General features: G+C 45.3%; 1 protein-coding gene across 1 annotated transcript; it reads left to right on the top strand.

Annotated features, from left to right (window-relative positions):
- The first annotated feature begins 8,144 nt into the window (after nt 1-8,144).
- ATP1A1 (ATPase Na+/K+ transporting subunit alpha 1) lies at nt 8,145-38,936 on the top strand. The gene is made up of 23 exons (XM_012807645.1): nt 8,145-8,502; nt 19,118-19,228; nt 19,831-19,890; nt 22,091-22,294; nt 22,914-23,027; nt 23,434-23,568; nt 23,688-23,805; nt 24,269-24,537; nt 24,970-25,168; nt 25,556-25,665; nt 27,540-27,674; nt 28,247-28,439; nt 29,832-30,007; nt 31,105-31,241; nt 32,010-32,160; nt 32,970-33,138; nt 33,284-33,438; nt 33,794-33,917; nt 35,335-35,480; nt 35,589-35,719; nt 35,980-36,081; nt 38,093-38,184; nt 38,579-38,936. Exons 1-23 carry the CDS (start codon nt 8,491-8,493, stop codon nt 38,605-38,607), a joined length of 3,072 nt encoding a protein of 1,023 aa, XP_012663099.1. The 5' UTR covers nt 8,145-8,490; the 3' UTR covers nt 38,608-38,936.
- The last annotated feature ends 19,272 nt before the right edge of the window (nt 38,937-58,208 follow it).

Genomic DNA, 58,208 nt, shown 5'->3' with positions numbered 1-58,208 from the left:
ACCACCACACCATCCCCATCGCCTCTACCCCCACCTCCATCACCACCATCCCCATCACGCCTTCCCCCACCTCCATTACCACCACACCATCCCTGTCACCTCTACCCCCATCTCCATCACCACCATCCCCATCACGCCTTCTCATCTCCATTACCACCACACCATCCCCATCACCACCATCACGTTTACCACCATGTCTACCACCAGGTGTCAAGTGTCAAGTTGGCAGAGATTGTCAAAAAAGCAAAAAGCTAAGACTTATTGGCTCATCTTTAACTTGAGCTATTTGGACAATTGAAGCTAAATTATTCATTAATTTGGCCTCTTTCTCCTTTTCCATTGCTCTCTATAATTTCAGATTTTATATGTGAGGGCTTGACATTTCTTTAGTCTATAGAATTGCATCAACCACTGGTCTCTAAGAGAAGTGGGAAGCAACAAAGTACTTGGTCAATTTGGAATTTGGTTTAGCAAAAAACACTGGAAAACCAGGAAAATATCTGTGGCTTCCCAGCAAACTGAACTACCTTTGAAGCTAGGGAGTTGCATGTTAACCAATTGTTAAAATTATGTCCTAATTCCAGTTTTTCATCATATCTAGCAATTTGAAAGGCTCTATTTGGAGGAAGTAGTGGGTAATGAGGATAATAATGGAGATTAAGATGGGCTACACGTGTACACCCAAGGAAAATGAAGGAAGATGAATCAGCATGCTATTGAAAGCTAAACAGAAAACAGATTTCTTAGGATTCAGAATTCCATAACGTGACAAGGGAAGCTTTGCTAAATGCACTGATTCTGAAGGCTTATCCCAGCACTCTGGTAGTGCCAGAGAAATCCTTCCAACTCTGATCACACTACACCCCTGCTTAAAACCCTGCAGGTCTCCCTATGGCCTACAGGATAAAGTTCAAGCCCCTCGATGGCATCCAAGTTCTCCAGGATCTAGACTTGGTTCACCTCTCCGAACTTATCTCCGGTATTCCTTCCTCTCACAACCTAGGCTTTGCCATTTTAAACCACTGGCCAGTGCTCCAACAGATTAAGTTTGTTTCTGTCCCGAAGATTTTCCCCATGCGCTCCTTTGCTTGCATCCCCTGATACCCCAAACACGCTGCCCACCTAAGGAGGGCATCTGTTCCCATCTGTTTTTCAGGATACAGCCAGGGTAGCCTTTCCAACTCTGCACGCAGGGCCAGCCACTTCTTCCTTCGTGTTCCCATGATGCCCTTCATAGACACAGCACCCCTCACTATGTTGCTATCTCCTTGCCTTGCTTTCTTTTATACCAAATGATGAGCTATTTGAGGGTAAAGATTGGAACTTTGTTAACTTTATATGCACTGTGGTGGGCTCAGAGCAGAAATCCAATAATGGTTATTCTGGTTTTCCACATAAACTAGTTCTTACTTTTGTTAAGTAGCATAGAGTACCAGAGTTAGGGATTGGAGTACGTTCTTTATGAACAGGGAAGAAAAAGAGAGAATCCTTCTTAGGGGCCTTTTTGCAAGAGTTTCTATGTGGAGGTCACCATCACCAAAATGGGAGTCTCTGGAGTAAAACAGAAGCTGTTAAAAGTGAATTGAGCTGGTTACTATTTTTGTGTCTGACCTATTTTTGGTTACTTTTACTGCTGTTACAAAACCTTCTAGATTTTTTATAAATGAACCAAACTAATTTTTGATGGTTTTGTGTTCTTTCCTCTTAAGGTGGCTCTTAACTCTACTGAAAGGAAAATCCATGGTCTCCAAAATCCAGCTTTAGTGCAAAGGCATCTGTGGGAGAGTATTGATCTCAGCAGGACCAACTTCCACAGAACTTTCTCAGTTGTTTCTCTCCATGGAAGATTTTAAGGCCAAGAATAGCCAATCTATCCACTACAATGTGACAGCATTATTTCCTAGTGCTCACAGTTGCAGCCCTGGAGATCACAGTTACCACTCACTGCCTCTTCTCAGCTTTAGGCTTGCCCTAGCTAGGTTGCCCTAGCTGCCTTAGCCAGCCCTAAGCTGCATCTCTGCTGGCTAGATGAATATGAGATTCAGGCATTAGAATAGTTTGGGGTCCATATCCCTTCTTTGTTGCTACTTGATTTTTGTTAGCAATGCCCCAGTGGTTGTTGATTTGCAGACACCAACTCATTGGTGAGTTTTTAAATGCACGGACATTGTAACATTGCATACATTGTGAGCAGGGTGAGGGGCGTAGAAGTTAGACGCGCTGCTAAACAAGATGGAATCCTGGCTCTTAATCTCAGGATCTAGTGTAGAACATATGGGAAACAACTAAAGAGCCCTTCTGACTGCTTTCCCTGCGAAGATCACTATTAATAAGAGCAAACTACTTAAGTGGCAGTTGTATTAAAAGGATGCTAAGTAAAGGACCAAAGACAGGGTGGGGAAACGGCAACCTTGAGGCCACATGTGGTCTTCTAGGTTCGTAAGTGTGGCCTTTTAACTGAATTTACATTTTACAGAACAAATTATTTTATTTTTATTAATATAATTTTGTCATCTATATTTTTATTTTATTTTTAAAATGAATATAGTTAAAATATCAAAGAATAAAATAAGTTTCAACAAAATAATTCTCCCACATTGACCCACACAATTAGAACTTTCTTAAACCATAAGGGCTAAATTGGTGGCTATGATACCCATGATTTAATTCTAACTTCTCCTGCCTGACCAGCACTACTACTGCAGGAGGCTGGTTGGTGAGAATTTATGGGGATCAAGTACATCAGTCTGTTATCAGCTTTTGACAACAGCGCACTGTATTTCTCTTTGAAGTGGAATTTCAACTTCACAGCTCAATAGTATTAAAAATTCTGTTTACACAATGGCTCATCATGTCAAAGAAAACCAAGAGAATACTGAATGAAGAAAACATTTTTAATGATGATTGGGAGTTGCAGCATTATCTTGTTTCTGCTAAAGATAAGATGATTTACTTGCTTTGTGCTACTGCAATATCAACATTAAAGAAATTCAATGCTCATCAACATTATAACACTCATAAAGACTACACATATTTTAAATTAGAGGGTAAGTTGTGAAAGGTTGTATTGTGGAAATTAAATGATCAAAGGCAAAAGAAAATAGAATTCTTTCTAGCAGCAATGAGACCTGAAAATAATGCCACTGAAGCAAATTATAAAGTAGCTTAAATATTCAGGAGAAAAGGAAAGCCATTCAGCGATGCAGAAATTGTGAGAGAATGCATTGTGGCGTTGCAGCATGCTGAGAAACCAGTAACATTTCAAAGTACAAACAACAGCCTTCAACTTAACAAAACAACTTTATGCAATACTTCAAAAGGAAAATATATATTATTTAATTGCTTTGGATGCATCAACTGATACTACTGACTTGGTATAGATTTTATACCTCATTCAAGTCATAACAAAAGATTTTATTTTGCTACTAAGAGTTATTTTCTTTGGGTACTCTTGAGAATAGAACATGGGGAATAGATGTCTACAACAACTTTTAAGGTAAATGTCATGAAGTTGGACTGAATTTGGCAAATTTAATGAATACAGGACAGACGGTGCACCTTCCATGACAGGAAAACATGAAGGGTTTATTGCACAGATAAAAAAAGATCTATTAACAGAACCAGATGTTCTCATTTATTATCACTGTATCTTGCATCAGCAAAATCTCTGTGCTAAAGCAACTATTTTAAGTGACATCTTGCAACAAGTTATAAGCATTGTTAACTACATTTGTTCAAATGCAACAGGTATCAGCAGTTTTATAACATGCTAAAAATCAAATGATGAGGTATTCAGTGCAGATTTACAGTATCATTTTAAAGTGCATTGGCTATTGCAGGAACAGGTGTTAGACAAAATTTTATCTCTGTGAGAACAGATAATTAAATATTATAAAGAACAGAATCAGTAATGTGAATTATTAAAGGAAGATTTCTTTCTTTTCTTTTTTTTTTTTTGTTGTTGTTGTTGCTGTTTTTTTTGACCAGGGCTGGGTTTGAACCTGCCATCTCTGGTATATGGGCTGGCACACTGCTCCTTTGAGCCACAGGCACTGCCCTAAAAGAAGATTTCTCTAGGAATGTAGCATTTCTGTGAGATAACGTGTCAAATCAAAATGACTAGACTATTTCTTTGCAAAGTAAAACTGTCTATATATGATATGTGGCAAAAAAAATCCAAGCAGTTTTTTAAAAAAGCTATCTTTGTTCAAAATACTTCTTCAAAAGAAAATTTTGGATGAACAATTTCCCCAATTAGCAAAGGTCACTGATAAGCAGGATGATGTATGTGAACCATTTGAAGAACACACATCTGTCCTATTAAGTGGACAATGCAATGGAAGGTTCACTGACTTTGAGAATCACGATGTCACACTCAAATTTTAGCATTTCAGCCTCACCTAGTTGAAATCACCAACGCCCCTAAAAAACCACAGATGGAATTGACGAAACACTCAGCAGATGATATTTTAAAGTCATTGTTTGATGCCGTGAAAGAGCCGATTGAATATGGACAAATGAATGCTCTCTTACTTTTCAACCACGTAGCACTGTGAATCTACATTCTCCTACCTAACTCCAATCAAGTCCTCTTAATGTCACAGATGACTGATATCGATCTAGAAGATCAACTGAAACCACAGACCTCCATGTCCCAACCAAATAAGCCAATGCTTTCCAACAAAAAGCAGACACAGCACAGTCATTTAAACATTAGTTAACTTTAAAACTAATAAATAGTCTCCATTTTTGACATTATTACACGTATAGTAGTTAGAATTTTATAGAATAATGTACATTTTAAAATGTATTTAATTGAAGTTTGTTGAATGTGGCCTTCTTTGATTACTGCGACATGAATGTGGCCTTCCAATGTGAAAAATTCCCCCACCTTGATGGAAGACTTGATTCTCTTGAGGTTTAATGACCTATAACAGACACCAAGTAAATGCCAAATCTTCTGAATTTCCAGAAGCAAAACTTAAAGTCCTCAACCACCATTAACAGGAGAAAATATAGTTAAAAGAATGTTATGAAGAGCTTTCAAAAGGAATCAAGATATGAGTAAAAAATGAGAGCAGGGAGGAAAGGAAATAGGAATTAGAATTATTTAGCTGACCAATTTTGATGATTAGCATTGTACCTAGAACATTCAAAGCCAGAAGTGATGTCTGCTGCTGAACAGGAAAAAAGGAAATAGATTTGTAATGGAGATGCATAGATACTAGCAAGGAGGAAGTTTGGCTGGTAAGAGTTGGCTTTAAGGCAGCAAGGGAGGCTTTCTGGGGAACCTGGGCTTGGTGAAGGACAAAGATGCATGCCTATGATTGTTTCTATGCTAACTTTAGGACAAGCTAAGCCAAAGGAAAACCTGTCCTTCCAGATGTCGAGCTCATTTTTGTATCTTATGGGAAATGCTAACTTGGTATGGACTCCAACTCATATTCTAAAACTTTTAATTGCAATGGTGTGTTTATTCATTTCAGCAAATACTCAAAGTGCTAGTAGCATTATTGGCTCAAAATACTGACTTGCATCATATTTTTCATACATCTGCTGACTCAAGTCACAATGACTGGGTCAGTCTCCATAGCTGTGAGCAAATCCTCCTCGAAGCCATCCACACTTGGCAGCCTCGAGGTTTGTAAATGCGGAGTCTCTAGGCCAATCAATTTAATGGTGCCCGGTGTAAGGAGCTCAAAAAGAGCTTATAAGATGAGAAGCAGATAAAATAGACAGGCATGCCTTTCTCCACCCTCTCTTCTCGAGTCCTCATTTCTTCCCTGCACTGGGTCTTGGAGTTAGAAAAGGCACCGGAAATCCTGCCACTATCCTTCAACCATCCAGTGCCAGTTACTCCCTGGCTCTCAGTCTCTTCATCATAAAATGAGGGGAGTGTTTGATCTCTAATCTGTAAAGTTTTGTTCAGACCTCTCCCAAAGGTAGGAAAGAAGGCTTTCCCAAGGAACAGACTCTTGGTTACCCATGTTCCCTGGTGTCTCTCTAGCATCTGAGTCCTCTGCACCTCAGTCCCAGCCATGCCCTACCTGTTTCATAGTTCACAGGCCAATCTAGGGCTCCACATAAAACTACTAGGCGGAGTCAACAGCAAAATACAGCTTTTAGTTAACCTTTCTTATCTTTTTTTGCCCCCTTTCTACCTTAGAACACAGGTAGAATTTTGAGATCTTCCTGTAAGAACCTTCAGCAGCCTTAAGCTACCAAATAAACAGCTCTAGAGACAAAGGGAAATGCCTTGATCTGTCAGGGTTATTTTATTGAATGAGTGAATGGCAATTTTACTTATGAAAGGAGACAGCTGGCAAGAGAAATCTACATTGTTCAGACTGGTGCTCTCTACATTTTGTTGTTGTTTCTGCTATGCTTTTCCCATTCAGACTAGGGTCCAAGAGGTAATTATTCTTGCCTTTTTTTTTTTTTTGGCTGGGGCTGGGTTTGAACCTCCCACCTCCAGCATATGGGGCTGGCGCCCCACCCTTTTGAGCCACAGGGGCTGCCCCTAATTATTCTTAAACTAACTTTAGCAAGCAAAAGCCTCCTGCAAAGTAGCAGTAATGGGGGGCTGTCGGGTATATAAACTTAATGCATGTAACACAACTTTAGAGATGGAGCCCTGCTAACACTCTGTAACCTCCTGTTGAATTAAGAGTGTTGGAAACTCTTGTGGATTTGGGAGCTCTTCTCCCAGCAGCCATGATTTTAAATAATGTTTACAATTCCTCTGCTCTCCATGGCCTAGACCTATTCAACCAGGTCTGCAGATCATTGGAAGAGGCATCAGCCCTTAACAGTACATGCTTGGGAAAGAAGAAAGAGACTTTTGTGTAAGGACGTTTCTTCTAAGAAGGGATAAGAATTATCCTACTGATGTAACTGATAACATAGTTGCTAATTTAATTTTTCCTCCTCTCCATACTTCCTTCCTCATTTTTTAAAGCTTCTTGTCCTTATTTGTTCATATTAAATTAATACTTGAAGTCGATAGGGTTGGCTTTAGCTTTGGAAGTTAGTTTCCCTTGGTTCTTGTAGGAATTCCCAGGGATGTGGAATGACTTTCTCCTGTGAATCCTGTCCTTTCTGAACGTGTACCTGACTTCCCGCAAACACTGTTCATAATACTTCGTTTTTTTTCATGTTGGGTACTTCAGCCACTGCAGCCTCTGCTGAGAAGCAGAAGCTATCTTGATAGAGAAGCTCTGAAGAACTGCAGGGCTGGGGTTGGGGGTGGGGGAAGGGGTCCCTCAGAGCACCCAAGGTTGCGCACCAGGCGGCGCTGCTTTGCGGGGTGGGAGGCGTGGAGAGGCAGGGACAAGTCCTCAGACATGTCCCCCTTGAGTCAGCACCCCTTGCTAAAGTTAAGTATTCTTTTGGGTTTCAGCTTTTTCTCCCCGAAAAAGATAATTCCCAAACTAGAAAAGCAGGTTTCATTCGCACAGTAGCGTGAATGAATTCATTGGTGGTCCTTTGGATTGTCAGATTGGGGTCTTGAACGAAGGAAAGTGGCCAAGGCGGGGGAGGGGGGGCTGGGGAGAAGGGGGGTCTTGAGATTTCTGGCAAGGTCAGTCCACACCCATTTCAACGATGGTGGAGCGAGAAGTGAATAAAGGGTTCCCCAACTCGGAGGCACCTACAGGGCACCTAGAGTCTGCAGAGGCCATCTGCAGGTGGGCGCGAGGCCTGGGTTTCCACACACAGGCGGAGTCCCTCAGGCAAGCACTGGCTGCAGTCACACTCAGGCCTCCCGGGTGCATCCTTGTCCCAGAGGAGATCCCTGAAGCGCTGGAAAAGGTTTTCTGTGCTTGGCTTCTATCCCTGATAGGCGGCCATTGGGGGAGCCCGGTCTGAAACTGTACCGCACCCACTGCGGACCTCCTGGCCCCTATACAGCAGGAGTCTCACAGGGCGGCAGGAGGCTGGGAGCTGGAGTGCCACAGCCGCCAAGTCCCCGCCAGCAGGCGCGCCCCGCAGCTCTCCTGGGACGCGGGCACGCGCGCCCGGATCTGGGCGCCCTCCCGCCAGGAGCCCCGACTGGCCGCAGCCGGCGCTGTCCCGGCCCGGGGAAGAGCTTTAGGGAGGGGGTGGAGCCAGACCCGCCGCCGGTGTCAGGTTGCTCCGGTAACGGTGACGTTTCGCGGCGTGGGCGGGGCCAGCACGCAGGTTGCATATTTTAGGAAGTGAGGAGGAGGCGCGGGCTGGAGCTGCGGCGGGGCCTGGAGCGCAGAGCAGCGGCGGGAGGAGGCGGACACGTGGCAGCAGCAGCGGTAGCAGCCCCGGCGGCGGCGGCGGCAGCAGCGGCGGCGGCATCGGTCGAGCCGCCGGCCGCCTTCCCTCCCTCCCTCCCGCCCCGCAGCAGCCCTAGCTCCCTCCACTCGCTCCCCGGCCCCGCGCGCTCGGCCGGGAGCTGCTCTTTTCTCTTCCTTCTGATTCTCAAGCGACAGGACCCGGCGCCGGGCACCGAGCACCGCCACCATGGGGAAGGGGGTGAGTATCCGGCCAGCCCGGGGAGGGGGCGCGGGAGCCCTCGGGGGAAAGAGGAGGAAGAGGAGGAAGTCAGGAGCGCGACCGCAGCCAGCGGGAGGCGGAGGAGGAGGAAGCGGCGCTGCGCGGAGCGGGCTGGCAGCGCCGCGCGGCTTAAAAGACGACGCACTTGGAAATGGAGGGAGCGCAGTAACCGGGGCGGGGGCGGGGAGCGCCGAGGGACGGAGGGCGGCAGCGCGGGCGGTGCTCAGACCCCGCGGCGGGGCTGCGGACCCGCCGAGCGCGCCGGGGGGCTCCCCGAGCCGGCTCTCGGGAAGCCGCGGGGCGGCCCCAGGACGGAGCCGGCCGCCGGCGGCATCCCCGAGCCGGCTCTCCTCCCTCCGCTCGCTCTTACCTCCCTTCTTCCTTTCTGCCTCCTCCCTCCGAGCTAGAGGAAAGGCGCGCTCCTCCCCTTCCCTTGGGGCGCTCCGCCGGGGCCCCTCCCGGGCTGCCGTTCCCGCCGCGGCCCCGGCGCCGGCGGGGGCAGCCTCCGGGTCGAGGCTGCTTCTCCCGGAGGCGCTGGGGCTTAGTCGGCTCCCCGCAGAGGCGGCCGCCCTCCCCCAAAGAAAAAACTGGCTTCCCCTTACTGCGGAGCCGGCCCAGCGGGCTGGTGCCAGAAAGGGTGTGTCTTCGCCGCCCTAAGATGGCCTTTAAGGTATACTTTCGAGAGCTTTCATGGGCCCTTTCCCTTCAACACTCGAAGCTCCTGTCGCCACAGGAGTTGTCATCTTGACGGTGGGGAGGAGCGTGCAGGTTTTTTGGAGGGACGAACATGAAAGGAGGACAGACCCGTTAGGGCCTCTGGGTACAATAAACCCGAAAAAGGACTGGAGGCTATGGACGTTCCTTGGTTGTAGGAATGTCCTGCTGATTGATTTCCAGCTCCCAGACTCACCATAGAGCAGTCCCCGAAGAAAGCGAGAGGGGTCTCCAGGCAGGAGAGTGGCGCGGAGTGCTGTAGGGATACCGGGAAGATGCCTTATTCTTATGCTTATGTGGTGAAGCTCTGATTACCTATAGCCACTGCAGGAGGCTGGTTCCTAGCCAAACTCTAGTTGAGAAAAATTTACACAAAATAACCTCAAAAATTAAGGGATGAGAATTACCAGGTCATGAGTAGACAAGTGGAGCGAGTCCGCTCCGTTGTCTGCAGGGCTTAGCGAAATGTGAACACCCTGCGGGGCTTTGGGGGTCCTGAGGCTCCTGGATGTGGACAGAGGGATGGCAGCAGAGACAGGCTTCGTTCTTTTGGGACTCTAAATGGGTTTGAAGGAGGTAATTGAAAGGCTTGGACCCGGTTGGAGAGAATAGGGACAAGTAAGAACACACAACTTGTATGGCCTTTGAAAACCTCCGCTGAGGAGGGCTGGTTGCAGTCAAAAGCATCAAAGCAAAAAGCTGAGTGCCAGGCCTCTGGAGACTAGGTTAGTGGCCTGTGCTTATACATCACCATCAAACCTTTGGTCATTCCCATAAACAAGCTCTTTTAAGCTGATTCTTTTTTCTCTTACTCCTCCCCTGCAAAAAGAAAAAAACAACACAGTTTATTTCCTCAGCAGAGATACTACTGATTTGGGGTGGTAGAGAGATCATAGATGTATACCTGAGGCCTAGGAAGGTGAAGGGACTTGCTCAAGGTCAAATGATTGGCAGGTGACAGGCCAGCCATCCCTGATTTCCTGAACAGCCTTTGGTCTCCCAAGCCTCAATGTTTAATGTTACCTTATATACTGAGCTGTACAATTACTCTTCGGTTGAAACTGGGGTATTGGCAAATGTTGAATTAATTGGCCCTGGAGATATCTGGGTAACTAAGCTATGTGCGTACATCTAGAGATCTCTGTTAGGACCACAGATACCTACGCACAGTAGTGGTACAATAGTAACACACCTGAATAGTGGTAAAGGTTTAACCCACGGGTCCTAACAGTATCTAGTGGTTAGCAAACACAAGATGAATTTACTACTGGTTAGCACAGGAGGGTATGGTACTTGTCTGCTGGTTATTTTGAGTACTCTGATGCATTGAACATTATACTGCATGAGTGTGTGTGTGTGTGTGGTGGTGGTGGTGGTGGTGTTGTTGTTGTTGTCCTCAGTGACTTACTGTGATAGTCCAAATGTTCAGAAGACTATTTCATGCTGAAATGTTGGGATTTTTCCACAGGGGGATTAAAATGTGGGTGGAGTGGTGACTAAAACCCTGCTGATAATTGGTTAACCAGGAAGCCTATGCCGACAGCTTTTTTTAAGGTCATTGTTAATTTCTTCCCTTCTTCTTAGTACTATTTGTGGCCTAAGTTTTGATGATGTTTCAGGTGATTTTCTATGTCCTTAAAAGTCTAGTTCCTAAGCATCGTAAGAAAATGAAAGAACAGCTCTTGCTGAATCATTCCTGGATGAAATGGGATTTTGTCCTGCTTTTTCTTACTGAGTATTTTCGCCTGCTGACTTGGGGCATAAATCTTCAGCTAGGCCTACCACCCATGATTGCTTATTTCACCAATGATATATACCATAACTGTTTAGAAATGCAAGAAACTTTCTGTTTTCTGAAGTTTATACTGAAAAATGAAAGTGAGAGGGTCTCACCCAATCTTTCACTATAGTTCTAGATTTGGTTTGAATATTAACTTAGTTACCTAGTTAAAAAAAAAAAAAAGCATAGCTTATGAGAATAGTGATTTAAAGAGGGTCAGGGAAAAAAGGTTCAGGTGAAGGTTGCACAAGGGATACACAGGTCAGCAGAAATCCCGGTTGTAGGGTAACATTATCAGCTGCCCTTTTGGAGCTCAACTTGAAAGTGTGACTAAATATCCTCTGGCTGCTATAAAGCTAGTACTTTAGACCTAAAAGATTGTAAGGCAGAGTTCTCAGAGTGGAAAATTGCCCAGGCCTGGCCAGGGGCAAATGGAACAGCTAAAGGAGGAACTAGCACCCACCACTGGGGGGCAGAGACGCGGCCTCCGGTTGCCTGGCCCTGTGCCTGCCTTTGAGTGTAACAATCACCTGCCTCTTGGTTCTTTCTGTACCCTCTTCTGTGGGTGTATCCCCTCTGGGTAACTTGCTGTTGGTTAATTTGTAGTGTTCTTTCTTAATAAGTTTGTAACACTGTAGTGACTCACCTCTGGGTAGGAGGGTAGGAAAGAGGTAGGCCTGCATCATGAACCCAAGAAGACAGAGAGAGAGAGCACTAAACCAAATAGCACAAAAACCAATGACAAGAAAAAAAGTCAGTGCGATGTCTATCCAGACGAGGGCTAACACTTAGAATACATAGATTCCTAGAAGTTTTATCTCTAAATGACATTTAAAAATAATAGTGACTTCAGCATGTTAAAAGCACGTTAGACTTGGCACTGGGCCATCTCCTTTCTAGTCCCCTTCAAAATCATTGTCTTCTGAGTATTTTAGCAGTAAACGGAAAGATATGTGACTTTCTGTTCTAGTCGGGCTCTGTTCATTAAATTATGTCTAAACTTAAGAATGAGAAAGGCTTTAAGTAAAATAGCTTTGAAGGATTCTGTTTGGGAAGTAAAATCAGAGTCTTCACTTAAAATCAAACAGGTTTTTAAACAAAAGCCTCCAAGCTTCAGGTTATCACCTGGCCCCTGGGGCTAATCGATGTTCTGTTTGTGCAGCGTGCTGCAGGGGCCACCTGATTGGTGGCTGTTGTTGGGGCTTACAAAGGTACAGTAATTAGAGCGGAGAGAAGATCAGATCCTTGCAAACTGAGTTTGCTGTTCATCAGTGATAAACCCTTTTAAAAACTAGGGAACAGTTTTTCTTTTATCCTGAAAAACGCATTACAGATTGAAAATGCTGTTAATTGCCCTTCATAGGAAAGCCAAGTGGAAGTGTCCGGTACTTGATACTGCTGACAACTGTTATGTTTGCTCAAGAAGCAGATCTATTTTATAGCATCTTAGAATTTTTCTCTGCTTTCACTTTCCAAGTAAAAGACTTGGTTCATGGTTGATAATCATTTATACATTTTTTAAATCTTGCAAACCAAAATGGACTTTTCAACCTTATGTGATGAGAAAGAGCTTGACTCTTTGTGCTCTGCTGCCTTCTGCTAGATGCCCAGGGCTCCCTGCCAGCCAGCAGGCCAGAAGAAGAAACACGAGTGTCAGATCAGATGGGCTCACAGTAATCAGAGTGGCTGGGCTTGGATAGCAAAACACTGGGCAGAATGTTTCCCATCCCTCCCAGAGCTGTCCAGTTCCAAATTATGCTGAAAAATACATGTCCAGTAAGTGATAATGTAAAGTAAGGAGGACTTTAGAATCTACCAACTCATTTTAAAAACTCTCCTTCATTTATATATTTTTAGCAAAGGGTATGTAACCGAGTCAGGTCTGAACTTTCTCACATTGCTATGAATTGAGTGTATGAGGGGAAGTGTGTTCTTTGGCTAGAGTCATAGAGAGACTGTTCTTTGCATATGACTCACCTCATTAGCTGTGCTGAAATCTGTTGTCGGGAATCCACAAGAAGTTCTTCAAATGTATTTGATGTTTGGATTAGCAGATTCTGTGAGTGAGGTGCCCTTACCCTTTACTTTCTCTCTGGTTTGGTTTCATGTGGGTCCCCAGCAAAGGGATTTCTGACCAGTAGACGTCACTCCTTAGGGTTTTTTGGTGTGTGTGTGACTTCACAGTGAAATACATCTGAACATTATCTCTTTATCTGGTTCTATCAAACCTACTCAGTGACAGCTGCTGGCTATTTTGGTGATGTGACAAGTTGGTTCAGGGTGGCTTGGGCTTTGTCTTTGGGACTCCTCTTGTTTGGGAGCCGGATAATCCGGGCAAGGTTTTGTGGATTAGTGAGTTCTGGTGTTTTAACTTCTCTTTCTGACCTGATATCAAGGTGAGAGCAGGGCCCCTAAAGCAGTTTGGGGTTTATCTGCTTATGTCTTTTTGTGGGGTCCCCCCCACCTTTAATCCTGATGCTTCCATGGGACCATTTTTTATGATTATTTCAACTTGTGACATTTCTCTAGGGCTTTGGGAGCTTTTATCCTCCTCAGCCTGGCTGTCATTTTACTTCCTAGCCTCAGCTTCAGATTGAGGAGTGCTCAGGACTTCGAGTTGATTTGGTTCCCTTGTAACAAACATTCGTGTGGTTATTAATCTGTTGTCTCTCGAGCCAGAGTGATCTAAGAAAATGGAAAAAACAAACAAACAAAAAAGACAGGCTAAGGAGGATACCAAGCAGAGGGAATTAAGAAATAAGCAGAAAATTTTAATTCTTCATAACCCAGGAACCTAATGTAAAGTACCCTATTAGAAAAACTAAAACTTTTTATCTGTTTGTTATTTGTCATTGGACAAAGTACATTTTTTTAAAGAGAGGGCAAATCTAAAAGGTGTTGGTTCTTTTACACATTTTAGAATTGTAATTTTTGAATGGCCATGGATATATTGTGTTTCCCTGAAAATAAAACACTGTCTTATATTTATTTTTTCTCAAGAAGACACACTAGGGCTTATTTTCAGGGGATGCCTCGCACCAAAATGCATGGCATGGCTATGCACATAGACTGCATAGCCACGCCCATCACTAGGTCTTATTATGGGGGTAGGGCTTATATTTAACAAATGCATAGAAATCCTGCTAGGGCTTATATTTTGGGTAGGTCTTATTTTCAGGGAAACACAGTATACTAGCTATTGCAGGTAGGTAGGCTGGCACCCTCGTTAAGAATTAACAAGCAGGCAGATTAGGGGGAAGGTAACTTGTGTTCTTTTTGCACCTAGTGAGGGAGCCTGCTGGCTAGTTCGTTATACCCTGCTAGCTGATGGGCTGGCACCCAAGTGTGGAGATACGAGCTGGACTCACAGAGATATCTACTGCTCTGCCCTTGTTGGGTTATATTCTCCAGAATGCATATTAGAGTGAGTGAAAGAAGGTAAATGGTGGTCCCTCGGGGTCACCTCCTGCAGAGACCTGCTCCTGCCTTGGAGTGTTGCCTGGGGGCTGGAGCTCGGCCGTGATACCACGACAGTGTGTCCTCCCTCAGCCCCACCAGCATCTCGTAGCCTTCAGATCCCTGGTTAGAAAACTCCTTGTATGTCGAACTAAACCACTTAGTCATTTAGGAGCAAATGGAGATATAATGACCTGGGCTTGATCATTTTTTTGACTATTGATAAAATGAAATGAACAATAACTCCAAATGAATTTTTTTCTGTAAAGGGGTGAACAGAGTTTTCATAGGAAATAAAAAATGGCAGTAAGGTGTATGTTAATCGAAACCAAATTATAATCATAACTCTCATGTAGCACTTGTAGAATATCTTTACACACAGTTTTGTTTGATTTAATATATAATCTAGGAAAATTAGAAAGTACCTCCCTCTGCCTTTGACATTAAGGGTAGCCTAGACTGCAGGGTCTCTGGGCAGCCATTTAAAAACTAGGCCTTGTGTGACATGAAGTGATGAGGAATAGGGACTTACTTGTTAGGGAATCTAGATTCCCACCCACCTTTACATTGACAGCTGCAAAGCTTATGAGCAAGACCTCCTGAGTTGAGTCCAGAGGTGCCTTTTCCATATATAATCTTCTTGGCCAGCTTTGAAATGGGCTGCATTTGGGGCAGTTATGTTTGCCATACTTCCAGCTGTTTTTACTAATCAAAAGCTTTTTGTTTGTGGGTTTTGAAAATAGTATAGTTTTTAGGTGTTTTGTTTTTGGATTTGATGGTTCCTTGACCAATCAAGACTACCAAAATGCCTTCTCTAAGGTTCTTTATTAGTTAGATCAGGTGTTATTGCCACTCTAGGGGTAAGGAAACGGGCTAAATGTTCAAGGTCATGTAGCTGACATGTGGCAACACTAGAATGCCTTGGGGCTGTTAAAAGCACTATCAACAGACCTGCCTAAAGGGAGTGGGAATCTTAAAAACCTCTAGACTTTTTCAGGAAGAATTTTAGAATTCTGAAGGGTCCTGAGGTCCCTCCTGGCCACAGGACATTGTGCGATGGCAGGGTGGGAACTCTGGCCAGAATATCCGTAATGCACAGTTGAGAAAGCCTTTGAAACTTGTCCATTAGAGGTTAGTGGTTAGAGTGAGTATGAAGGCCCTTGGCTTCAGCTTGTGCAGACCTCAAGCAATGTACCTCTGGGATAGAACCACCGTTCCTAAAGCAAGACTTGGTTCTTTTTTTTTTTTCCCCCTGCTTATTTTAGGATGTCGTTATCTGTCCCCGTTGGACCCTGCTAAACAGTTAATTACTAATGAAGGAGCATCTTCAGCTCTAGTAGGTCTTAGGGGTGTCTCTCGCATTGTGAGATTCAGTATATACTTTTAAATGAGTGAGTCTTATTACATGTTTTAACCCTGGTTCCTGTGGTCAGGAATTTTCTCACCTCTTGGGCACCATTTTTTGCTGCCCAGATAAAATAGTAGCAAAATTCATAGCTGCTGGTGGAGAGGATGGAATCCCTGGGAAGCACAAGGTGAAACGCCGACACTGTCTTACGCTGGTCACAGTGGGCAAGCCCTGCCCTCGCCATGACTTTCCAGTTTCTTAAATTAGAGTGGAAAGAAAAAGAGAAACCTGTCGCCCAACTCACGTCATTTCACAAGTGGCCCTTCTGAAAATGGCGTGACCTGTTGAGGCCCCATTGTACCTTTGTTTAAAGATGCTCAAAGGGATGGCATTGGATGGTCCTCACTCCTGGGAGTGGGAAATAATCGGAATTTTCTAATTGGAAAGGTAGGGATTCACGTGGCCATGGCCCAGACCAGGAAGGTCACTGTGGCTGATTGAGGAAGCACTGTGCTTATCATTTCCCCTTCTCGTGACCCTTTTCCCAAATGCTTTTAAAAGAAATCATAAAGCAAATGTTGTCTTAACCCACTTCCCCCACTTTTTCCCACCCCCATGGACTTTTTCCACCACCATCGACTTTTTCAGCTTTGAAACCATGGTAGCCGAGACTGATAGGGACTTAAGTAATAATTTTGTTCCCACCAGGATAAGCTGATATTAAATGTCTTACTCATGGGGAAAAATCGAAATGTATAAGCTGCCTGGTTCTTTTGGACAAACACTGTCTAGTGAAAAAATTAAAGTTTTGAAGGAAAAGCAGTTTTACCTGTTAATACTTTTCCACGTCTTTTAAGACTTTTCCATGCCTCATTTAAAACTACGCTTTCTCTAACAAGAAGGGATGAAGACAGGGAGAGTTATTAGGGAATCTAGATTCATTCCCAGCAGACTTTACCCTCTGATAGCTGCAAAGCTGTGGGCCAGACATTTATATTATAAATGAGAACACACATCCAAGGCCTAGCTGCCCCAGTCACTGCTTTTCGAGTGGAAAATATTGGAAGTCTGCACATAATCAAAGCCTACATACAGATGGTGAGGAGTTTAACTCTTGATTTTTCATTTATTTAACTATTTTAATGATACTCAACTTGCTTAAAAAGAATTTATAAACTATATTTTATAAATCAATACAAATTGGCCACATAAGACTTTTTTTAGAGCTCCTTTGTTAATGTTTTTAAAATGAGCTTAAGTCTTGTTCCTTCTTGTTTAATGTATGAAAGAAGTGCAGCTTTGGGCTGTGGCTCTTCTCCCGTGGAAGATCTTTCTGTCTTCTCCTTTTGTTTTATTTGTTCGTTTGCTTTCCGTGTGTGTGATTATTTTTCATTTTAACTCTGGCACCAAGAGCTATGCTCGAAGGGCACTTAACCAGTGTAGTTGCTCCATCGTGGAGAGAATGTCAAGAATGTTGACTATCTCTAGACTTGGTTCGTTCTTAACAGATAAGATAGAAACTAAAGAACCCACTGTCTGGAAGAAGTTAATAGGCCAGTAACACTGTACAGGTGACCACAGAAGTTAAACAGTGGAAATACTAAAAGAGTCTCGACATGAGGGTGACACAGTGAGTTTGGAGCAAGATTTCTCTTCGGAGTATTAAGAGAAAGTATTTTCAAATTCAAGTGAATATTACGTTTTATTTGCTACTGTTTTAGTTATGACTGAAACATACATACCTTTTTTTTTTTTTTTGAGACAAAGTCTCACTCTGTCACCCTGAGTAGAGTATCATGGCTCTACAGAGTCAGAGCTCACAGCAGCCTCAAACTCCGAGGCTCAAGTGATCCTCTTGCCTCAGCCTCCCAAGTAGTTGGGACTATATAGACACAACAACACCTGGCTGATTTTTCTATTTTTAGTACGAGACAGGGTCTCCCTCTTGTTCAGGCTGGTCTTGAACTCCTAAGCTCAAGCAATCCACCTGCTGCGGGCTCCCAGAGTGCTGGGATTACAGGTGGGAGCCGCTGTGCCTGGCCCAATGTGAATACTTTTTGATTTTCTTCTATTTTCATTTTAGCTCACTAAAATGATCTAGACACTGAGTTCCTGGTGATCACTTTGGTAGCTGGTAATATACTTCTACTAGAAATGGGTAAGGGAGAGCGACCAAATAACAGTAATAGTACCACATACCATCCTTTTTACAAAGAGTGCTCCTGTCTACATTTTGGCCTTTCCTAAGCTTTAGTTGTGGGAGGCAGTCTGTGGGGAGGGGAGGGGTGTTTGGAATGAGGGCCCTTTTCCCTCCACTAAGCTTTGGATCACCAAGTTCAGGCTTTGTGTAGATAAGCTTAAGAATTTTCAACGGGGTGGGGTAGTGGAACAATCTAAATTTAAACTATAGAATCAACATTTTCTCTAAAAATTGTTCCAGTTTTCAAGAAGCGTAGGTGGATCCTGTGAGTTCTGTGATAATGCAACACGCTTTTCCTACATCCTGCTTATGTCAAAACATTTCCAGCGAATATCATTTTGGAGGCTTTATTTTCAGGCTGTAGATTGGGGTGGGGGACTCCCTTTTTTTTAATATGAGAAGATGAAAAAGGTCAGTCTTCTGTAGGCTCTAAAGATATTTAAGTTTGAAATGTGATGACTTCTTTGAAAGTGAAGAATTTAAGCATAATATAAAAGCAACCAGCATTTAGATGTATTGTACATCTAATCCTCTCAGAAACAGTAAGTGAGATTGGCCCTATTTTTATCTTTATGCTCTAGAAGAGGTCATTGAAACGTGGAGTTAGTTGACTTACCCAAGGACACAGCTGGTAACTGGTGGAGCCCAGGATTTTAGTTAGCTCAGGCCTCTCTGATTCAGAATGCAATCTCTTAAGTACTGTCCTGTACTAGAAGTTAATACTGTAATGGTAAGTGCATTCTTTCTGTGAAGAAGCTGGAAGGCTGTGGAATAGGGATTTTGATAGCACAGCACTCTCCTCATTCACCCCACATGGAAGTGGCTTGGCAGGGCCATCTTGAGGCCTGCTGTCACTTTTCCCCATCTAAGGCCTTCAGGTGGGGATGTCACATCTTGAGCTAATGATGGCAGGATTGATCATAGATTGTTGGTTTATGTAATATGCAGTGTAAGCTCATAAATTTTCATGGATATTATTCCAGTGACTTCGAAATGATGGCTGTCCTAGAAACTATCAGAATTCCCTCCTCCAGAATCTTCAGTTTCAGATGCTGTTCATAGTTCACAGCCATGCTTTCCCCACATTCTCCCATAGGTTGGACGTGATAAATATGAGCCCGCAGCAGTTTCGGAACAGGGTGACAAAAAGGGCAAAAAGGCCAAGAAAGACAGGGACATGGATGAACTAAAGAAAGAAGTGACTATGGTAAGTCCCAGAAAGAAGGTTGCATCTGTCATCCTTCTTAAAAATTGCATCTTCCATCTTTGCAGGCCACCACTCCAACCTCACTGTATGTATACCTTGTCAGAGAATTGCTTTATTTTAAAAGAGAGAGTAGTAGTACAGACCTTGCCTATTGGTAGAGGTCAGTACTGAAAATTTTCTTTTTAGAAAATTTAGAGCACTGGAAAAGTTTTTCGGTCACTCTGGCATAGCCAGAGGTCCACAGAATGAACTGCGGTTGACGTGGATCTTTGCTTTTCTCTGGATTATGCCAAATATTGGGGAACTTCCAACCTCTCTAGGCTGTGGAGGCTTCCACAGACTTATCCTGTCTAGGATCTGCCTGGTTATCGGAGGGGCTTGGTTGGGTTTCTCTGCAGGGGATGTGGCCGGCAGGCCGGGCCACCATTACTTAATAGCTGCGTGGTGGCCACGCCATTGCTTTTCAGTGGAGAAAAGCATACCCACTTCTGCACTAAAGAAAAACTGGTTTTTTGAGCTTAATGACAGTAATGAGTATTGATGGTTTTTATCCTTTTTTATGCAACATTGTTTAACTTTTCTTTGTTTCTGTTTTCCCTCAGGATGACCATAAACTTAGCCTTGATGAACTTCATCGTAAATATGGAACAGACTTGAGCCGTGTATGTTCTGAATGGAAACTTGTAGAAAATCCTAGTTTTCCCTATAATCCCCCTTGTCACAGGTCTAACTTGGGGGGCTCTATGAGGAGGATAACAACTGCCATCTGCCTGTCTTATTTTGTGACATGCACAGAGCTTGGGCTTTTATACATGTATGCTACCATTTTATTTTCCCTGAAACTTTTGAAAGTTAGGCATTGTCCTCCCTGTTTTATAGAGGGTGAAAACCACATGTGAGCACTAGGACTTGGGAATGGGCTCCAGAGCCATGCTTAGTCTCTGATCTTTTGATTAGAAGTTTTCCTTTTATTTGTTAAATTGAATTGAATATTTCAGCTAGTTGATAAACTGTTCTGCAATTCAAATTTTTGTACTTTCCCACCTAATCCAAGGCAGTATGTTTTGTTTATTTATGTGCAACTTAATTCTGTTCAAAATTCAGAGAAGCCTTTCATAAGATGTGTATCCTTGATATCTAGAGAATTTTGGTATTAAACTTTCAGGAGTATATAATTTGTTATTTCTAGGCAGCCACCAAAAAGTCTAGGGGTACGTAGCATTGTTTCAGTAAGGCATCAAGAGGCATGGGTACCTTCCGCTCCAGGAGGGGCCTTGTCTACTCTGAACAGCGTGCTGGCACTGAGACTATGGCATCGTATGCCAGGCAGTCTCCGAGCACATCACGTGTGTTTTCTTTGTTAACTTTTTACAGAGTCTTAGGGGCTGTGCTCTCTGTGTCCTAAGTCCATTACATCAATGCTGTGGGTGTATTTCCTTACTTGTAAAATGGTGTTGATAATAATTAATACCCAGAAAGGATTGTCATAAGAATTAAACAAGTTCCTTAAAATGCTGAATTCAGGCTCAACGCCCATAGCTCAGTGAGTAGGGCACCAGCCACATACACCATGGCTGGCGGATTTGAGCCCAATGACAACTATATCCAAAAAATAGCTAGGTGTTGTGGCAGGTGCCTGTAGTCCCCAGCTACTTGGGAGGCTGAGGTAAGAGAATTGCTTAAGCCCAAGAGTTTGAGTTTGCTGTGAGCTGTGATGCCATGGCACTCTACCCAGGGAGACAGCTTGAGGCTCTGTCTCAAAAAAAAATGCTGAATTCAGTGCCTGCATGTAGATGAAGCTCAAATGATTATAACCGGATCACAAAATACATATATAAATAGACACTTTAGGCAAAAATGTGTTTTAGAGCTTTTTTTTTTTTTGACCTGGTGTTTTCAAATACAAAACTAATCACATTTTTCCCTCTTAATGAGAGCCACATATCTAATTGGTTTGCTGCCAGTGAATCTTGATTTTAAAGCCCATTAGGAAATAGCAGGGCTTCAGTACAGGGTACTTGTTCAGTGAATGCTTTTACTGGGAGTCAGCTAAAACGTGTGTATGTGAGCCCTTCACGCCGGACAGGTATTTTTAGTCACTATCCAAAGAATAAGGTTTTATACTTTTATACTTGGCTGTTAACCCAGTAAGAGGTTGGATTACTACAGAAATGTTTTTATCCTTTCGTGTTTGTAGAGGTTTTTTTTTTTTCTCCCAAAAAAAGGGAGGAAAAATTCATATACAAAAATCCATATACAGAAAACTCAAAGCTCTTAATTTGCAAAACTGAATTGGTTCATTAAAATAGGCATCTTTTTGGTAAAAAGGCGATTTGGCATGAATTCCTTTATTTAAAAGAAGAACTTAGAAGAAACCAGGCTGGTTTCAAATGTGTCCACAGATCGATTTTTTTTTTTTTTTTTTTTTTTTTGAGTTTTTTTTTTTTTTTTTTTTGAGACAGTGCCATCACAATGCTTGGCTGATTTTTCTATTTGTAATAGAGACGGGGTCTCACTCTTGCTCATGTTGGTCTCAAATTCCTCAGTTCAAGCAGTCTACCCTCCTCATTCCCAGAGGGCCAGGATTATAGGCGTGAGCCATCACAGCCAGCCCATACATCAATTTAAAGAGTTTTAATCAGGGTGTTATAGGTTCCCCAGGGAATTGGAACATGGTCTTTGCGTAGACTGTGTGGCATCATCAGTATTATGCATGGAGGATTTGCCAGGTTTTCCCTGGGTGGGAAGTTTTGTTTTCTCCCTAACCCTAAGCCCGCTGCTCAGCTTTTCAGCTGTTGCATGGATAAGTGCACTTGTCAGTGCTGGTGCAGTTTTTCTCATTTAGATCCCTCTGCTTCTCAGGGCTTGACATCTGCTCGAGCAGCCGAAATCCTGGCCCGAGATGGTCCTAACGCACTCACACCCCCTCCCACTACTCCTGAATGGATCAAATTCTGTCGGCAGCTGTTTGGGGGTTTCTCAATGTTACTGTGGATTGGAGCGATCCTTTGTTTCTTGGCTTACAGCATCCAGGCTGCCACGGAAGAGGAACCTCAAAATGATAACGTGAGTTCTGTAAAGTTGCGCGGGTAGATTTGTAGGTACGTGTAAGATACCAATTTGGTCTCTGGCTCTTGCTTATTTTTAACTACCACTGGTTATGTATGTGATGGTTTTACACACTGAGAAGTAGTGTCCACAGCTATCACCTTTAAGACCCATCCCCTCTTCCATGCTCGGTCAGGGCTCACTCTCTCATCTCCCACTCAGGATGCTCTTATAAGCTGGATGTCCCCTGGGTGTGCCACTGTGAACATGCAGCTCTGTGCAAGCCCTGCTCGGGTCCAGCTGCCACTCCCTAGGCAGAGCCCTGCTTTTAATGCTGGCACGTCATACCTGTCCAGAAATCTTTGGTAGCTCTTCTCCAAATGTTACAAGTAGTTTGGGGGCTGTCTCTCTTTTGAGAAGAATTGACTCATCTAGAACACTTCCAAAGGTCTGTCAAATTAGTCTTCGGGTTATCTGTGTGACTGGCACCATGTCCAGCCCTCCTATATGTGATTCCTAGAAGGGTAAATATGAAGACATGAGCTCTGTACTTTTGAAGCCTTGTTCTCTGTATTAAAAGCCTGCTTTTTATGCACACAGAATGTGGTTCAACGCTAACCTGTCTGTTCCCTTCCAGCTGTACCTTGGAGTGGTGCTGTCAGCGGTTGTCATCATAACTGGCTGCTTCTCCTACTATCAAGAAGCTAAAAGTTCAAAGATCATGGAATCCTTCAAAAACATGGTCCCTCAGGTACCTGGTGCTTTGTCCTTCCCCAGTGGGTGGCTTAGCTCCAAGAGTATGAATCGTGAAAGGCTTTTCTAGTATCAAGTGGCTCCAGTGGAGAGATAGTTGTCTTTCCCCTTTACCCAGAACCAGACCCCCTTGCCTTCTGTGTCAGGAAGTGATAGCTGCCTCCTGAACATCAGCCCTTTACACGGGCACCTGTCTAAAAGCCTTTACCTTTCAGTAACTGACAAGCAGCCTTATGTAACTTGTATAAGTTGAAAAGGTGAATAATACCTTTATTATGGATTCAGATGCTTAGGATTTTTATAGATGGTTTAAAATTTTATTTTCTTGTTTTGGATACTACTCTCTCCTTGTCAGTATCTGTTTTGATCTGACTTAATGGTGTAATCTGTTTTTCCTTCCAAAGCAAGCCCTTGTGATCCGAAATGGTGAGAAAATGAGCATCAATGCAGAGGAGGTCGTGGTCGGGGATCTGGTGGAAGTGAAAGGAGGGGACCGAATCCCCGCTGATCTCAGAATCATATCTGCGAACGGCTGCAAGGTACCTCTCAGACCGGCCTCTGAGAGCTGGCCCTGCTGTTTGGGCAGACAAGGGGGGCAGCACGGGCTGGGTGACGAGACTGGGGTTCCCCTGACACTGCTTGTTTTTCTCACTTTCAGGTGGATAACTCTTCACTCACTGGTGAATCGGAACCCCAGACGAGGTCTCCAGATTTCACAAATGAGAACCCTCTGGAGACGAGGAACATCGCCTTCTTTTCCACCAACTGTGTTGAGGGTAGATCATTTTAATGCACTAGTATGCACGGCATGGTATTTATCTTGGGCGTTAACAAAAAACTAAGCAAAACAAAATAGCCAGAGGCCTATTTCTCCTCTTGTTCCACCTACTCCATTGTGACCCCTTGCATCAAAGGAGAGAGCAAAGGCGCACAGGTTGCTGGCAGGAAAGCCAGGGAGCCCTGCGGCTGCGTCTCCCCTTCCTCCAGGCCCAGCCTGCTGCTTCCGTTTTCACTGCCAATCCAGCACAGACATTGAGCTGCTGACCTCTTAATGGATTAGAAATCCCTTTGCCCAAGTGTCTGTGGTTTAATACCAACTGTATATACAGCCAGGGAACTGGCCCTTAAAAACATATGTTCTTGTCCCTTTTTTCCAACCATACTATGTAATTGTGCAAATTCTGTGGCTTCTTTCCAGTTAGATGCAGTTTGGTACAATCTCCCATACTCTTTCTTAAGGGACTGCACGTGGCATTGTCGTATACACTGGCGATCGCACTGTCATGGGAAGAATCGCCACACTGGCTTCTGGGCTAGAAGGCGGCCAGACCCCCATTGCTGCAGAAATTGAACATTTTATCCACCTGATCACGGGTGTGGCTGTGTTCCTGGGTGTGTCTTTCTTCATCCTTTCCCTGATCCTTGAGTACACCTGGCTTGAAGCTGTCATCTTCCTCATTGGTATCATTGTAGCCAATGTACCAGAGGGCCTGCTGGCCACTGTCACGGTAAGAGGCTTGGGAAGAGTGGTCACTCTGGTCACCTTGTGTGTGAGACGCGTCCCTCTTCTAAGGGGTTGCGTTTATGTACCGTTTCTCTCAGAGCCACACCGCTTGTCGAGCTTTGACAGTGAGAAAAACCTCAGCGTGTGTTTATACAGGCAGTAGCCCCAAAGCACAGCTTTGTCCTTAAATGCCACGATCCAGAGTTGTGTGCTGGGGAAAGGGGAAGGGCTGCGAGTTAGGTGAGGGGAACAATGTATTGCTTTCTGGAGGGGAGGGGGAAGGCCCATATACATGTTATTATTATTATTTCCTTAGGCTTCAACAGGAGGTTGGAGAGATTTAATTTCAAAGTTCTTTCATATTAGGGTATAGCAGGAATCTGTGTAGAATTCCAGCCTGATTGAGGGAAGGAATCTAATTCTGAATATTTTTAAGGTGTGTCTGACACTCACTGCCAAGCGCATGGCAAGGAAAAACTGCTTAGTGAAAAACTTAGAAGCTGTGGAGACCTTGGGGTCCACATCCACCATCTGCTCGGATAAGACTGGAACTCTGACTCAGAACCGGATGACAGTGGCCCACATGTGGTTTGACAATCAAATCCACGAAGCTGATACAACCGAGAACCAGAGTGGTAAGAGCGCGGCAGCCACACACTTGAGCCACCTCTTTACTTTGCTTGTTTTTTCATTTTTTAATAAGAAATTGCATGATTTTTTTGTTTTTTGTTTTTTGTTTTTTTTGAAGCTCATGGCAGTTTCTTATTTCATTACGTTTTGGTAACCTTTATCATTTGGTAAAGAGTCAAAGATACAGGGTTTAGATGGGTTTTTTCTACGTGTTAATAGAAGAGTTAATTTGCCCTACAAATGTGATTGGAAACTGTCTAAAACCTGATTAGTTTCATTAATTGAGAAATGGAATGAAACATACTAGACTTTTATGGGCCTTCAGTAGGAGAACTGGGAACATGGCGTTTGAAGTTAACAGGCATTCTTTCCTGTGTTCTCACCTCCATCAGGTGTCTCTTTTGACAAGACTTCAGCCACCTGGCTTGCTCTCTCCAGAATTGCTGGTCTTTGTAACAGGGCAGTGTTTCAGGCTAACCAGGAGAACCTACCTATTCTTAAGGTACGCTCAGGAGTTGCTGTTAACCGTTAGTTTACCTTTTGCTGGGTATAGATACTGCCCAAGAATTGCCACTGAGTGGTCTTATTAAATAGCACGTCACCTCAGTGTCTGTACAACCACCGTTCGCGGTAGAGCTTGGGACAGTCCGCGTGGTGATCGATGATGGGTAGCTGTATGGAAAGCCGTGTGTCCAGAGAGGTTGGAGAAAAGGAAGGATACAGTGAAGATCTGACCGAGGAGCAGGGGGAGGTGGAAGGCAACCTTTAAACCTGATTAGCCTGCTTTGACTACTCTGAGTTTATCTATCTCCTAACCTAGTGGACAGTGAGGGCTGCTCCAGTGACTCCATAATCGTATTTGCATATTAGAATACAGTAGATTCCAGTAAATCCTTTAAGCCATTTATTTTCTTAAAATAGCTCAGCTTATCTTATTTGTTCTTTGCTTATTTACTAATGATGCGAAAATAAGCTCAAGACAAAAATAAGCTCAGCCTCATGGAATTCTCATGCAGTTGGAAATGACCGAGGTTTTTCTCTGTTGCCCCAGTAAAGATGAAGTCTCAGAAAGGTCGTGAGCTCCACAAAGTCCTTCAGGAGGAGAAGCGGCCATATGAGGCTTTCTAGACTCTGGGTCCCTTCTGTGGAGCTACCAGTGGTAGTTTGGGGTGTAAACTGAGTTACCAGAGAGAATGTGGCTTAAATGTAACTGAAATGGCCTCTATTGGAAAATAGGGTCTGTTTATTCTGTAAAGGGGATTTCCCAGACATTGCCTTGATGTTGATTGGAGGATGATGTTGCTTATCTTGGGGATGAAATTTGACATGTCTGCCTCATGTTTTTCTTTCTCAAAGTGGAGATTTTCTAGGCTTTAAGCATTGGGACTCACACATACCAAATCTTTTCTGATGTAAAATCCCCAGAAAGATAGCAGGAGATGTATTATCAGTATTTCCGGAGTTGAGTAGTGTTGATGGCATTATTGCCCATAAAAGGGGGCAGTAGCCCTGCTTCAGTAACTGGCTTTTCCTAAAAACGATCTCCACTTACTTTGTGTTTCATACCAAACCCTATGCCGTTCTTACTACACAAGGTTAGTATACTTGTGAGCATTAATTTGCTTGTCTGCTTAGGCAGCCTGGGATGTCAGAGCTCTAAAATTTATAAAGACATAAATGTTGTCCACAACTTGAAATGTTTTTACTATGTTAAAAATATAAGCATGTCATCATAAAAGTATATCACAGGAAATACAAGTATGTTACCTGACATGTGGTTTCAAAGTAAAATGCCTGCTGATTAGATTATATCAGGGCCGAACTGGTGCTCCCGTGTGCTGTGCGGCCTTCAGGGCCAGATAATTTTACACATTATGTTTAGAATGTAAAGTGCTCTACTTTGCCCTTGAAGCAGACCATTTGCCCCCAGTCCTGAAACCCTAGGCTATTTTTTAAATTCTAGGGCAATGAAGGATACTATAAATATTTACCCTCTCGGCCTGGTATTTTCACTCCTAACCAGAAATACGTAGCTGGGAATAGTGTTGGCTTTGAGATGCTTCACAGGCCAGGGGAAGATAAAAATAGGCTAAAGTAGATTGGAAGGGTGTGTTGCTATTCTCTTGGGCCAGGTGAGGCCTTCATATACCCTTTTATTACCAGAATCTGATGTGGGTGGAGGAGCAGGTTGGAGTTGGGCTCTGAAGTGCTGTGCGCGCAGCCATCGGCCACTCTCCACATCGCTGCTTCCACCCCTCCTGTCCTTCCCACCTCTGACAAGATTGGAATATGGTCCAAGTTATTTTTCCTGTTTTTTTGGTGGTTCCTCAGTGACACTAATTTGGGATAATTAACAGAGGATGTCTCTGTTCACAGCGGGCTGTTGCCGGAGATGCCTCTGAGTCAGCGCTTCTAAAATGCATTGAGGTGTGCTGTGGATCTGTGAAGGAGATGAGAGAAAGATATGCCAAAATCGTGGAGATACCCTTCAACTCCACCAACAAGTACCAGGTCTGACGGTCAATCGTGTGGTTGGGTGAGGGCAGGCTGGGGACCAAGACGAGAGGAATGTAAACTTAAAGAAGAAATATTCTCTCTCCTTTTGGAGTTATAAGCTTTAACTTTAAATTTTACCCTGACTGCATATAGAAAATCCTAATTTAGTTGAGTATCAGTTGATAAATGAAACCGCTTACAAAATAATAGAGTGATCCCTTTGGAAATAATGTATTTGCAGTTTGGGATGGGGAGGGGGATGGAGTGTATGTGCACAAATGTGTGCCAATCCCTTTGTTCTGGAATGTTCTTCAGGAACATTTTGTATGTGAACATGTGTCAGGAATTTACAAATACACCATAGTGCTTGTTTTTTTTTTGTTTCTGTGGTGTTCAAAGTAGATCACAAGGGCTAAGATATCCCAGAGTTCAGAAAGAAGGACTCTTGGTGTGGTGGAGGGTTTGGGGGGGGGTTTAGAGTGGGGGGGGGTTGTTGACAAATACTAAATAGTAAGTGAAGCCTTGTTTTCCTCCAAGGACTGCCACCCCCCCCCCACCCATGTTCACATCTGAATAATTCTTCACAGTTGTCCATTCATAAGAACCCCAACACGTCTGAGCCCCGACACCTTTTGGTGATGAAGGGCGCCCCAGAAAGAATCCTGGACCGTTGCAGCTCGATCCTGATCCACGGCAAGGAGCAGCCCCTGGACGAGGAGCTGAAGGACGCCTTTCAGAATGCCTACCTGGAGCTGGGCGGCCTCGGAGAGCGGGTGCTAGGTGCGTGAGGAGCCTGGCTGTGAGCACCTGCACGGCCCTGTCAGGCTGTCTAGGCTGGTGGACGGTTACAGGTGATCCCGTTAACCTCCACCTCTCTCTGACCTCCTCTGTGTCTCTCTGGGGTGATCTCAACCTGTTTACATTTGCCCCGTTATTTTGAGAACACTAAGTGCTTTAGAAATGTTAAGTGTTTGGGGCTGTGAGAAACCAGATCCTGATGGTTCGTTTCTGACTTGTACTTAGACCTTTGGTCTCGTGCTGGTCAGTTCTGTTTGTTTAAAAAGAAAGAAATGGGGGAAGGGAATCTTCCTTACCTACCTTTGTTGCTATGGCCACAATCAATAGGCTTAATTAAATTAAAATTAATTCTTAGTGCATCTGGAGTATAGCCATTTCCTGACTGCCTTTGAATGGTTGTGAATTTATATGGGAACTTAGCTCATAAACTAGACTAACAACAGTAAACTTTTAGTCTCAGATGGTATTTATCTCCCTCCCTGATAGCCACTGAGATTTAGAAGTTCATTCCTACCCCTAATATTCATGCACATGTTTGAGAAACTGGCATTCATAATATTTTGTAGACAGATAAATATAAATTTATTATTCACCTAATTCTTTCTGTTCTCTTTAACTTGAATAATTTAGAACTGGTTACCTGGTCCCATACCCAGGCACTTAGCCTTTTCCTTGTGTGTGATTCGTGGTGTCTTTCATACATGTCTGTCCAACTGAAAGATCACTGTAAGTGATTTTTGCCTCCCCACCTCCATGACTCCAAAGCAGAAGTCTCTTTTCTTTGAGTCCACATTTCAAAGATCATTTCAGCCTTCATACAAAATTGAAGGGGGTATTGAATGTCTTGATTCGTGTGTTGACTGTAATGCCAGATGATGAACCTCTCGGGCAGAATGTGCCTCATCTGCGTTATTCCTTCACGTAGCCAGTGTGATGCCCCATATTGGTGCTCAGTAACATATTTTGGTTAAATGAACAAGCGAGCAGACGTGTGACCTCATTTTTTCCAGAGAGGGTAGCTTGAGACATATAATTACATGATTTGCCAGATCCTGATAACCTCCTGTCAGTGGGCAGGTCTAGAACCCTAACATCTCAGTGCTCAGAATCACTGCGGTCAATTCAGTCTTCTCACGTCAAACAGTGCCTGTGTCTTTGTGGCCAAGAGTGATGGATTCTGTCTTATGAATTGGTTTTTTCTGTCAGTGACTCTTTACTATTCATAAATGTTAAACAAAACCTTCATTCTTTTGTGAAGCTATTTTAAAAATATTCCAGACCACACATCCGGCTGAAGGTAGATGTGGTGGGCAGGCTGCCGCTGTCCTCCTGGCTGCAGTGAGAATCCTCAAAGGCTCCCTGCCCCCCTTGCAGGTTTCTGCCACCTCCTTCTACCAGATGAGCAGTTTCCTGAAGGGTTCCAGTTCGACACTGATGATGTGAATTTCCCTGTGGATAACCTCTGCTTTGTCGGGCTCATCTCCATGATCGACCCTCCACGGGCGGCTGTTCCCGATGCTGTGGGCAAATGCCGAAGTGCTGGAATTAAGGTAGTGCCGGATGCTGCCTGTGCTGGTCAGGCTGCCCTCCAGGGCCAGGTGGCCGGCTGTTTTGTCACCTGGAGCATTAGTTTCTCATCTCCAAAGCTTTAGTTGCAAGCAGAAAAGATCAAATAGTATTAGAGTGTTGGCGTAAACAGCAGGTAAGATTAAAGAGGAAAACACTTCTTTATCAAAGAAATGTAAGCCAAATAAAAAAAGACTTGAAGTTTTAAATATTGAAATACCTTTATTATTCTGAATTAATAGCAGTGAATGGCATGTCTGTTTCCAATGGACTTTTTCAGTGAATGTGTCTTTGAATTTATCTTAAGTACCTGAACATTATTACTCAGATGTACTAATACTCTGCTGCTGGGTACTTGATTTGGTTTTATTTCTCCCTGAAAAACTCATGAGTAATACTCTCCTGAAAACCTTTGGAGAAAATTATTCCCCTACCACATTGACTGTTTGTAGCCAAATATACTAAAAAGTATATTCTTCTGAGATAATCATTAGATCAAAAAGAATAGAAGCAATTTGGAATTCTTGCTACATACCGCTCTCACCCCAGATTGGGCCAGTTTGAGAATGCCAATCAGCAGTAATCTGGGGTGCCTCTACAATCTCACCAGCACCGGATTTTTGTATTTTGCTGGTTTTAATAAATAATGTATTTTTATGCAACTGTGTATAAAAGAAAAAACTAGGTATTGTGTATGCTAGTGACCATGCGCTAAGGTAAGATCATATTGGCTGTGTGTTTTCTTTCTGCGAACACATTTATGTAATGTGTTTTTTATTTTACAAAAAATAGAATATAAAACTTCAAGTCTTTTTATTTTGCTTACATTGCTTTGATAAAGAAGTGTTTTCCTCCTCAGTCTCTCACCTGCTGTTCACACCAACATTGTAATACTATTTGATTTTTTCTGCTTGCAAATACTATATTTTTGGCTCATGGATGTTTATTATGTTTTATATTTGCATTCTTTTCCTTTTGATGTTCTCAGCTGAGTCCTCCTTGATATTTACTTACTGATGTACAGGCTTTTTAGGTCATTTGCTTGGTAGTTGTGTTCACATTGTCCTGATTCTTGTTGTAGGTCATCATGGTCACGGGAGATCATCCAATCACAGCCAAAGCCATTGCCAAAGGTGTGGGCATCATCTCAGAAGGCAATGAGACCGTGGAAGACATTGCTGCCCGGCTCAACATCCCAGTCAGCCAGGTGAACCCCAGGTAAGGCTGGAAGCTCAATCAGTCTGCCGTGAACAAGCAGATAGTGGTGGTTAGAAACCTTTAGCCTCTGTAATAGTTCTCTGCTGGGCTTGCTCTGAGTAGGGCATGAACCTGCACTACTAGAAAGCAGTCTTGTCATCCCCAGGGAGGTCGTGGTAAGCAGCACTTAGGTGGTGCGTGGCTCCCACTTTGCTCGCAGGGTCTGGGGTTCACAGTGCCTCGCACAGGTGAAGTTGTGCAGTCAGCTCAGTAGTCTGGCTTCAGACTGCACGGTGTTAACCACCAAGCTGTACTGCTGAGCACCTTGATAATTTCCAGGTCCACACTAACAAAATAAAATAAAGTGACAATTGCTTAGGTCGTTCAGGCCAAGAAAAGAAAAATTTGGTAATAAAGGAAATAGATAAAAAAGTAATAGTTTTTTGTTTTTATGGTTTAGGGCCCCCACACCCTACTTTAGAGTTAGGGAAGGGTTTGGTCTTTAATCACCCCTGCCACTTTGTACACCTTGGTTATATTATTTCAGTGTGTCTTATAGTATGTCTTAGAAAGGGGAGGAAAGGAAGATGACAGATAGGCCTGTCCCATGGGTAGCTGTGAGTGAGCCTCCAGTGAGATAAACTACTTAAAATGCTCTGTAACCTGTAAAATGCTGCATGGACTGTAGCTTCTATGTTTGTATCATTTACAAAGTGTGTACGTTACCAAGTGCATCCCCTCATCATGCTGCCGATGAAATGGGTGACTTTATTTTTTGGTCCTAATTAGAGATGCCAAGGCCTGTGTGGTACATGGCAGTGATCTGAAGGACATGACCTCTGAGCAACTGGATGAGATTTTGAAGTACCACACGGAGATCGTGTTCGCCAGGACCTCCCCTCAGCAGAAGCTTATCATTGTGGAAGGCTGCCAGAGACAGGTCAGTGAGCCCTGGTGTCAGGCGGCCTCGGGGACGGGACTTGCGGTGGGAACAAAGCAGCAGGATAGAAACATACCCAGTGTTATCAGACGTGTGTGAAAGGTGCCAGTGAGGCTCCCAGGCCCAGGGGAGGAGTTCTCTTTGACTTCTTCTCTTTTTTTTTTTTGGAGACAGAGTCTCACTCTGTCACCCTGGGTTGAGTGCTATGGCATCATAGCTCACAGCAAGCAACCTCAAACTCCTAGGCTCGAGTGATCCCCTTGCCTCAACCTCCTGGGTAGGTAGGATTACAGATGCCCACCACAACACCTGGCTAAATTTTTTATTTTTAGTAGAGGTGGGGGTCTTACTCTTGCACAGACCAGTCTTGAACTCCTAAATTCAAGCAGTCCTCCACCTTAGCCTCCTAGAGTGCTAAGATTACAGGCGTGAGCAACCGTGCCCGGCCGAGGATCCCTTAACAGTTTAGTAGCCACAGAAGCCTGAACCTTCAGCAGACTTCTTTGCACTAGCAATAGGGGCTCTTAAAATCTGTAATAGAGACTTGAATGACCAGGGGACTTTTGCCCCTTACCTTGAAAAGACGGGGGGGGGGGCAGATACAGGAATGAGATTTTCCAGAGTGCCACTCACCAAAATCATTGCTTTGAGCAACCCTTGTTAATCTCACTATTACATGGTTCAGAAAACATACAGTCTTTCCGGGGAAGAGGGCAGCGTCAGTAACCAGCACTGAGTGGGGCACTCACCTCATTGATTTGCATCCCTACAATGAACAATTTCACTAACCCACCCCTTCTTTTGGGCAGGGTGCTATTGTGGCTGTCACTGGCGATGGTGTGAATGACTCCCCAGCTTTGAAGAAAGCGGACATCGGGGTTGCTATGGGGATTGCTGGCTCAGACGTGTCTAAGCAAGCTGCTGACATGATTCTTTTGGATGACAACTTTGCCTCCATTGTGACTGGAGTAGAAGAAGGTGAGCCCAGTGTGTTGAAGATGCTCACCCAGAACTCCTGCAGATGCTGGATCTGTATCCGTCTCTGCACACTGCCTGCCTGTGTTTAGTTTCTAGTCAGCCTGTCTCTCTCAGCCATACAGTAACCAAATCTCGCTTTTCATAGGTCGTCTGATCTTTGATAACTTGAAGAAATCCATTGCTTATACCCTAACCAGTAACATTCCAGAAATTACCCCCTTCCTGATATTTATTATTGCAAACATTCCACTACCACTGGGGACTGTCACCATCCTCTGCATTGACTTGGGCACTGACATGGTGAGTGTGACAGCAACCATGCATCTGGGGTGGCGGGTGTAAGCCAGGTCCCCGTTCTCTGGCATTAGTGCTCTACTGTGTTCCCAGGACCCGCAAGGGTGGCCTGGCATTAGGAAAAGATTCTCCAGAGCTATATTCAGCGTGTCTCCCAGTCTCCGCAATAAAGAATCAGTGTTTTCATTCTTCATGGCAATTAATGCTTATTTATCAGATGGGAATTTCCCATTTTAAAAAATTTACCTTTTTTTTTTTTAAGTGAGACCCATAAAAAAGAAATTTATAACAAAAGGTTCATAATATTAGCTTCCTTGTGTTTTTGGTAACTTTAAATTCCTTCTCGCCCTTCCTACCCCAGGTTCCTGCCATCTCCCTGGCTTATGAGCAGGCTGAGAGTGACATCATGAAGAGACAGCCCAGGAATCCCAAAACGGACAAACTCGTGAATGAGCGGCTGATCAGCATGGCCTATGGACAGATCGGTGAGCCTGGCACAGAGTAGGAAGGGGGCGGGTTTAACGCATGTGTGGGGGTCGTGGCTGCCCCAGATATTTCTCAGACTTCAGATCCAGGGTGTAGGGTGAAACTGTGGAGTTTTTCTGAATTCCACATGAAGGGTGGCGCCTATGGCTCAAGGAGTAGGGTGCCGGCCCCATATTCCAGGGGTGGCAGGTTCAAACCTGGCCCCAACCAAAAACTGCAAAAAAAAAAAAAAAAAAACTAAATTTGGGGCAGCGCCTGTGGCTCAGTGAGCCAGGTGCCAGCCTCATATACCGAGGGTGTTGGGTTCAAACCCAGCCCTGGCCAAACTGCAACAAAAAAAAAAAATAGCCGGGCGTTGCGGCAGCCGCCTGTGGTCCCAGCTACTCAGGAGGCTGAGACAAGAGAATCGCCTAAGCCCAAGAGCTGGAGGTTGCTGTGAGCTATGATGTCACAGTACTCTATGGAGGGTGACAAAGTAACACTCTGTCTCTTAAAAAAAAAAAAACTAAAACCTAAATTCCACATGAAAATAAATCTTCTGCCATTTGCCTAGTTACCTTTTTATGAAAACTGTAGTCAACTCTGCCTGAGAACTGAGGGTATCCTTGCTGACTATGCCCCTGGGATGTTCAGTGAAGTTCAAAGGAGACCTGCCTGGATTAACTCTAAGGTGGCATTCCCTGGGGTACACAATTATCTGTCACTAATTTGGATGGAGAGTTAGGCATTGAAGAAATCATGGGTTTAGGCTCGGCGCCTATAGCTCAACCGGCTAAGGCGCCAGCCACGTACACCTAAGGTGGCGGGTTCGAATCCCCAGCCCGGACCCGCCAAACAACGACGGCTGCAACCAAAAAATAGCCGGGCACTGTGGCGGGTGCCTGTGGTCCCAGCTACTTGGGAGGCAGAGGCAGGAGACTCGCTTGAGCCCAGGAGTTGGAGGTTGCTGTGAGCTGTAATGCCACGGCACTCTGCCCAGGGGGACAGCTTGAGGCTCTGTCTCAAAAAAAAAAAAAAAAAAGAAATCATGGGTTTAAAGGTCTGGCTGGTAGGTCACCACCAAATGGGGAACCTGTACCCACATGGCCTTGCTGTTGATCTCTGCTCCACCAGCAGAGCTTGACCAGCCAACAGGTGTCTAGGTGGGGGGCAGTCAGATGCCCTACATTTGCAAATCCTCTGCCAAGTCTCCTTCAGGGGAACCCAGGGAAGCCATCTTGAGCAGTTTGTTCTTCTGAATTAATGGATTGCTTCACTGAACATGCAAGTAGAACAGATTAGTGCATTACGGAAATTGTGGCAAAGATTCTTTAGACTGCTGCGAGTGACCCCTATGTCTCTGCCAGGCCTGCAGAAGGGCGTGGAAATGCCCTTGCATAAACTTCTCACATTAAAGTTGTTTCCCCAATTTCTCAGGTATGATCCAGGCCCTGGGGGGCTTTTTCACTTACTTTGTGATCCTGGCTGAGAATGGCTTCCTCCCAATTCACCTGTTGGGCCTCCGAGTGGACTGGGATGACCGCTGGATCAATGATGTGGAGGACAGCTATGGACAGCAGTGGGTGAGTAGGGGCCCTCACATGACCAGAGCCACAGCTCCTCAAGCCCCCACTGCCACCAGCCATGTGGGTAAAGAGCTACATCTCATCTGTCTGCCTCTTGCATTTCAGACCTACGAGCAGAGGAAAATCGTGGAGTTCACCTGCCACACAGCCTTCTTCGTCAGTATCGTGGTGGTGCAGTGGGCCGACTTGGTCATCTGTAAGACCAGGAGGAATTCAGTCTTCCAGCAGGGGATGAAGTGAGTGGGGAAGGGCATGTCAGGGGCCCAAGCCCACAAAGGGATTTGGTGATTTTTAAACCCTTTGCAAAAAATCCCACCATCTGACTGGGTTTCTGGAATCTAGTTTTAGGAGCAAATTTAAGAAGCAAAATGTTGTTTTCTAGTTTTTTCATCTGACTTTTGAGTACCTAAGGATTGATCTATTATTCAACACATAGCACTTGAAGATAAGTCTATTTGCGTCTTCTAAGCTTTCTCCCTCCCCTCTTTAATTTTAGGAACAAGATCTTAATATTTGGCCTCTTTGAAGAGACGGCCCTTGCTGCTTTCCTTTCCTACTGCCCTGGAATGGGTGTCGCCCTTAGGATGTATCCCCTCAAGTAAGTTGGTCCTCTTGAGTGTTGAATAGTATGTGCGGCCTTCTCCCTCAAGACATGCGTTAATAGCTGTTACTTTCAGATTTTGAGTGATGTATTCAAGAATTCCTATGAATTTTTGATTAAGGGGAAACTTGATTTGTCAGTAAATCCAATTGGGAAATCTAGGGTATAGGATTTGGCCCAAGGTAAGATAAGGCCAGACAGGCCCTGGCACCAGCTGGCCATAGTGAAGGCTCAGGTCCTGCACTGCCCTTGTCCAGGGGCTCTTCAGAGGCCAGCTGGGGCATCCTGGAGCGCAGGGCCCAGGCTTAAATCTTGACTTGCTTACCTACTCCTGGCCCATCATGAGCCCTCTACCTTTCTGGGACTCTGAATCCTCTGCTTCCAGAGAAAGAAGGTTGGAGAAGCAGATCTGAGGCCACGGGTAGAGTTGATCACAGGAAGTGCACCACTGGTCAGAACCAAGCCAACCTTTAAACACAGTGAATGACTGCCCTCCAGATAGACTTGAGTTTTCTCATAGAGCGTTTACCACAAACTCGTAGCTTTTTGCAACATCGAGTTGATGATAATCTAGTAACTGGTTGAGCTTAAGCAGCTGCAACTTAAGTAGAATGCACTAAGTCACAGGCTGTGGAACCCATTGCCACAGGCTCCTTTGAACTCCCAGTGGCCTGTCCTTGCTTAGACCCATCTGGACCATCCCACCTGGCCTGATGTCAAAACTTCCTTCTACTGGTCTTAGGCCTAAAGTAATCCAAACCCAGCAGCCTCATCCACTTGTAGCTGAGTGTCTGCAGCGATCGTCTGTGGGGTGGGTGAGCCTGGCGCCCGGCCTGTCTTTGAAGCTGTATCTGCTACCTGCCCAAGCTGGTGTGAGGGGAAGTCAGTCTCCCTTCACTGCCTGTGTGTCTGATAGGGCACGCCCTCTCTCTGGGGTCCCCGTGCTGTTCCCCCCACCCATCAGTCCCCATTTCCTCAGAGCTTGTCCCCCTGGGCTCTTGCCCTCCCGCCTGTGCAGTGTCCCTTCTCCTTTGGCATTCCTTGTTTGTCATTTCCGCTTCCATCAGGTGGTTGTCTTGAAGGCCGGGCCCGCAGTGTCTTTCTCTTTGTACTCCCAGCGTCCTGCACAGAGCAGAGCTGGCGTACACCAGGGACAAGCCATGCCCAAGTTGAGTTCTTTCAGCTCGGGCCACTGTTATCAAAAGGAGGCCAGGAGAGGTCACAGAGCTTTCCAGAAGGTGGAAATGGAAATCCACACTAGAAGCCTCACCACCTTCTCGGTCTTTCTCTCTTTGGTTACCACGGGAGCTTGTTCCTGATGGATTCTGCCCAGTTCTACTTGGCAGCTGAGTCAAATGAGCTCTAGCTGCTGTCACAGATGCCTGGAAAGAAGAAACCACCAGATTCCTGCCCAGGGACAGCCTTTGTCACATAATGGCAAAAGCTGGTCGTCACAGAAGCACCGGCCCTCCCACACAGGATGCCCAGAGCCTGTCTGCAGCCCAGGGCCTGTGTGGTCTTTGTGATCTGTTGGGGTCCCCAGGTCTGAGATCTAAACACAACTGGCTGTCCTAAATTCCATCATCAGAGAGCAGGTTTAGGGAATGATGAATAAACTAGTTTTGACCCACAGTGGCAGGTCTGTATCTTCAAATGCCAAGACATTAGGCAGGGGGAGTCAAAAGCGTCTTAAATGCTTTAGAAATGATAAAAAGAAAATGCGCAAATTCCTTGGGATTGTCAGTAGAAAATGTACTCAGCTCACCTTACAAATTGACTCTTAGGAAAACCAAACTGAAGGTGGGTGGGGATTCCTTTCTGCATGTCCGCAGGGTGGTTTCTACCTCATCACTAGGCCCTGGGCACATAGCAGTGTTTTTACGGGCATTTTTATTTGTTGTTCCTGATGGGACCAACTTGGCTTTTCTCCTGTCACTGGTGATGTGCTCTTCCTCTTTTCCTTTGAATTGTCTTCATGTTGTAAATTGGTACCTGATTCTATTTCCAGACCTACCTGGTGGTTCTGTGCCTTCCCCTACTCTCTCCTCATCTTCGTATATGACGAAGTCAGAAAACTCATCATCAGGCGACGCCCTGGCGGTAATCACAGGCCTTTTCACTTTGGTTGGGGGAGGGACTATAGTCCCCTCGGCCTTTGGGCTCCATCAGGGGGCCTGACTGACCGGTTGAGGCCTTTGCCCCAGCAAACCTACACTGTGGTCACGCCTTCACAGTGTAGATCTCAGCGTAGGACTGATCGCATTCTGGGCTTTAAAATACAAAGTAAATACAAGTTAGTAAAAATTGGTCAGAAATCTAAACCATTGTTACAGTAACATGATACTCCTAAGAAGATTTAAGTAAATGCATTTGAGGTTCCATATTGAATTTGAATGCCCCACTCTCGTCCTCCCCTGTTGATTTTTAGCCTGTTTCCCCCTGGGATGTCAGAGCAGGGAAAACTGACGTCATGTCTTCTCTTTGCCACCCACAGGCTGGGTGGAGAAGGAAACCTACTACTAGCTCCCGCCTTGCACGCCGCCGTGGAGCACAGCACCACACACCCTGCATCCACCCCGCCCCCTCTTTGTGTACTTAAGTCTTGGAGTCCAGAACTCTACCCTGGTAGGAAAGCACCGACGCATGTGGGGGAAGCGAGATGCCCTGGAATGAAGCATGTAGCTATACGGGGGGAGGGGGGAGGGCTGCCTGAAAAACACCACCTATGGGAATGACAGCGGGGAAGGTTTTTACGTGCCTTTCTGTTTTTGTAAAAAAGGAGAACTTGGAAAGACTGAAAGCATACATTTTATATCTGGATTTTTACAAATAAAGATGGCTATTATAACGGAGTTTGTCTGTACTGTCGTCACTTCTTGGGCACAGGTGGTCTTGTATGTGACCTGGAGCTATGGTTCTCAGCATGGGACCCCCAGGCTGGCAGCTGGTCATTGTCACCCAGGGGCATGTTAGGAAGGCATATCCAGACCCATGGAGTCAGACTAATTGGCAATGTGGCCTTAGTAAACTATCAAGTGATTTTGATTCACATTCAGGTTTGAGAACCACTGGCTAAGAGGGAACATTCTGCCCGTGTTAGTGAGCACAGAAGTTCTAGACTAGCGTGAGCAAGAATGAGACACCCCCCCCCTGCCATCTCTACTAAAAATAGCAAAACTAGCCTGGTGGTGTGGCAAGTGCCTGTAGTCCTAGCTACTTGGGATGCTGAGGCAAAAGGATCACTTGAACCCAGGAGTTTGAGGTTGCTATGAGCTGTGATGACACCATGGCACTCTACCGAGGGCAGCAGCATGAGATTGTCTCAAAAAGCAAAAAAAAATCTCAAGTACATGAGCTCACTTGACCCGTTCTTTGTCCTGGGAACTGTATCAGGTGGTGTGTCTATAACTCAGCTGCCTTAGTTTTTGGCTTCTAGGTGGAAGAACACCTCACCTGAACAATTTACGGAGCCTCAGTGTAACACCGCAGATGAGGCCCTTCTGCCACACTCAGCCCCAGCTTCCAGGCCTTCCTGCTTTCTCTTAAAAGATCACCCCCCACAAGAGCCTCGGATGTCTCAACACCGAGGTTTACTTGGCACGGGAGAAGCAGAGATCTGCTATGCACAGCCAGCCTGGCTCCTGTTTAACTTGTTCCTAATTTAGCAGCAAAAGGCACCGTGGCAGAGTGGTCTATGTGCCAGCAGGCACTTAGGGAAAAGTTGAATGAGGTCTGTTTACTTCAGGGTCAAGTCTGAGAACATCTTCCACCTTCAGAGTTGTAAAAGGCTTCTCAGTCACTAGTTGTCACCAAGAGCTGTCAGTGGACTGCTGTCAGAGACTGTCACTGCTGAGTATTGCCTCCAAGCAATTACAACAAGGAGCCCCTTCCTCTGGCACGAGACAGCGACTGTGGCCTGTCAGATAACCACATTCCTGTGCAGAGGGCAGGGAGGGACACAGGTGTGATTCCCCTGGACGGATGGTTTCCGCCCCAACCCCTCAGCTGGAGGAACTGGGAGGGCAGGGTGGTCCATGACTTGGGGGTATTTTTGCCTGGGAGGATCTCTACACTTGCAGGCAAGTCACCTGACCAGAGAACACTTACCTGTGATGAAGGTCAGGGGTGAGCCCTGACTGAAAAGAACTCGGGACATCCTGAGGCCTTAGCCTTTGAAGGGGGACGCCCAGGAGGCATCCAGGCCAGGGCTTCTCCGGCCACCCTAAGGAGCCCTAGTCTGGGAAAGGCTCTTGAGGGGGTTGGGAGAGGGGCAGGGCAAAGGGGAGGCTATGAACCTGCCACCCTGTTTTCCACCAGAACAATTCTGCCCTTTTCTATTTGACAATCCTTTGAATGAAAGTTTTATAGCCAAACATTTGATCTAGGGAAAGCTGGCACCAAAGCCAGGACTCCTAAGTGGCTGGAGCTTTCAAGTGCTGGGGCTCTCATCTCCACCCCTTCACACTCAAACTCACGTCAGCCCTGTCAGTAGCAGCTAAAACCACTCCACACAGTGACAATTCCCTCCAGATCCCAGCGTATGACACCCCCTCCCCTTTTTTTTGAGACACTCCATCACCCTGGGTAGAGAGCTATGGTGTCATAGCTCACAGCTACCTCAAATTCTTGGACTCAAGTGATCCTCCTGCCTCAGTCTCCTGAGTAGCTGGAAGTACAGGTGTGTGCCACAATACCAGGCTACTTTTTCTATTTGGGGTAGAGATAGGAGTCTCACTCTTGCTCAAGCTGGTCTCAAATTCCTGGGCTCAAGCGATCCACCTGTCTAGGCCCCCCCAAAAGCCCAGGACTGGACGTGAGCTGCCATGCTCAGCCTCCTGACCCCTTTTAATGCCCTCCTGAGACTTGACCACATGCTTTTCTGGCCATCCCAATGTATGAGCCCTCACTGGTTATTTCCAACTTCCATACTAGCCCTTCAGCATTTACATTTACTCCTCATGACCCCTTGGTCTAGCTGTCGCCCACTTCTCCTTCCCTTCATGGGAAAGCTTCTAAGAAGAGTCGTCATCCTTCCTCACTCTGAGTGCTCACTGCCCACTCATCCCTCCATCTCTGGTTAAACACATTCTTGACCAGTCACGAGCCAGCTGGTAACATGGTCAAAAATGTGTTAAAATGTTAGCGGTGCTAAGTGATTCTGTTATAAGCAGCTGAGAGATGAGGAGACAGAAAGAATAACATGGGCTGAATTTGGGACAACTGGGAATTGAGACTGGGAGCAGCTGCTATGTGATGGTCCACTGACGTCTGGTTGAGGTCGCCACTGATCTGATTTGGGGTCTGGTGGCACTTTGTAGTCCTTCCTTGGCCTCTACAGCACCTGTGTCATCTTTCACACCCCTCCTGACACCGCACTCCTTCCTTTCTGTCAGTGTCTCTCCCCATCCTCGGCACTCAGCCTCCCCCACCAGGTTCTTCAGGAGGGCCCCACCCCCTCCTGCCTGCTTCATGGTCTTCTGGATAATTCTAACTGGTAGGGTCCTCTCTCCTGAGCCCCAGGCCCATAAATCCGACCGCATTGGTTAGACATCTGCATTGGCTCAGAACATTCCAGGTCCCACAAATGAAGATGCTCTAGGCAGCAGTGACGCCCATCAGCCTCTTCCCAAGCTACAAACCTGCAAGTGAGGGGACACCTCTCCGTCCTTGGTGCAGCCCCCACCACCTAGTGAATCACCAGTCACAGTGCCTCCCACGGTGGTGGCTGCAAACATGGGCTGGGTGTCTTCTAACAGCCTTGGCACAGGTAGTGGCCCTGTCATGAAATGGCCACAGCCACGTAACTTCCCCTCTTTTGTTTCATGTCCTGTGAATATGGATGACACTTCAGAGTTGTTGAAAGAATTGAGACCGTATGTAAAGGGAGTCAGTGGCTGGCGCTCATTCAGTTCTCTGTGGCGGCTGCCCTCCACATCTGGACGTCTGCACCGTTTCTGCCTTTCTCTAACAGCTGCCTCTGGATTAGCCATATCAGCATCATCTGGGAACTGGTTAGAAGTGTATTTCTAATAGAAATACTGATACAGACCTACTGAATAGAAACTCTGGGGGTAGGACCCAGCAATCTACTTAAAGAAGCCTTCCAGGTAGTTCTGAGGCCCCTCAAACCTGAGGACTGTGACTCCTCCAGACTCCAGTCGGCTGCCTCTCTGAACCATCCCTGCATCTTCACCCATCTCAGCTGGGCCACCCGCCTTTCCCTTGGCTGTTCTTCTGTCCCTGTGGCATTCTCCCAGCCCATCCCCTTTCTCCACCAACCTTCCTGATCCACTCACTTCCCAGATACCCTCTAGGTCCGTGTTTTTCAACCTTGTTAAATGTCATGGCACACTTGAACCGATAAACTTCCACAGCACACTTAAATTATGTTGATCAAAAAAACTAGCTGGGTGTTTTGGCAGGTGCCTCCAGTACCAACTACTTGAATCTGCTGAGGCCAAGAGTCTGAGGTTGCTGAGAGCTATGAGACCATGGCACTCTACCCAGGGTGACAGAGTGAGACTATCTCAAAAAAAAAAAAAAAAAAAAAAAAAAGAATGTGTTTATTGTGCCTTGAACTTATTTTGAAAATAATTTAATTAATGATCTTTAAAACTTCATTGCGCACTGGTTGGAAATCACTGCTCTGGGTCTCTTGTCTTTGGGGAACTCTCGGTGGGGCCTCACTTTCGCACACCTTGCTGTAGCACTTACACCTCTGTTTAGGAGTGTTCTCTGATCGACTGAGTTCTCCGGTGCTGTGGACCAGGTTGTACCCCAACATCTAACGCAACCTGTGACTGAAGGCATGCTCACTTTTCCTTGCCCAGGCAGCCATAATTTTAACATTTTACTCTCACTTTCAATCTCTGTTTCCTGGCTTAGGGCTGACACGTTACCCAAGGAAAACCCATGCTCATTCTTGCCAACAAGCCCAGTTCAGTTAGGGCCTCTTCTCTCTCAAGACTTTGAAGTCTGAAATTAGAGTTTAAGAATGAGTCCTGCATAGAGCTAGGATGTTATAGTGTGAAGGGGGGAGCCAGGGCCAGCAAAGAAGAAAGGAGATCCATAACGGCCAGGTAAGGGGGCTCACGCCTGTCATTCTAGAATTCTGGGAGGCCAAAGTGGGTGCGTCATCAGAGCTCAGGAGTTCAAGACCAACCTGAGCAAGAGTGAGACCCCCACCTCTAAAAATAGCCAAGCACTGTGGCAGTTGCCTATAGTCCCAGCTACTTGGGAGGCTGAGGCAAGAGCTTGTGCCCAAGAGTTTGAGGTTGCTGTGATCTACGACACCATGGCACTCTACTGAAGGTGACAAAGTGAAACTCTGTCTCAAAAAGAAAAAAGAAGAGATCTATAAAAAGATACAGAGATACTGAAAGAGACGCCAGTCCCTGGACCTGTCTAGGTTCCAGAGATGTTTTGGTTTTGAAACAGGTTCTCACTGTGTCACGTGGGCCACAGAGTCTGGTGCCATCATTATAATTCACTGCACCCTCAAACTTGTAGATTCAAGTGGTCATCCTGCCTCAGTCTCCCAAGTAGCTGGGACTACAGTTGCCCTCAACACCATACCTGGCTAATTTTTTTTTTTTAAGTAGAGATGTGTCTCAGTCTTGCTCAGTCTGGTCTCCAACTCTTGACCTCAAGGGATCCTCCCATCCCAGCCTCCCAGAGTGGTAGGATTATAGGCGAGAGCCACCACCCATTGCCCCAGAGGCAGATCTGAGAATGCAAATGTGCAGGTGCCTGTAGGGTGGAGAGGCCTCTTGGCTTGCTTGCTGGGCTGTGTGGGGATTTGAGCAAGCACTGGGTTTTTTTCACCTCTAGCCTCCTCACTTGTGTTTGGAGAGAGAGGTAGTCTCTGCAGATTTGTGAAGCGGGGTCCCTTGGTCCATTAGGCAAGTCACTTAGTCTCTCTAAGTCTCTTTCTGCAAAATGAAGATGATCTGCCATACCCACATGAGGCTGTTGAAAGATGGAATGGAAGAAAATGTGCAAAGGGTTTGGCACAGATCCTGGCCCTTCATGAAGGTTCAGTGAAAGGCTAAACTTGGCCTCCTACACCTGCCCCTATACAACTTCACTGTAACTCTGCTCCAGGAGTTTCTGAGATAAACCCAGAGGACCTTGCTTTTGTGTCCCCACGTAATGGAAGTAACTACTTACTGTATAGTGATTGTCACATGTCAAAGGTAATGTCCCAAACCACAATGATTTCATAAATGTGAAAACAGGGGCTCAGAGAAGTGAAGTACGTTAACTAAGGTCACACCGCTACTAAGCAGCAGAGGTGGGCTTGGAGTCTGGGCTCCCAGCACTTGGTACCTGGCCCATGTATGTGTTATGGCAGAAAGCTAGAGCGGGGGCCAAGAACAGAAGAAGGGCAGTGTTTATATGGAAAACAAAGAACAGGGAAGGTTAGGGTTGGTGTTAAAACATAAGATCATGGAAAGTTTCCTGGAAATTAAGCACGTGCTGTTGAACAGTTACTCAAATGGATTTGCCCCCAGGAGCTGCTGGGTGATCAAGCTGTAACTTGCGTAACTGGGAAGTGTGAAGGCAGGAGGCTCTAATCCCAGGGAGCTCTGGGCTGCTGTGCTCATTAGGCCAGTGATTTTCAACTGGGGTGCCGAGGCACATTGGTGTGCCATGAGAGGATCTTAAGTGAGCCACGAAAAATTTTAAAGACCATTAAATTATTCTCCAAAGAAGTTCAAAGAAAGTAAGCATATTTTTTTTTTTTACTCTTTTTTGATCAACATAATTGAAATGTGCTGTGGAAGTTTAACTATGGGTTCAAGTGTGCTGTGAGACAAAAAATGTGGAAAAACACTGCATTAGGCAAATGGACAGATCTGTTCCCCAGCCTGAGGACTGGACGGTGAGCTGAAGGGTGGCAAAGGGTAGCAGTGTCCCTTAACCTGCAGGCTGTAGAAAGTGCTTCTCTGCATTCATGCCTGTTCTTCAGTAGACAGAGATTTTAACACTCTCCTTCCTGACCCCACCTTCTATGAAATGCCGGGGCCCATCCCTCCTCTCCGCTCCCCTTCTCTTCCCCTCCCCAGCCCTCTGGCATTAGAACACTGATGTGCTATAGGTGACGATGCAGGTTGTTCAATCACGAGAAGAACCTTTCTGTAGTATAAATAATTGCTCCATTTTAAACTGCTTTCCAGTTTTTAAGGAGTTCTTAAATGACAGACATATAAGGACATTATTACCAACTAAATATTGTCCCAGAAACATACTTTTATCCCTTACACCAATGAGAGTCTTCTGTGTGGGTTCTCTCCCAAATAGACAGAAAAATGCTCAAAGGCAGCTCTTCATCCCATGTGTGTGAGCCAGGAAAAAATCCCAGAGGCCTTACGGTCCCCCCTTCCAGTTCCCTCGTCACTGGTGCCAACAGGGCACTGCTTTCCAAGGGAAGGGGAACCAACATTGAGTAATCATGTGCTCTTGCTGGGGCTTTATATATACCTCAGGTGATCCTGTGAAGTAGCTAGAGGTAGGTATTATCCTCATTTTGCAGGGAGGGAAACTGAGGTTTGAAGAAGTTAATAACTACCTTGCAAAAAGTAGTTTAGAAAGTATTTGAGACTGGGTGTGATGGCTCACGCCTGTAATCCTAGCACTCTGGGAGGCCAAGGCGGGTGGATTACCTGAGCCTTTTACTGCATTAGGCCATGATTCTGTAGGTAAGTCATGCATGGTTTAAGAGAGGATAGGTGGGACCTAAGCGGTGTGTAGGAGCTGGCTCCTACCAGCTCGTTTGTTAAATTTTCAGAAATTTTGCAATCTTGTTGACGTCACATCAGGAATCCGAAATTGACCAAGGTTGGAATAGTTGCACCACGGAATTTGTCAAATGCTACAAACCAGGGCTTGTTTCCCTGAGAGCCAGTTGTTAAACATTAACCAGCACACGAGTGGCACTAAGCATCTGAGAGTGGAAAGGCAGGACAGTGCAATGGCCCTGACTGTAATCAACCTGCACAGGAAATGCCACCACCTGAGACTCCCCAGGCCCAGACAGCACTCAGGCTTCTCTTAACAATATCCTGTCTTTGCCAAGTCCTTCCATTGCTAGATTCCAGAAGCTGAGAAAGGAGGGCGGTGGAAAACAGAGTATGTGAGTGACCACTAGCTCACAGGTTAAGAAGCTTGATAGATTTAGAGCAGGGTCTCACACACCTGCTCTGTTAACATCTGGGGAGAGTGATTCTTTGTTTTGGGGGGATATCCTGGGCACTGTGCATCGTAGCATATTTAATAGCATTTCTGGCCTCTACCCGCTAGATGCCATTAGTCACACTCCTCCCTCCCCCCACTTGTAACAAGGAAAGGTGTCTCCAGACATTGCCAAAAGTCCCCTGGAGGGCAAAATCCTGCCCAGTTGAGAACTATTGATAAAAACTACCTAGAAGGTAAGAGAGCCCTTTGGGGAAGCACAGGGCTTATCATGCCTGGCTATTTAGGGAAGATGTTTCTGGGTTCAGCGTCACTTGCTGGCATCCACATCCGTTTCTATCAGTCTCTTTTCCTTTGCTCCCTATCTCTCGGATCACTCCATCCCCCCTACCCTAACCACACAGGTCCCAGAGTCTGTACCACCACATCTAGCTCTTGGTTTGGGAGGATCTGATGTTGCTATCAAAATGCTTTAGTGTGTAGCTTCTCTCCTCAACAGCAGTGGCCTCAATCCCTCTCTCCAGACAGGATGGTACAGTGATGGAGAATGCTGTCTGCCCAGATTCCGGCTCTGCCACACATGAACTTTAAGCAAGTTTCATAAAATCTCTGAGCCTCCATTTCCTTGGTGATCAAATGGGCAGTGCACTGTTTCCTACCTCAGAGAGCTGTTGTAAGAACAAAATTAGATAATACTCAACAAGCATTAGCCATTGTTTTCCATCAAATGAGTTTACCGTATTGAGCAAAACCAATTCAGAGGCCTGCTCCCTGTTACTCTCAGTAGTGAGGAGAAGACCGCAGCCAACAGGGCTTCAACACACACACTTAGTCTCTACCCAGCCACACTTCCCTGGGGGCAGCCCAGTTTTCCCAGGCCATCCTGATGAAACTCCAAATCTCTTCTCTATTTTCTTTTCACTTTTTTCCATGCCCAGCTCCCATTCCTTTCTTCTGCCCCATAGGTGACCATGTTAATGCTTATCTTTTTATTTCAATGTGTTTTCAACGTGCATATTGTTGTGTGTGCGTGTATATGGGTGTGCATGTATTTTTAAACTTGTATTATGGAAATCTCAAGGTACACAACAGTAGCGGTAACAATATAACAAACCTCCACACAGCCATCATCAATTTGAACAATTACCCACATTTTGCCATGTTAGTTTCATCTCGTCTTCCCCTTCCATCCCCACTTCTTTCTTTCAGTTTTTTAGGATGATCCCAGACTCTGTGTCATTTCATTCATTAAACATCTCAGAATGCATCTCCAAAAGAAAAATACCTTTCAAAAAACCCATCACCACCAAGTAGACTCTCTCTCTCTTTTTAGTAAAACACTTTGTTTTTAGGATCCATCCCTGTTGCTGCTGGTACTCCCAAATTATTGCTTCTACCTGCTTTCTAGAGTGCTGTTGGGCACGTCCACAATATTGAACTCGTCTTTTGTACAGTGGTGACACTGAGGTGGTGGGCAACTCTTAACCACCACAAATAAAACTACATAAACATCCTTATGCAGGTTTTCTCCAGCCTTTGTGAGACGGTCCCTGGGGGCAGAATTACAGGTTACATCAAATATTCATTTACATAATTTTACCAAGGAGACCGGACTGCCCTCCAGAATGGCTGCACCAGCCTACAGTCCTATCAACGCTGTGTGGGGGTTCCCATGTCCCCACATCCCACCAGCCACTGGAATTATCCAGCTTTCTAATTGCCATGAGTCTGGCATTTTGTTACATGTATATAAAATTGTTTTAATATTAACTCTTCTATATATTGCATGTTCATATCTTTTTCATGTTTTTATATTGAGGTTGTTATTTTTTTTCCTGATTTGTAGGAATTCCTTGTACAACACTGCAAGCATCTTTTTCCTGATTTGTAGGAATTCCTTGTACAACACTGCAAGCATCTTTTTCCTGATTTGTAGGAATTCCTTGTACAACACTGCAAGCATCTTCTCCCATTCTATCATCTGGTCTGTGCTCAGAACGCTCCTTTTGATCAGGTGTCCACCCTTCTCGCCCATCTAGAGCTGCAGAGGGATCTCCTGCTCAGTCTCATCAACTCATGAGACTTATATAAACCCTTGTAGTGAAGGGTTTAGGAATAGTGTAGTGGCCATCGGCCACCGGGCTTCCAGGAAAGATTTTCTCACTCCTCAGAGACACAAGAAGATCTCGTTTCTCCTCCCCCCTAAGTAGTATATAACTTGGAGCTTCTGTGGCCATCTTGCTACCAGCCTGAGGATAAACCCCCCATGAAGGCTCAGGATTCTTGGTGGCACAGTTGAGCCACTGTACCAATTACCCTCTGGACTTCCTTTTTAAGTGAGATAATAAATGTCCTTCTTGTCAACACTACATCAGCCAGCATTCTGATACTTGCAATGGGAAGGAAATGCACCGATATAGCCCATAAGGCAGAAGTTTTTCAATTCCTAAATCAAATTCAAAAAAATTTCAATTTTTTGCTCATAATTCCCAGTAAGATTTACTTTTTATTTTTTGTTTTGTTTAAGACTTATTTTGTATATCATGATTCAACAGACACAGTTAAAACCCTGTTTATTATGTCTAACATGTTCAGATAGTCCCTGCTGTTTTTATTCATCTCAGAATGTTAGGGGCTACACATGTTTTGTTTACATACTTTGTTCTATTGTCTTTTTTTTAACACTGGATGTGACCTACTAAATTAATTACAAAAGCTACTAATGGGTCATGGCCCCACAGTTTGAAAAACACTGCTCTAGGTCTCAGATCTCTGAACTGAAGCCTCAAAGAATAATGGGCTTTAGTCAAAAGATAGGGGGCAGGGAGTGAGAGTGGTGGGGAGGGGATTTTATAGGAGGGAACACTGTGCAGGGGCCCCCAGTGGGATGGGCCAATCAGATAACACCCTGCTGTAGGGGTGATGACAGAGTGAGCCCTTGAGAAACCTTTGGTGACTGGCCAGGTCCCCTCCCACAGCTCTCCTCCCAGGATGCCTTTCTGCAGTCTTATTCTGTGAATAAATTGAGACTGGTGCTCTTATCTCCCCTCTGCCTGGCCCTCATGACACTGTGGGCCCTGGAGCCTGCTAATTAGAGATGGCTGGGAGGATTAGTAGGGCCCTACTCTGGCAGCTGCACCCACTTATAAATTCAATACTCAGCACCCACAGCATCTGTGATCCCACAGGGTAAGGGCTCACCTTGATAAGCCCCCAAAACAAAGCAGGGAGACAGACAAGGTTTGTTCTCAATAGAGCACTCACCCTCTGAATACAGGTTTTGTTTAAGCCCCAAGGCTGGGAACATTCCATGGCCTGGCAAACTCCCTGCTCCTCAAGGTCAGTCCTTCCTCAGCATTCCTCTTTGGAAGCGTCTCCCACACTGGCCCTGCTCCTGCCCCCTGGCTTTAGGGGCAGTTATGTAACTCTTAGGAAGACCTAGAAATGTAAGCATATGGTGTCCTCAATTCCTGGTACAGACTGGCTGCTTCACATTTTTAGCTGGGACTGAGAGACTGGCTTTCACACACGCAGACACACATATACACATACACATCCCTGACTCAGAACCACATTTCTGCTGCCGTATTGCAATTAAAAAAATTAAATCCAACATCTGGAGCTGCTAAAGGTGAAAACATAGGACATTTTGTCCCGATAACAGTGGGGAAGGGGAAATACGTTCATTATATAAGTGAATGGAAAGGCTTCTGAGGCAGGATGCAGGAGATCATATCATAGCACTACTGCAGAACCTGGGGGCCTTGCATCCCTGGCCTTGACTCTGAGGATTTGGCTGGCCAGCAGGTGGCTTGTAGCTGAATTCCCTAATCAAAGTCTGTCAACTGTGGTGCTAAACTTACAAACACAGTATGCATCTATTATGGGTTTGCAATGAATAAAATGTTAGGTAGGGAAGCCTGGTTTGGGAAGGGGTACCTAGAAAATATATTCTACAAATTGATTTGCTAGAGGCCCTAATTAAGATACCGAAAACTTTTTACTTATAGAAGAGAATATTTACAGAGGAGTGTAATTGTTAAGACCATGCTATTTAGAGTGTGGGTCAAATTAGATTCGCATTCTCGATCTGCCGCTTACTAGCTGTGACCTTCAACAAATCTCTTTTAACCTCTGAATGTTAGTTTCCATTTTTTTTAACTTACTTGATGCATCTTTAGGTGGCAGTTTTCCAATATGTACAATGGACATAACATTGTGGAGCGGTTGTGAGGATCAATTGAGATCACAGAATACGTAGCTGCATGACTGCAAAAAGAAAGGGCTCTGTAAACACAGCCCATACTACATTTCACTTTAAATGTAAGTGAAAGACCTTTCATTTGGACAGAGGAGTTGACTTACATCAATTTTCTTTTCTCTCTTACTTTATAGATCTGTTTTCCAGAAGATAAGAGGAGGGAATTGACCTAAACAGGCCCTGAGTTGGCTGTTTCCAAGAAGCTAATTTAGAGTGCTCCATTTACCTACAGGTTCCAAGATCTGCACCTGCCAGCAGGGCTGGCTTTTAAGGGTACTTCTGTCCATGTGTGCTGCATTTCTTTTGCTTAGATCAGGACAAGCTGTACTCTAGTTCCTGGCTTCAGAGCCCAGGAGTAGGAACTGATGGGTGCGGCAAATGCAAAGACTGGACAGAGCAGAGTGGGTTCACTGAAGTGGATCCTGGTACAGTCCTGTCGAAGCTTTGCTGGCTGCCTTGGTATGGCTGGTTGCCCTCTGGCTCTCTGTACTCACACGGTAGCTGCCTTCTGTTCATCTGCACACACACGGAGCAGGTGCCTGGGTATGTGTCTATCATAGTGCAGCTTGTGTATCATTTTAGTGAAGAAAGAATTGCTACCATTTCCCCAGTCCTAGTTAAATGAAAGGCTCTGGGTATGTGTGTTTTCTCATCAATCCTCACAACACACCTACTAAATCCAGTTTACAAACGAGACTACAGACAGACTTGCAGACGTCTAGCTGCAAAGAGCACTAGCAGTAGAGAAAATGATTCATTGTAGCACGGGCCCGCTGTGCTTAATCCTTTTAAGGATTCTGAAGCATCATCCTTATTCTAAAGGTATTTGGGATCTCTCTGCAGCCCAAACCCTCCCCGGCTGGGTGCAGGACCGTTGCCTGGGACTGCTCCATTGATGCAGTCACCTCGACAGCGTTAACCGAGAAACTCTCCGTTGGGCTGAGAAGGACCCTCATACTTGAGGGCGGATGGGCACGGTGATAAGCACTTGACCGCATATGCATGACTTCAGTCCTCACACAGCCCGTGAGGTAGGCACGGCCCAGGCCTGTCTCACAAATGAGGGGTCCAAGCCACCCCTTTCACCCCGCCTCTGCCCCGCGGTGTGCAGCTGAGGCGGGTCCCGGCTACGGCGGCCGCCGAGGCTCAGTCCGCAGAGCGGGCGCTTCGCGGCGGGCCCCACGCCTGAGGCTGCCTGCCCCTGACCGCGGCTTCCAACACCCCCGGCTCTCGGCCAGGGGACACAGCAGAGGGTCTCCCGGGCCGAGAATGCCGTCCAACCCCGGTCCCTCTGGTCATCCCTGAGGGCTCCTGCCCGAGCCGGCCCACCTGGCCCCGGGCGCGGCTCCCGAATCTCGCGCCCGTGCCCGGGAGTCGTCCAGGAACCGGCTCCGCGCTGAACACCGCAGTTCATTACGGAAGCCTTGCAGTCATCACGCGACATTTTGAAAATACGGTGAATGAGGAGGCGAATTTAAGAGCACTTCCAATTTGACGGCCGAGCAAGCCATTGTTACCATTGACACATGGAGTATTTCACTTCATTCTAATTCTTTGTGTCTGGATTTTACGTTTTTATCTTTGTGATAAAAACATGCATGATAATGCGAATTCAGGGTCATTTTCCACTTTGTAACATCAGCATTTTCTCTATTATTACAAACTCTTCCTAACTGTCATTTCTAACGACAGGGTATTTTTTCATTTGGGTGGATATGCTGTCATTTATCTGAGTAACTTCCAAATGTTTAACATTAAAGTGGTTTCCAAAGTTTCACCAATATAAATTATTCTTTCCTGTTTCTGTGTCAAATCCTCTCAGTATTTAGCCTAATTTCCTTAGATTACCTCCACAGGGATGGAATAGCAAGGTCAGAGTGTGACCATTAAAAGGCTTTCAGTATTATCGTCAGTTGGCTTTTTAGGGGGGATTTAGGGTTTTGATGTTTGGAATGGTACCCCTTACATCCTAACATTTCTTTTTTCTTCAGGAAAATACCTCAAATGCACTTCCATTGAGATGTAGTGACCCCTTCTGAAAGTATCTGGATTTAAATGGGGAGCAGAGCTTGAAACTGAAAATTGTGTGCCCTAATGATGGGCCTTTCAGCATCAAAAAGTAGATTAGGAAGCTTCCTATGGGTTAGGATTTTTGTGATGACCAGGAGTGACCACTTACTCTGCCTCCACTTAAGAGTAACCTTGACTCCCAGGCCCTGTACAGAGTTCTGAGGGAGGCCAATGGTCCCAAGGCAGATGGGACAGAATTCACTTTGGGAGAAGTGAAATTGGTCATGAATCTATACACGATTAATGATATTCCTCCTCCTCCAAGATAACAAGGTAAAAAAAAAAGTAGATGTGATCGTGGGAAATAGCCTCCCTGAGCAGCACCATGGCCCATAAATACTGCCAGATTGATTCTGCTGTCCATGCGTGGGATTCTGGGGTGAGAGATCAAGGGGCAGCTCAGTCCAGCTGTTACTCTGTATAAATCTACTTGCAGTCCAGAAAGTTCAGGACAATGATTCTGCCACTTACTCTGTCTGTAATTCCCACTGATGAGTTAGATATGATGAGCTTGTAGGCTGCCTCCTTATGGGCAAGAAGCATAAAGGTCCCACAGGGATTGAGGTATGGGTAGAAAATGAAAAATACCCCTTCTGAATTAATTCTTTCTTTGCCTGTCTGGACAAATTCCTACATCTCCTCTTATACATACTCTTTCTGCTCTGGGACCCTCCCCCATACCCAAAGCTTGTAAAGTTCTCTGGTTCACTAATAATCACCCTTTTGTAATAGGAATTGTGATATAGCATCCAGGTTTCTCTTAGTCCCCCCCCCCAGCTTCCTTGCTAGCAGACAGCCCCCTCCAGGAAGTATCTTAGCTGAAGACAGATGCCTACTGGAAGTGACACCCCCCTGCCTGGAGCAGTCCACATCCTCTGGTATAAAGGCCTGACCTCTGGTATAAAGGCCTTCAAAGATCCCTGTAGGGTCAGCAGAGGCCTTTGTTGACTGCTTTGTAGCCCAGCTTCTCTCTCTGCCCAAAATATTGCTGACTTTTTTTCTTTTCTAAACCTATTGGTCCCAAGGGTACTTCCTAACAAATGTCCTCTATGGAAATTTCTATCTCTGGATCTGCTTCTGGGAAATCCAACCTGCAACATCAATCCCATATAAAATATTCACTTGCTACTCTCTGAGTCTCTTGTTTAATAAACATTACCTAGTCATAATATGGGGCTAAGCTCACAATTCAGACCAGGCTAGCTTATGGCTTTATAGTTTCTTCTTTTTTTTTTTTTTTATGCTTTATAGCTTCTTTAGGGTCAGTTTTTGTTTTTTTTTAAATGCCCACAAGCCTTGTCATACTATGACTTCTATTTTTTTTTTTTTTTTTTGAGACAGAGCCTCAAGCTGTCCCCCTGGGTAGAGTGCCGTGGCATCACAGCTCACAGCAACCTCCAACTCCTGGGCTCAAGCGAGTCTTCTGCCTCTGCCTCCCAAGTAGCTGGGACCACAGGCGCCTGCCACAAGGCCCAGCTATTTTTTTTGTTGTTTGGTTGCAGCCGTCATTGTTGTTTGGCGGGTCCGGGCTGGGGATTCGAACCTGCCACCTTAGGTGTATGTGGCTGGCGCCTTAGCCGGTTGAGCTATAGGCGCCGAGCCGACTTCTATTTCTAAGTTTGGGACAAAATAATGGCTCCCAGAGAAGCCTATACCTAATCACCAGAACCTGTGAATATGTTAATTACATGGCCTAGGGGAATTAAGATGGCAGATGGAATGAAGATCGATAATCATTGATCTTAAGATAGAAAGATCAGATACTAGATGTAATGGGCTCAATGTAATCATAATGATCTTCAGAAGTGGAAGAAGGAGAGAGGAGAGAGTAAGATACAGAGATGAGGGGCGGCGCCTGTGGCTCAAAGGAGTAGGGCACCAGCCCCATATGCTGGAGGTGGCCCCATATGCTGGACGTGGTGGGTTCAAGCCCCGGCCAAAAACTGCAAAAAAAAAAAAAAAGATATGGCAATGAAAGACTTGCCATCGCTGGCTTTGACGTTGGAAAAAGGAACCATAAGCCAAGAAATAAAGATGGCTTCTGGAATCTCGAAAAGGTAGGCAAATGGGATCTTCTCTAGAGCCTCCAGAATGGAACACAGCCTGCTGCCCCCTTAACTAAGGCCCAGTGAGACCCGTGTCCTATTTCTAGCCTACAAAACTAGATAATAAATAATAAACTTGTATTGTAATTCAATTTGTGATAATTTCTCACAGCAGCAGTAAGAGACTAACACACCAAGCAAATCTACTTTCTTCCTGAGGGCTTAGCTTAGGAGGAGGTCTCAGCAGGAACAGTGGGGAGGAAGCCACAGGTACAACCTCTGACACTAACTACCTTGGCCCTCCTGTCTTGTTGCTATTATCTAAGGAGAAAGTGCATAATATTTCTATATAACCTAACTTTATGGAGAGAAATAATAAATATGAGAATTTTATCAGTGGAGGAGAGTCTAACATTCACCTCTATCAATGGATTTCAAGCTTTCTTTTAGCAAGACACCTTTTTTTAAAAAACGAAATAATCACAGACATCCAATATCTAATACAGATGAAAGTGGAGCTGTGCTGATTGAAGCCAAGTTCCACCATGTTTCACCTCACCTGAGGAACTCTAACTCTGAGGACAAAGTGCAAAAACCAGGCCCAGGTCCCTGGGCTTCATGGGCTGGGGAGCAGCAAGGCCGAAACCAGAACCAAAGTGCCAGCCTTAAGTCAGAGCCTCAGCAGAGAGACTGACAATAGCCTGCACTCAGAACACTTGTGAGGCAGGCTTTCTCTAGCTTCTCTGGTCTATGCAATTTATGCGGCATTACAGAGCACCTGTGAATTTACTCCAGATGGAGTGACACCTATATTTACACGGTTTTTTGTGTGTCTGTTTCATTTTGTTGTATTCTGGATCTCCACACCTATGGCCAGTCCCACCGCTGATGGAATAGGAATAGAAATACACGGTGGGACTGTGTAACCAAGGCACCATCTGACTCCAAACCCCTCTCCCCACCAGCCTGCTAAGATGCCTGATGCCCACCATTGGAGCCGCTAAGGTGCCTGCAAAAGGCTCCCTTCAAAACTAAAATTCATTTAATTGATTTGAAGGCTCACATTGTATTATTTTTAAATATATTTAAAATTAGGGCCTAGGCTCGGTGCCTGTGGCTTAAGCAGCTAAGGCTCCAGCTACATACAGCAGAGCTGAGTTCAAATCCAGCTCAGGTCTGCCAAACAACAATGACAACTACAACCAAAAAATAGTCGGGCGTTGTGGCAGGCACCTGTAGTCCTAGCTACTTGGAAGGCTGAGGCAAGAGAATCTCTTAAGCCCAGGAGTTGGAGGTTGCTGTGAACTGCGAAGCCATAGCACTCTACCCAGGGTGACAGATTGAGGCTCTGTCTCAAAAAATAAATAAATAAATAAATAAAATTAGGGTCTAATAAAATCCCTGGATTCTTGCAATTATAATTTTCTTTTTTGTGGTGGTGGTGGTGGTACATAAACTAATGTAGCATCTTGCAATCAGTGCCATCTTCACTTTTAAAAAATATGGCATGCGGGAAATAAATTAACCCATTTGCACCCTTGCAGCCTGAAGCAGAGATCAGAATCCCTAGAGGAGAGAGCTAGGAGAGTGTGTGCACATGTGTGTGCAAGGTCGAGTCTCCACAGTGTAAAGGATCTGAGCAGCCAAGGACAAGCATGAGGGGGAGGGACGGGCACAGGCAGGAGCTTTGTTGGGCTATGTAGAGTTTGTATTCTAGATCAATTGAGATCTTCATTTGTTTTAGAAGCAGATTCCAAAATGGCTCCTGGACTTATGTCATTCCTTATCTCAGACTCCACAATTAATCAAGTAAATATAAAACAGATACAAGTGTAACTCCTTCTACAAAATGGATGTGCTCATCACTGCAGCCAGCATAACCCAGAAAGGACAGCCGTTGATCAAGGAGACTTCTCTTTGTTCTCCAGTCCATTTGGCTACATGAACCATGAATTCATTTAACCACTATTCTGCCTTAATCACTGTTTAGCAGCACCAAGGTCTTTGCCAACCCCGGGATGACATTTAAAATCTAAAACATAAAAATTGTACTTTTAAAATACATACTTTCATTAACTAATAATTGAGATTAAGGCAGCAGTTTATTATTTAAACAATTTGGGGGGAGAACAGAAGGAGAAACCCAAATTGCAATCCAGGGACTTGTTATTTTGTCTTTTCTGCTGCAGAAATTAGCTATCGCTTGGTGTCCAGCCAGGGCCATGAAGTCCTACTTTGCTTGCCTTTCATTATAAATTTGGAGATGTGCTCCTCTGGAAAACAAATTGGCACCAACACATAATAAAATTCTGAGCAAAAGGACAACCGACCTTTACAAATCACACAGGAAAAACAACAGTTTTCTGCTGAAAAGATTCATCATGTTGCTCTCTGCAGTTCTCCAATATGGGTGCAAATGGTTAGAATATTTTTATATTTGGCAGAAAATCTAAAGGTCTAAAGAAGAAACATCACTGATGGCTTAACTGAACAGAACAGAATGAACTGAAATTCTCTCGGTTTTAGCAGCCCCCTCTGCAGTCCTTTGAGCACTCCCAGTGACGATACAGAGCTGCTCCCAGAGTGCCCTGCGGAAGTGGCTGGCGTGTACCAATGTGCTAGCTGATCAAGGAAGGTCAGGATGATGCTGAGAGGCAGAGGCTGACCCTGGAATGCAGCCCTAAGAGAACAAATGGACTGAGGGAGCTGAAAATCCTGCAAATAGCTGCCAGCAGTGCAATCAATCCCCTGAGTTTCAAATTCATTAACAGTGAATTCCTATAAGCTGAGTTTCTGTAGAATGCAGCCAACCTGGTTAGAACAATGCTTCCACTGTCATCACTCTGTGTGTCGGACATTGTGTGGGAAACATGCCAGCATCACACAGCATCCCTGCCTCAGGAGCTCACCATCCCCGGGAGGGACAGCAATGTCCACCATAGGAAGACGTGCAGGGTGGTAGCCTGTCACTGAGCCACACAGGATAATGGGTGGGGTGGGAATTGTGGAAGAACTCCTGACACTGGCTGGTGGGAAGAAAGGAGAGGACGTGGGAACATGTGGTAGATGGAGAGAGGTGCATTTGGTCCAGATATTGAAAAAGAGTAGAGTTGTAACAAGGAGTGATGGAGAAAGGGTATTTAAGGCAGGGGGAACCACGTGAACAAGAGAAGATGGCAGGAAAATGCAGGAGTGTTTAGAGGAAGGGGAATTGCTTGGAATGGTAGTGCGAGAAAAGAGGAGGCTGGATTGCACTGGGTAGGGGGTGGCTGGGTTGTGCTGGGTAGGGGGGAGGCTGGATTGCTCTGGGGAGGGAGAGACTGGATTGCTCTGGGTAGAGAGAGGCTGGATTGTACTGGGTGTGGGGAGGCTGGATTATGCTGGGTGTGGGGAGGCTGGATTATGCTGGGTGGGGGGAGGCTGGATTGCACTGGGTAGGGGGAGACTGGATTGTGTTGGGTAGGGGGAGGCTGGATTGTGTTAGGAAGGGGGAGGCTGGATTGTGTTAGGTAGGGGGAGGCTGGATTGTCCTGGGGAGGGGGTGACTGGATTGT

This window comes from Otolemur garnettii, unplaced genomic scaffold (genome assembly GCF_000181295.1).
Source record: "Otolemur garnettii isolate 467f Iridium unplaced genomic scaffold, OtoGar3 scaffold00073, whole genome shotgun sequence".
Lineage (NCBI taxonomy): Eukaryota > Metazoa > Chordata > Mammalia > Primates > Galagidae > Otolemur > Otolemur garnettii.
The sequence above is the reverse complement of the archived record's forward strand: the minus strand, read 5'-3'. Positions and strand labels throughout refer to the sequence as shown.

Bases quoted from the DNA above. Each gene is read 5' to 3' on its own strand.
- ATP1A1 (XM_012807645.1), top strand. The intron at 31,242-32,009 runs GTAAGGCTGGAA...GGTCCTAATTAG, and splicing joins GTCAGCCAGGTGAACCCCAG to AGATGCCAAGGCCTGTGTGG. The intron at 33,139-33,283 runs GTGAGCCCAGTG...CGCTTTTCATAG, and splicing joins TGTGACTGGAGTAGAAGAAG to GTCGTCTGATCTTTGATAAC.